Source organism: Dendrobates tinctorius, unplaced genomic scaffold (assembly GCF_039654945.1).
Source record: "Dendrobates tinctorius isolate UK_male_01 unplaced genomic scaffold, ASM3965494v1 ptg000034l, whole genome shotgun sequence".
Lineage (NCBI taxonomy): Eukaryota > Metazoa > Chordata > Amphibia > Anura > Dendrobatidae > Dendrobates > Dendrobates tinctorius.
Window position 1 is genome coordinate 22,200,793 of NW_027361702.1, and position 72,089 is coordinate 22,272,881.

Here is a 72,089-nt window from a genome sequence, read left to right on the forward strand (position 1 = left end):
TCCGAGCAGGGGCTCCTCGTCCTCCACTTCAGCTCCCTGGGCTATGTACAACTCCTCCGGTATCAGCGGCAAAGAAGGAACAGAGTACGCTGCTGGTGGCATGGCAGCAGCTCCAAGCTCCGTGGGGTCTGCCAGGAAAAGATCCAGTGCAGCAGCGGCGGGTACCGGTGTCATTGGTACCGCAGGTGTGGGCCCTTCCTGCGCACGCTGCAGGTCCAATGTCCATAGCGCTTCTCGCTTCAGTCGCAGGCGGCGTGTCAGCTGGATAATCTCGTCCTCCAGCTGTTGGGGATCCATTCTTGAGATTGGGTCGGAGCCTTCAGCCATGGCGCCAGGGAGATTCAGTTCCCCGCGCTCCGCAGGCCTCCTTCCCTCACTCTCCAAAATGGCGTTCTGGGGTTCTTCTTTCTGCTCCGCCCTTCTGCTCACCACTGGCTTTCTCTGCCCCTCCTTCCGGGGGCGGCGTCTTCTTCCCGCGCCTCCATACCAAGCCAGTATACGAACCCCTCGGGGGGTGGGCCATGCATCGGTCACATAGTAATTCAGGCAGGGACAGCCCAAGACTCTTCGCCGTCTTTTCTTAGGACCTCCCATCTCTTCACGCCCTTCTTCTCTGCACCAGCGGCCATTTCTAATGTCCATTTTACAGTCTATTAAATTTGGTCTTCTGCACATTTTCAAAAGTTGTAAATCCAAGGCACACAGAACCCGATGGCATCGGGTCTCGTCATCCTATTCGTGATGCCAAAATTGGGTGTCACGCGGGGCTTAGGACAACTAAGGCGAAAATACCCGGGGCCCCTGTGGTGTCCCTTTCACTAGGGGAAACCCTGTCTGACCCTCAACTCAGGGTTTTTGCTGAAGGTGCAAATGCCTGAGCCTCCACCCTTTCCTTATCTCCTGCTCAGCCCTGCACTTAACCCTCCACCCTCCACCCAGTGAGGAGACAAACCACCAAAGCCCCCACACAAATAAAGACAGACAGGGAGAACTTAAACTGCACTGCGCCGCACACACACAGGAATATACAGTAATGTGAACAGGGCACAACTAAACACAAATATGGGAAGGAGAAAGGATAACGACGGATCATACGACACCAGATACGAATCTTTCTCTCTCTGCAACACCTCCACTCCAGACCGGAACCACTTGGTATGAAACACAAGCTATAATCGGCGACGCCCATAGGCCAGCATGACTATTTAAAGACCGTGGGCGTGACTAACCATCCAACCTGGTCCCAGCAGGATTAACCCCCGAGAGCCTGAAGATCAGGCCGGCGCCACTGAGGCTATAGTGGCTGGAGGTGGAACTACCTCTGCCTGCCGGACGCTGTGGTGTGAACAGCGTCCGACATGACATTACCCCGTCTTCTACGAGGGACCTCCGGACCCTCAAGACTCATAGGACCCGGCTTGTCCGGATGACGACGGTGAAAAGAACTGACCAGCCGATCTGCATGTATGTCCGAGGCTGGTACCCAAGACCTCTCCTCCGGACCATACCCCCGCCAGTGTACCAAATACTGAAGAGTACGACGCACTACTCGAGAGTCCACTACCTTGGAGACCTCAAACTCTAAATCGCCATCCACCATGACTGGAGGTGGCATCGGCGTCGTGTCCACAGAGCCTACCACCTTTTTCAATAAAGCCCTGTGAAACACGTTGTGTATCTTGTACACCGCAGGAAGTTCCAACCGATAAGCAACTGGGTTAATGATGGCAGCAATCTTAAAAGGCCCAATAAACCTTGGACCCAATTTTAAAGATGGAATTTTGAGTTTTATATTTTTAGTCGCTAACAACACCCATTCACCCACACACAGGTCCGGACCTGGCACGCGTCTACTGTCAGCCACCCGCTTGTACCTCGCACTCATGCTCAACAATCGCTGTTTCACCCTCCTCCAGACTGATGATAATTGAGCTCCTAGCTGGTCCTCCTCCAGGACGCCCCCCGAGTCACCCTGGCGTAAGGTACAAAACTGAGGATGTTGACCGTAAACACAAAAGAACGGAGACTCTCCCGATGACTCTTGACGGTGATTATTTAACGCGAACTCAGCCAGAGGAAGGAAAGTAGACCACTCCTCTTGGTTGTCGGACACAAAGCATCGTAAATACTGCTCCAGATTTTGGTTCATGCGCTCAGTTTGACCATTTGACTGTGGATGAAACGCCGATGAATGTGACAACTTGATCCCCAAACGTGAGCAAAAAGCTTTCCAAAACCTCGCAACAAATTGAGTTCCCCTATCAGATACTATGTCCGACGGAACTCCGTGGAGTCTGACCACCTCCTGCACAAACACCTGAGCCAACGTCTTCGCATTGGGCAAGGAGGGCAATGAGACAAAATGCGCCATCTTTGAAAATCGGTCAACCACCACCAGGATGACCGTGTTTCCCGCCGAGACTGGCAAGTCAGTGATAAAATCCATGGAGATTTCTGTCCATGGCCTATTAGGTACCCCCAGAGGCTGTAGCGTGCCAGCAGGACGGGCTCGGGGCGACTTGGCCCTTGCACACGTGATGCAAGCTGCCACGTACGAGACCACGTCCTGCCGGATTTTGGGCCACCAGAAACAACGCGATACCAGCTCCAAGGTGCCCTTAACCCCTGGATGACCAGCCAGTACTGAGTCGTGATGTTCCCTCAACACCTTAAGACGAAGATGAAGGGGTACAAATGATTTGTTGGCGGGAAGTCCTGGCGGTACCTCCTCTTGGGCCTCGGCAATCTCCGCCTCTACCTCAGTCGTGAGAGCCGAAACCACTACACCTTCCTGGAGGATGGGTACCGGCTCTTCCCGAGGTTCTACCCCCGGAAAACACCTGGACAAGGCATCTGCCTTGGTGTTTTTAGCCCCGGGACGGTAAGTCACCAGAAAATTGAAACGTGTAAAGAACAATGCCCAGCGGGCCTGCCTAGGAGACAGACGTTTGGCCGACTCAAGATAGAGCAGGTTCTTATGGTCGGTGATGACTGTGACCTGGTGAGCCGCCCCCTCCAAGAAGTGTCGCCATTCCTCAAAAGCCAATTTGATGGCCAACAACTCCCTGTTGCCGATATCATAATTCCGTTCGGCCGGCGACAGCTTTTTGGAGAAGTAGGCGCATGGATGCATATCGCTCAAAGATGAGCCCTGTGACAGTACTGCCCCCACTCCCACCTCAGACGCATCAACCTCCACCACAAAAGGTTTAGACACGTCCGGTTGCACCAGGATGGGGGCTGAAGCAAAACTGTTCTTCAGACGCTCAAATGCACGTATCGCCACCTCAGACCAGCTAGTCAGATCGGTACCTTTTTTTGTCATGTCCGTGAGCGGTTTGGCTATAGTAGAAAAGTGTTTTATAAATTTCCTATAATAATTAGCAAACCCAAGGAACCGCTGGAGCGCTTTCAGATTATCAGGCCTTTCCCATTGTAGCACCGCTTGCACCTTAGCGGTGTCCATTTTAAACCCTGCGGCGGACACAATATATCCCAAAAAAGGCAACTCCTGAACAAAAAATAAGCATTTTTCCAGCTTAGCATAGAGCTTATTCTCACGGAGCAACTGTAACACCTGCCTGACATGCTCTAAATGAATGTCCCGGTCGCTCGAATAAATGAGGATATCATCCAGGTATACAATCACAAATCTCCCCAGGACATGAGCAAACACGTCATTAATAAAATGTTGGAAAACAGCAGGCGCGGTTGTCAACCCAAATGGCATAACCAGGCTCTCAAAATGACCCTCAGGAGTGTTAAAGGCCGTCTTCCACTCATCCCCTTGACGGACCCTTATGAGGTTATACGCCCCCCTGAGGTCAAGCTTGGAAAACCACTTTGCCCCCGCCACCTGGTTGAACAAATCAGGGATCAAAGGCATAGGGTATGGATCACGGATCGTAATCTGGTTTAACTCCCGGAAATCCAGACACGGCCGTAACCCCCCATCTTTCTTCTTAATGAAGAAAAACCCCGCTGCTACAGGCGAGGACGAAGGCCGGATGTGTCCTTTGCTCAGACTCTCCGCGATGTAGTCTTTCAGAGCTTGTCTCTCTGGACCAGAAATATTAAACATCCTGGCCTTAGGTAATTTGGCCCCGGGTTTTAACCTAATCGCACAGTCATAGGCTCTATGTGGAGGCAGTTCTGAGCAACCCTTCTCAGAGAAAACATCCGCGAAATCCTGCAAAGCCTCCGGAAGGCTGGGCGTCACGGCGGACACACATGTGGCCAAGCAATTGTCCTGGCAGAAACCACTCCATTGGACTATGTCCTGAGTTTTCCAATCAATCACTGGGTTGTGCCTGGACAACCATGGAAAACCCAAGACCATTTGTGCTGGGAGATTACGGAGGACCCTACATGTAACCCACTCCGAATGTAGGACCCCAATGTGGAGTTTCACCTCAGCCACAAACTCCGTAATCTCCCCCTGAGGGAGGGGAGCGGCATTAATGGTAACCACCTGAATAGGATGAGGGAGTTTTTCGATCTTAAACCCGGCAGTGCGTGCAAACTCCTCATCTATGAGATTGGTGGCGGAACCGCTATCCACAAACACTGATATTGGTAGCTCTCTGCCCGCGATAATAACCTTGGCAGGGAGCATACATTGAGATACCATCATGGAGGATATGCATACGCTCAGTTGGGTCTCCTCCATACCCACTGAGCTTAGTAGTTTTCCGCCGGTGTGACCTTCTTCGGTAGCACAGGACAAGCGTTAACATAATGATTCCTTTTACCACAGTAAAAACATGCTCCGGGCTTCGTGAACCCAGGGACGCGACACTTAACCTGTGACACCCCCGTAATTTGCATAGGTTCAGTGGGCTCACCTGCAGCAACCACACTTGCACCCCTGCTTTCCCCCAGGGGTAGCGTCTCCTGTGCCCCCTGACGCAAACGGCGATCAATACGTATAACCAAACTCATGGCAGACTCCAACGATGCAGGAGTCTCATACATCAGGAGGGCCTGTTTAACTCTTCCTGAAACCCCATGAATAAACTGACTCCGCAGCGCTGGGTCGTTCCACTGTGTGTCTACTGCCCAACGGCGAAATTCGGAGCAATAGTCTTCCGCCATACGTTCCCCCTGACGGAGGGCGCGGATTTTAGATTCTGCTAGAGCTAATCTGTCGGGATCATCATAAATGAGCCCGAGTGCAGAAAAAACATTATCGACAGAATGAAATGTAGCAGAGTCAGCTGGTAAGGAAAATGCCCATGCTTGGGGGTCCCCACTCAGTAATGATAACACCAGGCCCACCCGCTGAGCCTCATTACCTGAGGAGACCGGGCGCATGCGGAAGTATAACTTGCAGGCCTCCCGAAATATGACAAATTTGCTGCGTTCCCCTGAGAATCGTTCTGGCAGCGGGATCTTCGGCTCTGCACCGACACCTGCAGATGCCGTTTGCACCTTCGCTACTACCAGGCCCTGCTGCTGAACTGCCCCTTTCAACTCGGAGACCTGTAAGGACAGCGCCGCCAACTGGCGGGTTATGGAATCCATGGAATCCATGGACTCCTGAAAAATGTGGGCCGATTATAATGTCACGCGGGGCTTAGGACAACTAAGGCGAAAATACCCGGGGCCCCTGTGGTGTCCCTTTCACTAGGGGAAACCCTGTCTGACCCTCAACTCAGGGTTTTTGCTGAAGGTGCAAATGCCTGAGCCTCCACCCTTTCCTTATCTCCTGCTCAGCCCTGCACTTAACCCTCCACCCTCCACCCAGTGAGGAGACAAACCACCAAAGCCCCCACACAAATAAAGACAGACAGGGAGAACTTAAACTGCACTGCGCCGCACACACACAGGAATATACAGTAATGTGAACAGGGCACAACTAAACACAAATATGGGAAGGAGAAAGGATAACGACGGATCATACGACACCAGATACGAATCTTTCTCTCTCTGCAACACCTCCACTCCAGACCGGAACCACTTGGTATGAAACACAAGCTATAATCGGCGACGCCCATAGGCCAGCATGACTATTTAAAGACCGTGGGCGTGACTAACCATCCAACCTGGTCCCAGCAGGATTAACCCCCGAGAGCCTGAAGATCAGGCCGGCGCCACTGAGGCTATAGTGGCTGGAGGTGGAACTACCTCTGCCTGCCGGACGCTGTGGTGTGAACAGCGTCCGACATGACATTGGGTCGCCCTCGCACACCCAGGGCAGCGGGGTACTCGGTACCAGGTCGGTGTCAAGGCGGGAATGTGTCACAGCAGCGGTGACCCGGTCCGTGGCCCTGGGCGCCCAATATCAATGGCGGTGATGTTAATGGTGTTAGAGTTTATATGAATAGTTCGTGACGCCACCCGTGGTGTTTGGCAAGTAAGGTGGTAAGCCAACGCTGCATGCAGATCTGCTGGGACTGATGGTGTGGTGCAGCAGAGATGGTATAGCTCCCCACAGGTGGAGCTGTAGTCCCAGGGCAGTGTAGGTGCAATGGATGAGGAGAGACACAGAATGGTATGGATGATGTTACCCAGATGTAGCGGAGCTGGAATAACTGGAGGACACCAGAGTATGCGGTTCCAAAGCTTTACTCACTGTTTGCAGTTCACACAACTGCCTGCCTCCGTACTGTGTTCTCCAGGTCAGGGTCCAGCCAACCTCCAGGCAGGATCGGATTCTCCCTTCCACACTCCGCCAACATGTACCTTCCTGAACAACTCCTCCAATGCGCCTTTAGGTGCGAAGCACTCCAGTACTTAGTTACCCTGGAATGCCTCTCTCTAGGTGTTCCTAGTCTTTGCTTGTATGACAGACAGCTGTAGCCTGCTTCGGGAACTCCTCACTGCGTCCTGGCTCTCTATTCAGTTGCTGTTGTGTCCCAAGTCTATGATGGGAGCAAGGCGTTAGCGGCTCACTACTCCTCCGGTGTCTGTTGCCAGACATAAAGTTCCAATTAACCTCGGGGACCGGGCCCCGGCCTTTGCGCTCACTGGACTGGAAGGGTTCTCTCTCTTTCTCAACCTGCTTCCCACCGTCCTTCTATTCTCCTTCGTTCCGATCTGTTCTATCTCTCTCTTATGGAATCTGTAGTCTTCAGTCTACGTCTCTTTCTCCTTCTCTTCCTTCCCTGAGGAGCTCGTTCCACTAAGACCAGTTCTCAGCCTCTCTTGACTGACTGCCCTCCTCCGCCTTGAGCTCCTCTCAGGCTGACCTGCTGTCAGCCTGCTCTCTCTCTGGGACTCACCCCAGACTGACCTTCTGTCAGACTGACTCAAAATCCTACACCTTCCCTCTCTTTTATATCTAACTCCACCCGCCTCCCAGCACCTCTCGTGTTACGAAGCCAGGGACCATAAAAGGCACCCTATGACTTTTCCAGCATAAAGCATGGATGGGTCCCTGCTGAACTATCCTGTGTGTGGGGTGCAGGTGTTGGAATGCGGAAAGGAGTTCCCAGCCTACCTGGATGGTGGGGCACTACACCTTAGGAGAATGTGCAGTACCTCTGTGGCGACTGAAGCCTCAGGGGCGCCACACCTACACCTTAGAGTCCTGTCCATTTTTCAAACAGTTTCGTATATCTGCTGTTTGATGACGGTCAAAACTAGACAGAGACAGCGTGTGTCAGTCCGTATACAAATGCACGGAGCTTGTCAATTTTACATACACTCATCGTATAGAGCTGTCCGATTCTCCAACAGTATTGTATATCTGCCGTTCGCATTACAGTCACTTTTATAACTAGTCAGCGTGTGTGTGTGACACTCCGTAAATACATATACGGAGATTGTTAATTGCACAAAAATCGTATACAGCTGTACACTTCTGATACAGTTCCATATATATGCTTGTTGGATTACGGTCCAATACATACTGTGAGAGTATCTGTGACTAACATAATACATACGTTTATTTAATTTGTTTAATACACCTTACATAGCTGGATGCTCCTCATACAGTACCATCTCTCTGCTGGTATTTTTGGTACATTTTCCAAAACATGAGGAAGTATGGTGAAAGAGGCCGCGGACGTGGGCAGGGGGGCGCATCTGGTACTGATGGTGGTGGTGCATCGGCAGGTTCTGGCAAAAGCACAATAGCAGCTAAAGCAGGAGGTGTTGAGCCTGCGTCATTCTCTGGCCCAAGAAGGCCTGTAAGGCTGCTTTTTCTTGGAGTAGGAAAACCGCTTTTGAAGCCGGAGCATCAGGAACAGGTTTTGGCATACATTGCCGAAACAGCCACCAGCTCTATTGCCTCCTCTTCTGAATGATCAAAACCTGCAAGCACGGAGTCGTCAGTGCAGGGTTCTGGTCATAAAAATCCTCTTTCCTTGTGTCCTTCAACCCCACCAAAAGTTGAGGATGCGGCAGCCCACACTTCAGATTACTCTATGGAGCTCTTTTCACATACCATGCCTGGGTTATCCAGTCAAATCCTGAATTCCCCAGTCCAAGATGAATCTTACATGGAGTGCACTGATGCACAGCCACTGCTAGATGATTCTGCTGGTACATTGACCCACAGCACTACATTGCCCTCGCAGTCTATTGAGCCAGAATCTGACCCTGATGAAACCCAGGTGCCCATTCCCGCATACTATACCACCTTACACAGTGACACAGAGGAAGGTAAAGAGGAAGGTGCAGATGACTTTGAAGAGGAGGTGATGGATGACCCAGTTCTGGACCCGGATTGGCATCCATTGGGGGAGGAGGGTGGCGCTGGCAATAGTTCAGATAAGAAGAAGGATCCGCAGCAGGCATTGACATCGCAGCAGCGGTTATCTAGCAGGCCCGTAGCTGTCGTAAAACGTGGATTAAAAACTAAAAGAGTTGCAGGACAGCTTGACCAGACGGTCAACTTAGCACAGTGTGCAAGGCCAGAAAATGTTTACCATAGTAGGAAGAGTGCAGTGAGGCACTTCTTTGTCCAAAATCCTACTGATGAGGCAAAGGTTACCTGTAAGAAGTGCAGATGGACCTTTTGCTGAGGTAAACAACTCAGAAATTTGAATACCAGTTGCATGCTTAGACATTTAATCAACATGCACTAGCAAGCGTGGACGGACTACAAAACCTCAGGTAGCACATGTGCACCTGCTCCGACTGAAGGTCGCCAACAATGCTCCATCGCTACCCCCACTGTAAGACCACCGCCACCATTAAGCACACCACCAGCACTAAAAGTGGAGGTGTCGTCGCAAGGCCAAAGCACTCAGGGAATCACAATCGTTTTGCAACACAACACTGAATCTAGGCCATCACCACCAATACTATCACCAACCCCCTCTTACTCCGACCGGTCCACCGCTACTTCCCCCATATGCAGCTCTCAAGTCCAGCTCACCCTACCAGACACTCTGAGTAGGACAAGAAAGTACTCATCCTCTCATCCGCGTACACTGTGTTTGAACGCCTACATTGCTAGACTAATCTCATTAGAGATGATGCCCTACCGTTTGTTTGAAGCGAAGCTTTCCATGACCTCAAGGCCTACGCTGTCCCACGCTGTGACCTACCCAGTCGGCACTGCTTTTCTCGAAAAGCCATCCCTGCCCTCCACTGGCATGTGAAAGACCGCATTGTCCATGCATTAAAACAGTCAGTGAGTGGAAAGGTGCACCTCACAACAGATGCATGGACCAGTAGGCATGGCCAGGGCCGTTACGTGTCCTTCACTGCACACTGGGTTAATGTGGTGGATGCAGGCTCCACTGGGGACAGCGGCGGTGGAACAGTGCTGCCTAGCCCACGGTATAGTAAACAGTTGACTGTAGGCTTTTGCTCCTCCTCCTCTTCTATCAGCGAAAGCTCCTCCACAGAGCGCAGTTGCACGAGCACTACATCCACAGCTGGCAGTGTTGCACACGAGGTGTCCCACTATCGAACAGCTAGTGGTAAGCGTCAGCAGGCTGTGCTAAAGATGATGTCTTTGGGCGACAACAGACATACCGCAGAGGTACTGGCCAACTACTTGCAGCGACAAACAGAGTCATGGCTGGGCAGTCTACATCTTGAGGCAGGCAAGGTAGTCAGTGATAACGGCCATAATTTTGTGGCAGCCATAGCACGTGCAAAACTCACACACATACATACCTTGCCTGGCTCACACTTTGAACCTGGTGGTGCAGTGCTTCCTTAATAATTATCTGGAGTTAACATCCCTGCTCCATAAGGTGCGTAGACTGTGCTCGCACATCCGTCGCTCGGCCGTACACTCCAGTCGTATGCAGAAGCTGCAGCGATTGCTCCACCTTCCCGAGCACCGCCTAATCATAGACGTTGCAACAAGGTGGAACTCCACCCTGCACATGGTTGAGAGGCTGTGCGAACAGAGGCAGGCTGTAATACATTTGTGGGAGGATACACGGGCAGGCAGTTTGAGGGAAGACATGGAATTGTCGGGTGTGCAGTGGTCAAAGCTGGAAAACCTCTGTAAAGTCCTTCAGTGTTTTGAGGAATGCACACGGCTGGTAAGCGCAGACGACGCCATCATAAGCATGAGCATCCCACTTATGCGTCTGCACATGCAAAGTTTGATGCACATTAAAGATCAGGTGTCTGCAGCCGAGGAGAAGGAGGAGGGAAGCCTTGATGACAGTCAGCCATTGTCTGGTCAGGGAGCTGTCCTGGACGAGGTGGAGGAAGAAGAGGAAGAGGAGGAGGATGAGGATGAGGGGGATGATTATTTTGGGCAGGAGGATGTTTCTCAGGGGCCAAGAGAAAATGTTGGCATTCCAAGGTCAGGTACAGTGTTTGTGCGTGACTGTAGGGATGTGGATTTGCCAGAAACTGCTCCTCCACCCACCACGGGCAGTGCATCATTGACGCAAGGAACATTGGCCCACATGTGCGATTATGCCTTGCGGATCCTAAAAAGGGACCCCTGCATTGCCAAAATGATCAGGGATGACGACTACTGGCTGGCCAGCATCCTCGATCCACGCTACAAAGGCAAATTACACAACATCATGCCACAGGAGAACCTAAAGATAATATTGGCAAACAAACAAGCAACTCTGGTAAACCGTTTGTTTGCGGCTTTCCCAGCACACAGCAGTGGTGCTGGTTCTCCCACAAGCCGTAGTGGGCACAATGGAAGAGGTGTTCATGGTGCACACAGCAGAAGTGGCATGGGAGACAGAGGTTTAATGACCATGTTGTGGTATGATTTCTCAAGTACCGCTCACACGACTGCTAATACTTCATCGATTAAAAGTGACAGGGGGCAGCAGTTGTCAACTATGGTTACAAACTACTTTTCCTCCCATATCGATGTTCTCCTTCACAGGTCATTCCCCTTTGACTATTGGGCCTCTAAACTGGACGCCTGGCCAGAATTGACACAATATGCCTTACAGGAGCTCGCTTGCCCTGCTGCTAGTGTGTTATCTGAAAGAGTCTTCAGTGCTGCTGGATCAATACTGACAGAAAAAAGGACCCGGGTCGTCTGTCGACCCAAAATGTTGATGATCTAACCTTCATTAAAATGAACCATGCATGGGTTTCAAAGGATTTTGTCCCACCTTCCCCTGATGACACATAGGTTACCAGAAAAGTGCCTCGGTTTTTTCCTCCTCTTCCTTGGACTTGCCCAATTCCGCCCTTTGCAGCAGCTGAATGTCCAGCCAACACATCAACATATGCCAATTTTTAAACCTCCCTAACTGGGCTGCCCACCCCTCCCCTAACGGCTGGGGTCAAGACCTGGCGCACCCGGGCAAGTGCCGTTGCTCTGAACATGTGGATGGGCCCACTGATGGCCGACGGCAATGGCACAGGGCCCCTCATAGTACAATACAGAGTCTCAGACAGTGGGAGGGCCCACTCGCTGTCAGACACACCAGCGTACTATGAGGGGCCCTGAGTCAGTACCGTCGACCACGATTGTGCCCCCCGTGCTTGGTCATGGCCATAGCACTTGCAAGTTGCAATACTTACCTCTCCCTGCTCCACCGCTGTGTAGTCTGGGCAGTTAAATCCTTCACAGGGACGGCCACTAGAAATTTGGGGTATTGATTGAGGATGGTTAAGATGTAGCTATGGCCTGTCCTGCTGGCCTCTACCTTCAGATGATCAATAGCTACCATTTGAAATGGACGTCAACTTACAAGCAGATGCAGTGGTGGTTTATGATCACCTTTCACAGTTGTGATAGTTAAAGACGTGTGACATTCCTGCCACCATTTTTCAATGTCTCCTCTCATGCCAATCCAATAGAATTGCCTATGGCCTGTGGCTTCTGTCTTTTGCACTCCAAAATGACCAGACACATTATGACAGGTAGTGAGGACCATGGTTACATCTCTCCCTGTGATCACAATTTGATGGAGACGAGTAACGGTGATGTGATCCACGCTACTGCAATAAAGCAATCCTTTCTTGACAAAGAACCTTTTTCGCTTTCTCCACAGACACAGTAATTGAGGGTCTGCATCGCCTCTGCAACTTCTACAATGAGTAATTCCAAAATTTCTGCTAACACTCAACTTTGCTTCTATACTTGTATCCATGTAGTTTCCAGTAGCGGACATTCTGTACTGGTTTTACTGAGATTGAAATATATACGAAGATTTAAAAGTACCACAACACTGTATACTGGTGTACGCTATGAATACCTTTCCCTTTTTCTACTTTTTTAATTCTGGTGTAATACATAGTGAGCCTGTGAGTGCCTGTGTCTGACTCCGGAAGTAGACGGAAATTTAACCCTAGACTGGACACACCTGGTATGTGCTAATACAGTACCTTGTTTCAAAAATTTGTATTAAGGTATCATCTGTTGGATAACCAACTGTGGGGGGACCCTCTTCTTGCCGCAGACAAACACAAGACTGAGACAGAGTTTGTATTGAGCAGGTCCGTTTTTAGTGCCCATCCTTCTGTCGACAACAGCAATTCACCACAGCCGTTTCACATTTCTCTGTACACAGGCCCCGGTACCTTCACTTCCTTTGTAACTATAATCATGGCGTCCTCTGTGGCTCTTCCACTGTGGCTGGCCTAGGCCCAACCACCACAGCGCTGCACCAGTCTGAGCACACCGTCCGTATGATAGCCCCAGGCCATCTTCGTCTGTGGCTACTGTCCTCTGGGCCACCCCCCATGACCGCCTCATCTGTCAGTCCTCTCTGGAGCCTTTCCACTGCCTCTATTTCCTCAGCAGAACTTCCTCTTTACTGTGCTCCCTTGGCGGACTGACTCTTCCAGAACCTTCCCTCAGCCTTTTATACTTCCAGTTCTGGTAACTCCGCCCACCATCACCTAACAGTTTCTCTTACCAATGGCAGTTATTCAGTCCCTCTCCTACACTCTCCACTGCCCTCCAATGGGCAAGCTAAAACACTGCACCCTTTCTCTTTATCTTAGCGGTTTCAGACCTACACTGCGCTACACCTCTGCTTCTCACTACAGGCTGGTTTGTCTGTCAGTCCACCTTCCCTACATCATCCATAGTGAGTGAGCGTATGTGGGTTACGCCTTCTATATATACAGTGAATCAGAGAAACAAATTTTTACACTACACTCGATACAGCTTGTATCTTGTTATACAGTACCTTTGTTCGACATTTAGCATTACGGTCAAATCCATACTGTGTAAGCATCTGAGAGTGACTACGGGACTATCTGGTGATACTGTACCCTTTTTCAACTTGTTATTTTATTGGGTAATCCATACTGAGCCTGTGATCATCTGTGTATGCCTCATGAAATATATACGGCGATTTACTGTTATCCATAGACTGTATAGAGCTGTACGCTTCTGATAAAGCACCATATATCTGCTGATATTTTGGGTCCATTTTCCAAAACATGAGGAAGTACGGTGGAAGAGGACGCGGATGTGGGCATGGAGAGCCACCTGGTACTGATGGTGGTGGTGGTGCATCTGCTGGTAGTGCCAAAAACACAATAGCAGCTTAGGCAGGAGGCATTGAGCCAGCGTCATGGTATAGCTCTGGAAGGCCTGTAAGGCTCCCTCTTCTGGGAGTAGGTAGACTGCTTTTAAAGCCAGAGTATCAGGATCTGTTTGTGGCTTACATTGCTGAAATAGCCTCCAGCTCTATCGCCTCCTCTTCTGAAGTTGTAAAAAATGCAAGTATTGAGTCGTAACTGCAGGTTTCTGGTCAGGAGCAACCCCTTTCCTTGTGTCCTTCACCCATACCAAAAGTGAAGGATGTGGAAGCACACACCTCAGATTACTACATGGAGCTATTTTCACGTACCATGCCTAGGTTAATTAAAAATAGGGCCCATCATGTACTGGAGCAATGTAAATGGGGCAGATCAGACACTGGAGCAGCATCCAAGGGGCCCATTATACACTGGACCATTACAAATGGGGTCCATTATATATGGAGCATTATTAGGCTGTGTGCACACGCTGCGGATTTTGCTGCGGTTCCGCAGCGGTTTTGGCCGCTGCGGACCCGCAGCAGTTTCTGCTGCGGTGTACAGTACAATGATTCCCTATGGGAATCAAAAACCGCAGTGCAGACGGTGCGGAATTTACCGCGCGGATTATCTGCGGTTTTCAATCCGCAGAAAGAATTGACATGTCAATTCTTTCTGCGGATTCTCCTGCGGTTTGCCATCTCCTCCATTGAGGAGATGAAAAACCGCAGGGCAAAACCGCAGAGCAATCCGCAGGTAAAACCACAGGTCTTTTGACCTGCGGTTTCACCTGCGGATTGTACAAAATCCGCGCGGATGAATCCGCACCTTTTCCGCAGCGTGTGCACACAGCCTTAGGGCCCATGATACACTGGAGCATCATCCATGAGGCCCTTCATGTACTGGAGCATTGTAAATGGGGCAGATCAGACACTGGAGCAGCTTCTAAGGGGCACATTATACACTGGAGCATTACAAATGGGGCAGATCAGACACTGGAGCAGCATCTAAGGGGAACATTATACACTGGAGCATTACAAATAGGGCCCATTATATATGGAGCATTATTAGGGCCCATGATACACTGGAGCATCATCCATGAGGCCCATCATGTACTGGAGCAATGTAAATGGGGCAGATCAGACACTGGAGCAGCATCTAAGAGGCACATTAAACACTGGAACATTACAAATGGGGCCCATTATATATGGAGCATTATTAGGGCCCATGATACACTGGAGCATCATCCATGAGGCCCATCATGTACTGGAGCATTGTAAATGGGGCAGATCAGACACTGGAGCAGCTTCTAAGGGGCCCATTATACACTGGAGCATTACAAATGGGGCCCATTATATATGGAGCATTATTAAGGCCCATGATACACTGGAGCATCATCCATGAGGCCCATCATGTACTGGAGCAATGTAAATGGGGCAGAACAGACACTGGAGCAGCATCTAAGGGGCACATTATACACTGGAGCATTACAAATGGGGCCCATTATATATGGAGCATTATTAGGGCCCTTGATACACTGGAGCATCATCCATGAGGCCCATCATATACTGGAGCATTGTAAATGGGGCAGATCAGACACTGGAGCAGCATCTAAGGGGCACATTATACACTGGAGCATTACAAATGGGGCCCATTATAAATGAAGCATTATTGGAGCCCAGCATACACTGGAGCATCATCCATGAGGCCCATCATGTACTGGAGCAATGTAAATGGGGCAGAACAGACACTGGAGCAGCATCTAAGGGGCACATTATACACTGGAGCATTACAAATGGGGCCCATTATATATGGAGCATTATTAGGGCCCTTGATACACTGGAGCATCATCCATGAGGCCCATCATATACTGGAGCATTGTAAATGGGGCAGATCAGACACTGGAGCAGCATCTAAGGGGCACATTATACACTGGAGCATTACAAATGGGGCCCATTATAAATGAAGCATTATTGGAGCCCAGCATACACTGGAGCATCATCCATGAGGCCCATCATGTACTGGAGCAATGTAAATGGGGCAGATCACACACTGGAGCAGCATCTAAGGGGCACATTATACACTGAAGCATTACAAATGGGGCCCATTATATATGGAGCATTATTGCAGGTGTGATTTTCATATTGCCCACACCTGTTACTTTCCACAGGTGAGTTTGAATCAAAGTTGTTTACCCACAATTTTGGAAAGGTGCAAACAGTTTTGTCCAGCCCAATTTTGGGTTTTATGTGAAGGTACGCCCAATTTCTGCCTTTTTTCTCAATTGTTTTTCTCTTGTTGTTCCAATACACACAAAGGAGTTAAATATACTGTATGTATAATAAAACGTGTAATTGCAATAATTTTCTGGGAGAAATAATTCATTTTCTGGAAAAATGTCAAGGGTGTCAATATTTTTGGCCATGATTATTGGACCTGCTTCATATTCTTTGGAAAGAAAAAGCAGCTGTTCTATTAAAAGTCTCACTAGTGCTTGGGAAAATATCTGAGTTTAATATACCAACACTTCAAATTGATTTGGGGTTTTGTGTGAGGGTAGAGATGATTCTTCACTTTTGGAGGTCTTTACATTATAAATATCCCCACACAGCTTGCAGAGAAATTTTTAATAAGGACATCACAACCTTGTAAGGCTGGTTTCACACTCGCGTTTTTTTTGCGCAAAAAAACGCATGCGTTTTTTTTTACCTATACTTTACATAGGTGCGCATACACATGTGTTTGTACGCGTTTGTATGCGCATGCGTATTTTTGTAGTGTGCACTCGGGCGCACAAAATGCATCCTGTTGCATTTTTTGTGCGTCCGACTTGTCCCAAAAAAATGCATGCGCACGCAATGTGTTTTTTTTTCACCCAACCACCCATTATAATCTATGGGTGTGTTGACGTGCGCATGGTAATGCATGGTAATGCACACGTCAGCGCTAAAAAAGCGCGCAAAACCGCAAAGAAACGCACAAAAATGCATGATGCGTTTTTTATGTGCGTTTGCACTGTGCACGGTGCGCAGTGCAAGAAAACGCAAGTGTGAAAGTAGCCTTAGCTTTGCAATCCTTCAAATTGTTTAGCACAAATTTGGGAACATGAAAGAATGACAAACTGACGATTAAAGCTGAATCTCTAAACGAATTTAAAAAAAAAAAAAGATGACTCTCTAGCAGAGAAGTAAAAAAGATACCACCAGAAGAGAAGAACCAAGGTTCGAGCAATCCAGCTAGTTGGGCATTTACTTGACCAGACAGTAGATATCTGTGGATGTTGTATTGTTCTGGTTTTACTGATGGAACAAAAAATATTATGTAATGTTGATAAAAATCCTTGATTTTAGATTCTACTCTTTTCTATGTTCTTCGAAAGTAATGGTGTGATGACTATGACTGTCATACATCAAAGTATTTTCTTCAAAAAGTGTGCTGGCAGAGCCTCATCTCATCCATCTTTTGTACTGTACATCTTGTATGTCTTTATAAACATGTCATTTTTTTCTCCTACACTAATTCCTTATGGCTGCCAGTACGAACAGTAAGAGATGACTAAGGCTACTTTCACACTTGCTTTTTTTTTTTTTGCAGCGCGTTTTTCCCGCAAAAAAACGCATGGAAAAAACGCATACAAACGCTGCATTATTTTCAAGCATTTTTATGCGCAAGCGTTTTTATGCGTTTGTATGCGTTTTTAGTGCGTTTTTACCGCGTTTGCGTTTTTTTCCAACATTATTTGGCCTCACCAAAAAAATCAAGATAGAGCTAGGATTAACACTAACCCAAACCATGACTTTACTAACCCTAACACTTAACCAAACCATACTAACCCTAACCCTAGCCCTTAACCAAACCATACTAACCCTAACCCTTACCCTTAACCAAACCATACTAACCCTAACCCTAACCCTTAACCAAACCTTACTAACCCTAACCCAAACCCTAACCCTAACTAACCCTAAACCCTAACCCTTAACAAAACCATACTCACCCTAACCCAAACCCTAACCCTAAACCCCCTTAACTAACCCTAACTCTAACCCAAACCCCTAATTTCCACTGTCTAACCAATGGTCCCCAAAAAAACGCATGCACAAAAAAACGCATACATGAGCATGCCAATGCTCACGTATGCACACCCATAGACTTACAATGGGTGTGTTGCTGTAAAAAAACGCATTGCGCGTGCATGCGTTTTTTTGAGACAAGTCGGACGCCCAAAAAATGCAACAGGATGCATTTTGTGCACCCGAGAGCACACCACAAAAAACGCATGCACGTAAAAACGCATACAAACGCATGTGTATGCGCACATAAGTGCACCCCATGCAAAATATAGGAAAAAAAAGCGCATGCGTTTTTTAGCGCTAAAATACAGCGCAAAAAAACGCAAGTGTGAAACCAGCCTTACCCAGGTGTTCTGCTTCTTTTTTTTTTATATCTTGCTATGCGCACCAAAAAGAAAAAAAAAAGTAACTTTTACACAGAGTAATTAGGGAAGCCCACCTGAAAAAGCATTGCGAAACGGCAGCTAAAAGTGAACATAGTGAAATGTAAAAACGACACCAATGTGGACATGTTCAATCTTTACTTCTTTTTAACTCTTCAGATGTGGAAACCATTGAGCAGTTAAAAGAAGCAGTATGTTCATAGATTAGGTGGCATGTAGTCAACTGGTACTATTTGTTGTACTATGCCTACATGTGATATTGAAAATGCAGATTAAGCCAATAAAGATGGTATCCAAAAATACATTCAAAATAAGGAAACAGACTTATTAAACATGTTGACTGAACTCTATAGTCAATGGATAAACTGGCTCAGGTCTCTCTCCATGCTGGGAATGGTAACAGAATAACCCTATGTGCACCATGCATCACGTGATCTATAGTTGACTGCTTATTAGAGTACAAATATATTAGACCAAGGGTGAAGATACTTTTTTGGCTGAGTCCAGTTTTGAAACTTTCTCTTCTGCAGTTATCAGACCTGATTGTCACTGATGCCTTCTAAGGATCTGTAACAGTGTTTAACGGCTGCAGCATTTATTGATATTGTTTTCTTAATGGAGAAAACTCATCAGCATAAATACAATGTTATAAAGATTACCTAATTATTGTGCTGGAAACAACAAACTGAAGCTATTAAATGGAATTAAAAAAACAAAACAAAGAAAGATGTAGAGCATGTTTGTATGCATAATATATTAGTAATGTAATTGTATTACCGCAGAGAAACACTCACCGCACTGATGAAGACTAAGGGCCCAATTCATCAATTTTCTATTTTTTTGGCTTGTGCCAAAAGTTGATTTATTTTTCCACCAAATTCATCAAAATGGAAAACGCGGTTAACAAATTTTACGGAAGGGGGTCATAAAGAATATTTTCAACAAATTTTGCTGCTATTTGAAAAGCTGTAAATTATGAATCTGTTGAAAACATCTGAAAAACTTAAACCTCGTCATTGGCGTATTAAAAAAAAGAAACAGAGGAAAACATATAAAATACACTATAAAAAGTCACAAATGGAAAGATGAATTTAGCGCAAACACAAAAAATATGAAACATAAAAAAAATCAACAAAAAAAAAGAGTAAATGCAATCGGGCCCAGAAAAAAAAACTGACAATGCTGAATGCCTGAGGTGACCCATCATCTTCCTCCATCCACAGGCATTCAGAACAGTGATGCCGAGGCGTAGGCATACAGGTGAGCCATCTCAGTCACTGACACCACTCATCCCTCTGTCCTGTGTCCCGGCCGTTGCTCTCCCCTGTACTTAATTGTATTTGCGTCAAAGAGACTGGGGATGCTGGCTGTGGGGGACCATCTTTCTGGGGACTTATGGTTATGGGTACATATTACTCCAGCTGCTGACTGTGGGGAACAATAATACTGGGGTCTGCTTGCTGTGGCGGACCATAATGCTGGGGGCTGCTGGCTGTGGAAACCATAATAATGGGGGCTGTTGGCTGTGGGGATATAATAATGGGGGCTGCTGGCTGTAGGGGCACTGTAATGCTGGGGCTGCTGGCTGTGTGGGACCATATTACTGTGGTGCTGCTGGCTGTGGGTGATATACTCAGGACTGCTTGTTTTGGGGGACACTATGGGCTGGCTATGGGGAAGATTTACCTGGGGACTGCTAGCTGTGGGGGACTTTATATTTGGGGCTGCTAGCTGTGGTAGTCCTTATACCGGGGGGGCTGGTGGTGGGGGACATTATACTGGGTCTGCTGGTTGAGGGGAACTATCACACTTGGGGGCCCTAGTTGTGGGGGACATTAAGGGGCTGGCTATGGTGAACATTATACTGAGGGCTAGCTGTGGAGGACATTATACTGGGGGCTGGCTTTGGGGGACTATCACACTGTGGGCTGCCTATGGGGGACTATAACACTGGGGGCTGGGCTGTGAGGCTTACTGTGGGGAAAATTATACTGTGGACTGGCTTTACGAGACTATCACATTTGGGGGCTGGGCTGTGGGGCTGGCTATGGCGACATTAGAAGGCTATTTATTGGGGAGATCATATTGTGGCTTGCTGTGGGGGATGTACTGAGGGCTAGCAATGAATATATCATATTGTACAAGGACCTGTGGGAACATCACACTACATATGAGGTTGTGGTGGGCATCATATTGTATAGGGGGCTGTGAGCAACATAATACTGGTGGCTGTGGAGACATCATATTGTAAAGGGGGTTGTGATGATCACACTGTATTGTGGGCTGTTGTGACAAATCTGCATAGGGTGCTGTGCAGGACATTTTTCTATATAGGAGGATGTGGTCACCAAATTATATAGGGGGCTGTGGCGGACATCATACTGTATATTGGGGGCTGTGGTGGATATCATGCTGTAAGGGGGTGTAGTGGACAATATAAAGTATATAAGGGGCTGTGGGGGTTTTTTTACGATGTTTTAGTGGCTGGGGGGCCATAATACTATATGGAGTGCTGAGGGGGCCATAATACTATATATGGGGGGCTGTGTTGGTGATGATAATATATAATGGGAGTCTGTGGTTAACATCATACTGCATGGGAGGCTGCCATGAACTTCATAGTGTATATTGGGGGACTGTTATGGATATCATACTGTATGGGCGGCTATGGTGACCATCATACTGTGTAGGTGGACAGTATGTGGAGAGTTACAGTCTGGAGACGGCAGTATGGTGGCAGTATGAGTGCATAGTGTGAAGTGGGGACACAGAAGTGATATGGAGAAGGGGCAGCATTAAATGGGAGCACAATATGGTGAGAGGTTAGTACGCTGGGGGGACAGTGTGGAGATATAGAGAGTGCATGGGAAAACAGTGGAGAGGGGACAGCCATGGTATTTAGACTGTGGTTCATAAGAGCGGACAGTGTGGTGATTATAGGTCATAAAGACAGACAGTGGGTGATTATAGATCATTAAGGCTGAATGTGTGGCGGCCATATACACAAGAAGGATTATTTAGGGCAACGGTTGGAAGCGGATATGACAAAGACAAAAGACAGAAGCAAGTCTGAATGCAAGCCAAGTCAAAACCAGGAAGTCAACAAACTTACAGGGAAACACTGAGTCAGGAGAGACAGAGGGAATAAACAGACACTGGGCAAGTCAGGGATCGCAGGAGGACAAATCAGGATATACCAGAGTCAGATGCACACGCCGAAGGCAGAACTATAGCTGACACCGCCTGCAGGATGCAGCGGAGCTAAATTGCAAACCTGAAACCAGACTGAGGCTGAGAAAAGTTAATGACCAGACTGGGAACATGGAAAGATAGGACTCAAAACCTGGTCTGGATCATGACACTCAGATCCTGAAAAATTTAAACGTTATGATTTTTGGAAAATGGTGACAAAAGTAAAAAATGTTTAATTTTTTACAAATTTCAATTTTTTTACCACTTAAATTAAAAAACTGCATTTTTTCAATCTGCGTTATCGTACTTACCTGGAGAATTTTCCATGTCAGTTTTACCATTTCGCGAACATGGTAAATAAAGAAATCCAAACAACAATTATGGAATTGGATTCTTTTTGTAATTTCACGACACCTGGAATTTTTTTTCCCATTGTGCAGTATGCAAAAAACGAGTCCTCATATGGTCCTGTGAATGGAAAAATAAAAAAAGGTATGACTCTTGGAAAAAGGGGAGGAAAAAATGACAAAAGTGTAAACTAACCCCTGTGTAAAGAAGTTATCAATGTAACAGATGGATAAATCTGTGTTAGGTTGGGGTTACACTTGCGAGAAACTCGCACGAGTCTCGCATCTCAATACCCGGCACTGCCGCCGGCACTCGGACCGGAGCACTCAGCTGTATAGAAATACATGCAGCTGCACACTCCGGTTCCGAATGCCGGTGGCAGTGCCGAGTATTGAGACGCAAGACTCGTGCGAGTTTCTCGTAAGTGTGACCCCAGCCTTATCCACATGATTTAAAGCCCAGAAAAGATCAACGAAAGAAAAAGGAATATATTAGTCTGTCTGATCCACCTGAATTATTGAGCTCAATCAACTCTGTCGATTTTCCTGAGTGATATCCATGAAAATAACTGGCAGCACTCGTTAATGGTATTCAGGAGGGCAGTTCAGATGACCGCTTTTCCCACTGACCGAACGTCCACATGAAAAAAATTTGCAATATGGACTAGTTTCTTCTGTGTTTTGGATGAGACTCGCCTATTCAAGTCTAAAAGATATCGCATGCCATACGGATAATCCGTATCGCATCTGATTGTTAAAGATTAGTGATGAGCGAGTATACTCATTGCTCGGGTTTCCTGAGCATGCTCTGTTGTCCTCTGAGTATTTTGGCGTGCTCAGAGACTTAGTTTTCATCATCTCAGCTGCATGATTTACGGCTGCTAGACAGCCTCAATACATGTGAGAATTCTCTAACAAACAGGCATTCCTCACATGTATTCAGGCTGTCCAGCAGCCACAAATCATGCAGCTAAATCAACAGAAACTAAATCACTGAGCACGCCAAAATACTCGGAGGACAACAGAGAATGCTCTGGAAAACCCAAGCTACGAGTATACTCACTCATCGCTATTAAAGATACATTGCATTTCATTAACATGAGAAATTATATGTGCTCTCATAAACTTTTATTATTACTGATCTTTAAAAACACAAATCATACGGATGACAATGCAAATTACAAATCCTCCACTTTTGTGGTGTGAACATAGCCTTACAGATAAACAAATATCCATTAAAAGTTTTTTAAAGACTAAAACTAACAAGCCCCAGTTAGTGATGAGCGAACATGATCGGATAACGTCTTATCCGAGCATGCTCGGGTGTTATCCAAGCATTTCGGAGTGATCGTATATCATGTTCGAGTCCCTGTGGCTGCATAGTTTGTGGCTATTAGACAGGCTCAACACATGTGGTGATTGCCTGTTTGTTAGAGAATCCCCATGTGTTCAGGCTGTCTAACAGCCACAAATCATGCAGCTGCAGGGACTCGAACATAATATACGAGCACTACCAGATGCTCAGATAACACTCCAGCATGGTCGGATAAGATGTTATCCGATCATGTTCGCTCATCACTAGTCCTAGTTGCAGTCTCAGCTGTTATGTAGCAAAAATTTCCTTTTTTCGCACAACAGTATGGCTTGGTTTACCTGATGTTTGCTCTTTAATTAGTGATTATTGACAATTATGTAAATTTCATTCCTACTCCAGTCTGGAGATGATAGGTTATGTAACCTTCAATTTACAATGTCTAGTAGTAGAATGTTCCTGCTCAGTGATGCAACCATATAGCAACTTCTCTTCCTCAACTTGTTTGTTCATGTTTTATGCACAAGTAGTTGTATCAGATGAAATGCTGACCTGTCATACTGCACGTTAGAGAGCCTTTCATAATATGATCACGTGGGTAAGTTTAGACATTCGTTTTGCAAGCATGAATCATTTTTCTTTTGATTGACTTCCAGTAAATAATTATAACAATTTGTATATTGTCAAGATTGCCACAGTACAGCAAAGGAACTGTGTCCTCCTTGTTCTTATAGCACCTCAATCCTCCAGTCTACCAAATTTTAGACACCACAATTACTCTTAAAAAAAGCCATATATACTGTAAGCATACATGGCTAAAGGTAACCTGACAGCTGATTCTTGCGGCCCAAACCATGACCAATGTGAATCAGAGAACAGCTGTGTCATTTCAGCCAGGGATGTTTTACTCTGAAACACTGCAGTGTTTCACTAACCCCTTCATGACCAGAGGTATTTTCGGTTTTGCGTTTTCGTTTTTTGCTCCCCTTTTTCCCAGAGCCATAACTTTTTTTTATTTTTCTGTCAATATGGCCATGTGAGGGCTTGTTTTTTGCGGGATGAGTTGTCCTTTTGAACTACACCATTTTTTTTAACATATCATGTACTGGAAAATGGGGAAAAAAAATCCAAGTGCGGTGAAATTGCAAAAAAAATTTCAATCCCACTGTGTTTTGCTTTTTTAACTAGGTTCACTAAATGATAAAACTGACTTGCCATTATGATTCTCCAGGTCATTACGAGTTCATAGACAGCAAAGAAATCTAGGGTCTTTTTTATCTAAGTAGTGAAAAATAATTCCAAACTTTCTTTGAAAAAAAGCGCCATTTTCCGATGCCCGTAGCGTCTCCATTTTTCGTGATATCAGGTTGGGTGAGGGCTTATTTTTTGCACGTCAAGCTGATGTTTTAAATGATACTATTTTGATGCAGATACAATCTTTTGTTTGCCCATTATTGCATGCAATGTCGAGGCGACCAAAAAACCATAATTTTAACATTCTCACTTTTTTCTCGATGCGCCGTTTAGCGACAAGTTTTATCAGGTTAATCCTTTTTATATCGGGAGATTCTGAGCGTGACTATACCAAATATGTGAAGGTTTGATATTTTTTAATTGTTTTATTTTGAATGGGGCGAAAGGAGGGTGATTTGAAATTTTATAGATTTTTTTTAATTTTTTACTTTTGGCATGCTTCAATAGTCTCCATGGGAGACTAGAAGCTGTCATAACTCGATCACCTCTGCTACATACAGGCAATGATCATTTCACCTGTATGTAGCTGAATTACTCACTTGCTATGAGCTACGACTACCGGCCGCTGCTCACAGCAAGCCGGCAGTGACAATCATAGAGGTCTCCAGGAGACCTCTGTTTGTCATGCCAACCCACCGGTGACCCACAATGACATGACGGAGGGTCACCGATGGGTGGATTTCCAGCACGATTGCTGGAAGCGCATGTTAAATCCCAATGTTAGTGTTTGACAACAGCATTTAATAGCCGCAGGTGGTTCGCGATTCCAGGCACATGTTAGCGGTTTAAAACTGCTGACATGTGCCAGGAAAAATGGGGGCTCACAGCCAGAGCCTACATCAAAGGGAGGTTGTGCGACATTGGCGTACTATTACACCCGAAGTCAGAAAGGGATTAAAATATACATTTCAAGCACCACTCCAGCAATTTTTTTTTATTCTACCATTGGAGAGGTGCTTTAAATGTAATTCCCCTGCCTCTGTCATATACGAACCTTTGGGTGTTTCATCTATTTTCGCTGCTGCTTTGGTCAGTCTCTAGCGAAAAGTGACCTGTCGGCAAGCTCCAGTGTTTCATAGAGCCGCGAGAAGGTCACTCTTCAAAACAAGTCTATGATAGCCTTGTTCTGGCCTCGTTCTGGCTCTCATAGACTTACAATGAGAGCTTGTAATGTACAGTAGCTTCTGTTTTCCGGCCTGTCTTAAGCTGCACTCACAAAATGGCTCTTTGGGCCGGAAAGGTTCTGAAAAACATGGAAGACACTGGAGGGTGAATATATGACAGAGGACAGGGGACATACATTTAAGGTGTCACTCCAGGACTAAAAAAAAAACGCTCGAAAGGTGTTATATAAACAGCCAAGGTTATCATACTTGGGGCACTAATGACTAGTCCAAAAGCCGGTCTATAGGGACATCTTATATAGGGAGAGAGCTGTTTATTTAATATGCTTTCCTTATATAGCACCATAATAATGCCCAACGCGTTACATACATTACCATTATTGTTCCCAATGGTGCTCACAATCTAAAACCTTTGATCTGTATGTTTTTGAGAGGAAACCCATGCAAACATGGGGAGAACATACAAACTCTTTGTAGATGTTGTACTTGGTGGGATTTGCATGGTTACCACTAAGAATTTCGGGTCCCCATACTGGCATAATTTTCGGGGCCGCCTTGAGACCCCACCCAGGCTCCACCCCAGCCCCATCCTCCACCCCTCAAACTGTCCACAGTCCCACCACTCTCTCTTGGAAAAACTCTACTTCTCACCCATCACATATTAACAGTTCCCATCTCCAGATCACACACATAGCCAGCAGCTCTTGTTTTGGCCAAAAGATTTTTTAAATCTGCCACCACGGCAAGGTAGACTCTTTTGGCCAGGCCCTACTCTATCTAACCTATTAAACATTTGTTAAAATATCCAATACAATTTAGGTATATATTTTATTTATTTTTCAATTTTTAAAATGACCTATAATATCACATCCAAAGGTACAAATACCACCGCACCATGACCAGACACCATATTACCACCACATGTTGACCAATAATAGCACATACAAGGAACAAATACAGCCACACCATGACCAGACCACATATTACCACCACATGGTGACTGAATACTACAATACTAATCATTAATAAAAAAAATAATACTATCACCATAAGTGCCATTATACATAGGAGATCTGTACACAGTGTCTGTGTACAGGTACACTGATCACCAGTGACATTATACACAGGAACTCTATATATAGTGTCAGTGTACAGGTAATACAGTGATCACTGGTGACATTATGCACAGGAACTTTGTATATAGTGTACAGTGTCAGTGCACATGTAATACAGTCATCACTGGTGACATTGCACACAGACACTCTGTATATAGTGTGCAGTGTACAGGTAATTGTCATGGTCACGTGTGTCTGGACGCAGCGAGTACCGCAAGGCGAACCCATGTGACGCACGTGACCCTGGATACACCACCTCCAGTGGGGCGAATTTAAATAATAAACACATGCAGCTGGATACACCGCCTCCAACTGGCGAATTTAGACATTACACGTATATACAAGTCTGGAAACCCCGCCTCCAGTAAGGTGAATTTAAACAATAAGGGAAACCTGGGAAACATTAACAATGGTGGGCCCTGCAATAGGGAGTAGGGAAGTGGAGACCTCCTGAGCTCCCCTGAGCCAGTGTCCCTGCACTCATAACGTTCCCTATGCCGGTTCCGCACCGGGCGCGCAACAGGAACCTAAAAACTCTAGCTCGTCCTGACCTAAACCCTCACTAGGGAATTGGTTGGTGCGGAAACTAATCCCACCACTGCACTAAAACGCATATGAGGAAAGATGACAAAACAGGGGAAACACCACTTAGCTTTGCTCTGTTGCGTACGCTCCTAGCAACAGAGCCCACCACCTGTGTGCATCTTCTCCTCCACCCGGATCCATCACCATAACTGGATCCTTCACCATAGTGCAGCCTTGGAGCAGAGTCCACCACCAGTTGCAGCTGTCCAGTAACAGAGTCCCAAAGATGAGTTCAGCTCCTGCCCAAAAAGTCCAGCATGCTTGAGTCCAGCTCTCAGCAACCAAGTCCCGCATGCTGAGTGCAACTCTCTCCATAGTCGTCACTCCACCAAGCCATGCAAGCACTTCCTGCAAACACCATAAACTGTGACTCTACCACGCCATGCCAGCCCTTCTTGCAGACCACCTAGCTGCCACTCGTCCCCTCTGGCTGGACTTCGCCGGACTCATGTTCAGCTCCTTCATTCACCCAGGCTTCCTTGTGAATGACTAACACACAATATCACCAACTCCAGTGATTGAACCCACCTGGCTCCCTTTTATAGAGCCTAATACCTGATTTGTAATTTCGTGCACATTAACCCTAAAACTAAGGTGCGATACTACTCACCACCACCGGGCAACTTAGAATGAAACACCAAGTGTAATAATTCTAATGGCCACCGGGGGCAATCACATCACTTTGGCAGCTAGCCAAAGGAAAAAAAGTTCAACTATGTCCATTTAAATTGTCAGATCCACCTTGGATCATGACAGTACCCCCTCCTTAATGAGGGGCCTCTGGACCCTCAAGACCACTCCTCATAAGGAAAACACCTACAGCGGGGACCCCCAGATCCAGAGTTCACCCCACCACTACCTGACACTTCAGGTTAATGACAAACGCACTGCTGGTATTGGCAATAATGTTAGTTTTGGAGGAACCACTCATCTCCACAGTGCCGACCTGGGGAACGAGTTTATGTATGTGTATGTTTGCTATGAGTTGATCAGACTCCACACTTCCACAAAATGTTTTTTGGTGGCCACCCATACATGCTCGTTCACACACAGGTCCGGACCTGAACGTTTATTGCACACATTCATTTGTCATATATTTGGTGAACTCCTTCTGTACACGACAAAAGAGGCATCCCCCTGCTGTCACCACACTCACTCTCCCGCTATTCACCAAGAGACACCACCCTCCAACCCTTTCACCATGAGGTCTGCGCCTCCCAGGGTTGGTTAATGGCGAGAGTTGATATTTGTCCCTACGCCCCCGCAGCACACATGCTGCACACACCTGGAGGAGAAGGGGACAGGAATACGGAGGAAAAATACACTCGCTGGTTGCCTTCCTCCAAACGACCAGGAGGCGCGGCTTCTTCCGTGGTATAGAAGATTTGGCGTAAGCCCCGTGGACTATACACCAGTCTGCTCACTACAGGGACGTACCCCTTCACCTCGGGGAACCCCAGACAGCACCATGGGGATCACCAACTCAACCCACCTGTCTGGTTACGTCCACCTGTATGAACAAGTCCCGCTCCCCAGGAGCGAGTCAAGCGGCTTTTGCCAGACCCGCAATTTGCCAAAGCCGCCATTTTGATTTCCTGGTTGCCTGAGCAGAGGTCCCAGACCCTGATACCTGCTGCTGCAGGGGATCTAACACACCTTGTTGCTCCCCACTCACCTCAGTGAGGCCCGGCAGTAATACAGTAATGACAGTAATACACTGACTCACCAGTGACATCTCTAGGTGAAGTACTTCAGCTTCACTTTTCATCTTTCATCCAGCACAGACCGCCATCACGTCTTCCAGCCAGGGCTCGTCTCTGCAGGAAATAGCACAGTTATCTAGAGCTCCACTTGCAGAACACATTACTTAATTTTTTCCCAACTTTTACACTAAACCAGATGAAGAAAAAAAGGCGACATAGAGTCGCTCTGCACAGTAACAGTACCTCCCCCATTTAAAACAGTATCCTCAAAAATAAAATAAATGCATCAATAATATCTCTTAACCCCTTCACTACCAAGGGTGGTTTGCACGTTAACTACCGGGCCAATTTTTACAATTCTGACCACTGTCCCTTTATGAGGTCATAACTCTGAAACGCTTCCGTGGATCCCGGTGATTCTGACATTGTTTTCTCGTGACATATTGTACTTCATGTTAGTGGTAAAATTTCATTCATATAACTTGCGTTTATTTATGAGAAAAACGGAAATTTGGCGAAAATTTTGAAAATTCCGCAATTTTCCAACTTTGAATTTTTATGCCCTTAAATCACAGAGATATGGCACACAAAAAAGTTAATAAGTAACATTTCCCACATGTTTACTTTACATCAGCACAATTTTGGAACCAAAATTTTTATTTGTTAGTAAGATATAAGGGTTAAAAGTTGACCAGCGATCTCTCATTTTTGCAACACCATTTTATTTTTACGGACCACATCACATTTGAAGCCACTTTGAGGGGTCTATATGATAGAAAATACCCAAAAGTGACACCATTCTAAAAACTGCACCCCTTAAGGTGCTTAAAACCACATTCAAGGAGTTTATTAACCCTTCAGGTGCGTCACAGGAATTTTTTGAATATTTAAAAAAAATTAACATTTAACTTTTTTTCACAAAAAAAATTTCTTTAGGTTCAATTTTTTTTATTTTACCAAGTGTAACAGGAGAAATTGGACTGCAAAAATTATTGTGCAATATGTCCTGAGCACGCTGATACCTGATATGTGGGGGGGAACCACTGTTTCGGCGCATGGCAGAGCTCAGAAGGGAAGGAGCGCCGTTTGACTTTTTCAATGCAAAATTGGCTGGAATTCTGATCGGACGCCATGTCGCGTTTGGAGAGCCCCTGATGTACCTAAACAGTGGAAACCCCCCACAAGTGACCCCATTTTTGAAACTAGACCCCCTAAGGAACTTATCTAGATATGTGGTGAGAACTTTGAACCCACAAGGGCTTCACAGAAGTTTATAATGTACAGCGGTACAATTAAAAAATCATATTTTTTCCACAAAATGATCTTTTCACCCCCAATTTTTATTTTCCCAAGGGTAACAGGACCCTAAAAGTTATTGTGCAATTTGTCCTGAGTACGCTGATACCCCATATGTGGGTGTAAGTGACTATTTGGCCACATGGCAGAGCTCGGAAGGCAAGCAGCGCCATTTGACTTTTTTGGCTGGAATTGAGATCAGACACCATGTCGCGTTTGGAAAGCCCTTGATGTACCAAAACAGTGGAAACCGCCCACAAATGACCCCATTTTGGAAACTAGACCCCCCCAAGGAACTTATCTAGATGTGTGGTGAGAACTTTGAACCCCCAAGTGCTTCACAGAAGTTTATAACGCCCAGGCGTGAAAATAACAAAAAAAATGATATTTTTGCCCCAAAATTTTTATTTTCCTAAGGGCAACAGGAGAAATAGGACCCCAAAAGTTGTTTTGCAAATTGTCCTGAGTAGGCTGATACCCCATATGAGGGGGTAAAACACTGTTTGGGCGCATGGCAGAGCTTGGAAGGGAAGGAGCACCATTTGACTTTTTCAACGCAGAATTGGCTGGAATTGAGATCAGATGCCATGTTGCGTTTGGAGAGCACCTGATGTGCGCAAATAGTGGAAACCCCCAATTCTAACCCTAACCCTAACGCCAACACACCCCTAACCCTAGCCCTAACCCTAGCCCTAACCCTAACCCTAGCCCTAACCCTAATGGGAAAATGGAAATAAATACATTTTTTTAATTTTATTATTTTTCCCTAACTAAGGGGGTGATAACGGGGGGTTTGATTTACTATTTATGGCGGTTTTTATGTTTGACAGCTGTCGCACGCTAAAAGACGCTTTTTATTGTAAAAATAGTTTTTGCATCACCACATATTGAGAGCTATAATTTTTCCCTATTTTGACCCACCGAGTCATGTGAGGTCTTATTTTTTGCGGGACAAGTTGACGCTTTTATTGGTATCATGTTCGGGCATGTGACATTTTTTGATCGCTTTTTATTTTGTTTTTTGCGACGCAGAATTTACAAAAACCAGCGTTTCATGAATTTCTTTTGGGTGGTGCGTTTACGCCGTTCCGGGTGCGGTAAAATTTATAAGGCGGTTTTATTCTTCGGGTCAGTACGGTTACAGCGATATCTCATTTAGGTCGTTTTTTTATGTTTTGGCACTTTTATGCAATGAAAACAATTTTATATAAAAAATAATTATTTTTGCATCGCTATATTCTGCGAGCTATAACTTTTTTATTTTTTCGCTGATGATGCTGTATGGTGGCTCAATTTTTGCGGGACAAGATGACGTTTTCAGCGGTACCATGGATATTTATATATGTCTTTTTGATCGCGCGTTATTGCACTTTTTGTTCGGCGGTATGATAATAAATCATTATTTTTTGCTTTGTTTTTTATTTTTATTTTTTAAGGGGTTCACTTAAGGGGTTAACTATTGGGACAGTTTTATAGGGCGGGTCGTTACGGACGCGGCGATACCAAATATGTGTACTTTTATTGTTTTTTTTTTTTTTTTATTTCCAAAAAATGAATTTATTGGGGAATATTTTTTTTTTTTTTAAATTTATTTGGCGATTTTTTTTAAATTATTTTTACACTTTTTTTTAATTTTTTTTTTACTTTATTACAATGTCCCAGGGGGGCCATCACTGTCCTGTGACAGATCGCTGATCTGTCACATCACAGATCACTGTGACAGATCAGCGATCTGTCACAGGCACTGCACAGGCTTCCTCATGCCTGCGCTTTGCAGGCACTGAGGAAGCCAGCTTCCTGCAGGCCCCCGGAGGTCCCCGTCGCCATATTGGATCCGGGGACCTGCAGGAAAGGAGTCCCCCGCAGCAGCGCTGCACATTGCGCTGCCGTGGGGGGCTCAGGGAAGCAAGGAGGGAGCCCCCTCCCTGCCGATGCTTCCCTTTAACCCCCGGTACACCGCGATCGTGTTTGATCGCGGTGTGCAAGGGGTTAACGTGTCGGGGGCGGTCCGTGACCACCCCTGACACATTGTGCCGGGTGTCAGCTATGATAATTAGCTGACACTCGGCCGCGATCAGCGGCGCTCACCACGTGGGCGCCGCTGATCGCGATGATGTAATATTCCGTCCATGGTAATTAGGTCCATGGTCACATGGACGGAATATTACGTCAATTGTAGGTAAGGGGTTAATATCTATTCTGCCCCCACATGATCTCCTGATTCTGCCCCATCTGTCTACATAGTATCCATCCTGCCCCATGATCCTGCACCATGTATCTCCCATCTTGCCCCGTGTCTCGCATCCTGCCCCCTTCTGTGTCTCACTGTCACATTCTGCCCCCTCCTGTGTCTCACATTTTGCCCTGTGTCCATTCTGCCCCCTCCTGTGTCTCACTGTCACATTCTGCCCCCATGTCTCACATTCTGCCCCTCCTGTGTCTCACTGTCACATTTTGCCCCGTGTTCATTCTTCCCCCTCCTGTGTCTCACTGCCCCCATGTCTCACATTCTCTGCCCCCTGTGTCTCACATTCTGCCCCTGTGTCTCACTGTCACATTCTGCCCTCATGTCCATTCTGCCATCACCTGTGCCTCACTGTCACATTCTGCCCCATGTCTCACATTCTGCCCTGTGTCTCACATTCTGCCTCCTCCTGTGTCTCACTTTCACATTCTGACCTTGTGTCTCACATTCTCTGCCCCCCATGTCTCACATGCTGCCCCTGTGTCTCATTGTAGTAGTCAACCAAGCCGCAAGGTCTCAGGAGTTATACCACTGTATAAATAAAGATATAAACAACATAATGATTAAAAAAGTGGAGATTCATTTTAACCTTCTGATTTTACAATATCAATTCTAAAATTTCCTGCATAGTAAAGCAGCTATGGCAGTGACAGATATAACTGAATTCCTCATAGAGAAGTCAGAGATGATTTAATAATGTTTCTGCCTTCTCAATTGCTGTGAACTAGCCCTGTGTATAAATCAATTGGAAGCGCTAATGGCATTTCCTTGTCCTGACAGCCGTAATGTGAGAAAGCAGGAGCTTGTGTGTACTAGGAGACCCAGTCAGCTCCGCTATTCAGCCAGGAGGCTGCATTTCCACTTTAACTAGGGCTAAAAAAAATAGCAACAGTTACAGGGAAAGTGAGATTTAAAAAAAAAAAGTATTTCAATTTGAAATAAAATTAAAAAAATATAAATAAATTAAAATCTATTAAAATAAATAAATAGATTGTAGGTAAAGAAAAAATAAAATATATGAAAAAGCATCTGCTAATCCAAATCATTGTTAAACCCATCTCTGCCTAAAAAACAAACAAACAAACAAACTGTGTTTGTGTTAAAAAAAATTGGTACAGAAAGGATTTTAAAATTTATTGTAGCAGTCATAAAAATAATAAAAATGTGAAAAACATAAATGTATTTCCGTTATGTTCTCAACAATGCAGTGGGGAAAATAAATATTTGATACACTGACAATTTTGCAAATTTTCACACAAACAAAGAATGTAGAGGTCTGTAATTCTTCTCATAGATACACTTCAACTGTGAGAGTCTGAATCTTAAAGAAAAATCCAGAATATCACATTGTATGATTTTTACATAATTATTGTATGAAATAAGTATTTGATACAATAGAGAAACAGAACTTAATATTTGGTACAGAAACTTTTGTTTGCAATTACAGAGGTCAGTCATTTTGTTAGCGTGGGTGGTCAGGAGCCGGAATCTCCAGGAGTGGACCTTCTGGGCCGTGGCACTGAGGGGCCCCAGGCAAGCTGCCAGGTGGAACCGACCCCTATACAGGGACCGTTAGGAACAGGCCCAGGGGTTAGAGTACCACGGTAGCCGGTACCTAGAGGGCGGCTCAGGATGGACTGGAGTAGGACAATGGGACTGAAATGTAGATGACAGAACAGGGCTGGCACACAGGAGACAGGAATTGAGTAAGGCTATAGACTGGAATGTGGAGGAACTCTGTAACAACCCTGCTGGCATCATTGCATGGCCTCCCATCCCCCGCACACCAACTTACTTTCTGCTTCAAGCCATGCTGTGAATTCTGTCTGTTGCCAGCTGTTTGCCTCTGCTCTACATGTTTCCTGACTGTGTGTATAGGGGGGCGGCGCCTGCACTCTCTGGTTCTTATGCAGTCAGGGTGCACCTGTGTAATATGTCCCTTACCAATCACCTAGAGCCCTTGACTATTTAGTTTCGCCACACCCACTGACCTTGGCCTGTGCAATGTCTATACTCAGTTAGCAACTTGCTGCTGAGCTAGCCAGGCCCTCTTCTGTGTATCTCCTTCTCTGGAGGATTACTCCTAGTCTTGCCTTGTCTGCCTGCCAGGAGGCTGAATATCCTGGCCCCTGAGTCTTGGTCCCAGTACCTTGTCTGTACTCTGTCCTACCTTAATCTCCCTTTCTCCTTGTCCGTGGCTTCCTTCCCTGCTGTGTCTTTCCTTGTGTCCTCCCTGTCTGTGAATCTGCACCCTCGCAACTCTGTCTGTGAATCTGCACCCTTGCAGCCCTGTCTGTGAATCTGCACCCTTGCAGCCCTGTCTGTGAATCTGCACCCTTGCAGCCCTGTCTGTGAATCTGCACCCTTGCAGCTCTATCTGTTCATCTGCACCCTTGCAGCTCTGCCTGTGAATCTGCACCCTTGCAGCTCTATCTGTGCACGGCTCCCTAGCCGCTCTGCCTGCTCGGCTCCCTAGCCGCTCTGCCTGCTCGGCTCCCTAGCCGCTCTGCCTGCCCGGCTCCCTAGCCGCTCTGCCTGCCCGGCTCCCTAGCCGCTCTGCCTGCCCGGCTCCCTAGCCGCTCTGCCTGCCCGGCTCCCTTGGAGCCCAGCCTACCCCACACTCATGCAGCTCTGCCTACTCCGCACTCCTGCGGCTCTGCCTACCTGCATCTCCTGTGTGAACAGGTCCAAACCTGTTCCTTCATATTCCACTCCTTCCTGCCTATATCCATACCTGCACCTCCTGTGTGAACAGGTCCAAACCTGTTCTCTCATATACCACTCCTGCTTGCCCTGTGTCTCAAGCCATCACCTACCTGCTCTGTCTCCAAGCCGTACCCGCTTGCCCAGTGTCTCCAAGCCGTGCCCGCTTGCCCAGTGTCTCCAAGCCGTGCCCGCTTGCCCAGTGACTCAGCATCCCCCAGTTTTACCAGGGAATGGTCCTTTATGCGCAGCTTTGTAGGAGCTCGCCGTACCCCACTGCTGCGGGACGAACAAATTGAAGCCGTTGTCGGATGGATGGATGGAAGCTAGCGCATCGACTTCAATTAGTTCCAGATCCTCTCAGGTCCAGAGCACTAAAGAGCACCCATCTGTCTTTTCACCACCTGCCAAATTGCCCAGGCAGTCAGAGAGCCCTGGACAGGAGCCATCTCTACTTCTGTTCTCTAAATCTGTTGGCTTGGAAAGAGGGAGCCAGCCAAGCAGCATTCGAGAATTTGAAGAAGAGGTAGTATGCAGTGATGCGCAAGAGCTTTGTCTCTCTGAATCTGAAGAGGCGGGTGGGCCAGTGCCTATGGTCAGCACACCTCAATATGCATCTGATGATGAGACTCAGGTGCCACTTTCTGGTGCGTACTGTGCTGTCGAGACTACCCAGGAGAAGCAGTCGTTTGAAGAGGGGAGTGTAGATGATGAGGTCCTTGACCCATCATGGCGTGAGGTACAGTAAGGTGGTTGGAGCAGCTCTGAGGAAGAGATTCCCCGAACGGGCAAAAAAGGAGGGAGAGGGAGGGGGCAGACTTGGTTGCCTGTAGCCTCCACTTCGGCACCCATCAGGAGCATGCCTCTTCCAAAACCCAAAACGGGCGCTCCCAAGACTTGCAGTGCCTGGTCCTTTTTTGACACAGTTGCAGATGACATTTGCTTTGTCAAATGCAAGCTGTGTAATCAGAAAGTGAAAAGAGGGAAAAGTGTCAGTAACCTCAATACCACAAATATGTGGAAACATGTGCGGGCCAAGTATGTGGTGGAGTTACAAAGACACACTGAAGACCTAGGCCAATCTACAGTGCCACCTACCACCTCTTCAGCTCATGTTGTAGCCTCTTTCTCCAGCTCACACACAGCTGGTTCGGCTTCCTCAGAGGATCGCCATGTAAGAACCCCTGGCACTGTTGTACAGAGACACAGTGTCATTCCACCCACAGCACCACGTTCCCTGTCATCCTCACACTCCCAGGCCAGTCTACAGCCATCGGTAGCACAGGCATGGGAGAAAAGGTAAAAAGAGAGAGGAGCCAGCACCGCTTAAGGATAGAACGCATAGCATAAAGTGCATATGCACATAATATCTAATTGTATTCAAAATGAGATATTTGGCAAAAAAATTGATCAATTCAATTGAGCCACCCCGCCGCGCCAAGGGAATCTCATGTGGGGGGTCCTACTCTACGTTTTTAATAAATACTGTGCCATACGGCCTCCTAAATACATTAAAAGCAAGACCACATTAAGTGCAATCTGTACCTGAGCATATCTTGATCGCTCCCATGAAGCCAGATAAAGCAAGTGCAGATGAAGGCCAACCAGGTCTGAATGCAGACATGTCAGGTTTAGCCTCCACACATTGCCCAACCAGGAATCATAGATGAAGGGCGATGCAGGTTCAAACACAGGTGCACAATTGAATTGATCAATTTTTTTGCCAAATATCTCATTTTGAATACAGTTAGATATTATGTGCATATGCACTTTATGTTATGCGTTCTAACCTTAGTTGGCAGTCTGCAGCACATGGTTGATTTCATGCTGTAGTGCCTGAGAAACGACCGCCGCATCGCATACATTCTCAACATGGCTGGTTATTGGGTGTACACCCTACTAGATCCTCGCTACCAGGACAACTTACAAAGCCTGACGGCTGCAGTCAGCAGGAGGCAACATTTCCGTCAGATGGTGACAGACTACATGTCTTGCCCTCTCAGTATTCTCCCACACGGCTCTTCCCCCTTCAAGTTTTGGGTCTCTAAGCTGGATACATGGCCAGAGCTTAGCCAGTATGCATTGGAGGCGCTGGCTTGCCCTGCTGCTAGTGTATTATCGGAACGCGTCTTTAGTGCCGCAGGTGGTGTACTAACAGACCGTCGCATGCGACTATCCTCTGATAACAATGACCGGCTTACTTTTCTGAAAATGAACAAGGCCTGGATCTCGCAGGAATTTGCCTCTTCCAGATTAAATAATTGGTTGGCAACAGTATCCAGGCATCCTGTTGTGTTCATGTTTCTACCACCTGTTTCTCCTGTAATCCCTTGTCTCCAACACTGCCAGTTGCTGCTCAGAAGTGCCGTCTGCACAGTCAACACATACTCCATTGTTATTGGGGTTCAGTAACGTCAACTGATCCCCTGCTGTGTGTCCGGCAATTTCGCTTGCTCTGTCCACATTCACACTACTACAGATCTTAAACTTGCTCCAATGAGGCCTCTGGCTACACTCTGTTTCTCCTGTAATCCCTGGGCTCCAGCACTGCCAGTTGCTGCTCAGAAGTGCTGTCTGCACAGTCAACACTTGCTCCTGTGTTATTGGGGTTCAGTAACGTCAGCTGATCCCCTGCTGTGTGTCCGGCAATTTCGCCGGCTCTGTCCACATTCACACTACTACAGATTTTAGACTTGCTCCAATTACGCCTCTGCCTCCACTCTGTTTCTACTGTAATCCCTGGGCTCCAACACCGCCAGTTGCTGCTCAGAAGTGCCGTTTGCACAGTCAACACTTGCTCCTCTGTTATTGGGATTCAGTAACGTCAGCTAATCCCCTGCTGTGTGTCTGGCAATTTCGCCTGCTCTGTCCACATTCACACTACTACAGATATTAAACTTGCTCCAATTACGTCTCTGGCTACACTCTGTTTCTACTGTGATCCCTAGGCTCCAACACCACCAGTTGCAGCTCAGAAGTGCCGTCTGCACAGTCAACACTTGCTCCTGTGTTTTTGGGGTTCAGTAAAGTCAGCTGATCCCCTGCTGTGTGTCCGGCAATTTCTCCTGCTCCGACCACACTCACACTACTGCAGATTTTAAACTTGCTCCAATTAGGCCTCTGGCTACACTCTGTTTCTCCTGTAATCCCTGGGCTCCAACATCGCCAGTTGCTGCTCAGAAGTGCCATCTGCACAGTCAACACTTGCTCCTGTGTTATTAGGGTTCAGTAACGTCAGCTTTTCCACTGCTGTGTGTTCGGCAATTTCTCCTGCTCCGACCACACTCACACTACTACAGATATTAAACTTGCTCCAATTAGGCCTCTGGCTACACTCTGTTTCTCCTGTAATCCCTGGGCTCCAACACCGCCAGTTGCTGCTCAGAAGTGCCGTCTGCACAGTCAACACATGCTCCAGCGTTAGCGTTATTGGGGTTCAGTAACGTTAGCTGATCCCCTGCTGTGTGTCCGGCAATTTCTCCTGCTCTGTCCACATTCACACTACTACAGATTTTAAACTTGCTCCATTTACGCCTCTGCCTCCACTCTGTTTCTAGTATTTACCCTGGGCTCCAACACCGCCAGTTGCTGCTCAGAATTGTCTTTGGCACTGGTACTTCCTCCTGCCCAGCCTGGTTCCAGCACGCCAGCTGTTTCCGGGTAGTGTCAACGTCACTTTGCCTCCAATACTTTGTCCTGTCGTGTTGCGGTCGGGTTAGCCGACTCTATGGTGCCTGCAGTTTAGGTGCTTCCTATGTGGGCTGCGGGATCTGGCAATGAGCGTTAGCTGGTTCCAGGCAGAGCCTTTGGCTTAGGTGCATCCTTCTCGGTGTCCAAGTTCCACCAATGTCTGCTGGTCCTTGGTAGTGCATTCTGGCACAGGTACCTCCTGCTTAGTAACCGGTTTCCAGTACCATCAGCTGGTCCTCGGTAGTTCCATTGGCTCTTGTACCATCGGCTACCCAGCCAGGTTCCAGTACCGTTAGCTGGTTCTCAGCAGTTCCTCAACCTTCTTGTACCTTCTGCTACATTTCCAAGTTCAAGCTTTTTGAAATGGTTTTTGGTAATCACTCTGGATTAGAGTTGAGCGACTTTTGTTTTTTTAGGGTCGAGTTTCGATTCGTGAAACCCGACTTTTCCACAAGTCGGGTCGAGCAAGATCGGCTGATTATAGGGAAAAGTCGGGGTCGTCCCGAAACACGAAACCCAATGTAAGTCAATGGGGAATAAAAGTCGGCAGTGAGAGGAGGACAGGAAACACACCTACAGTGCACATTTGAATGCCAAAAGCATCAATTCTTCTTACTTAAGCTTGTCAACCTTAATTAACTTCATAATACAAGTTACGCACTGAAAAATGGGGGTTATTTGGCTAAAGTTGTGGGGGGGTAGGGCTGGCTCCAGGTTTTCGTGTGCCCTGGGCGAAAGAGCGCCCCTTTAACACATACCACAACTCATCATGCTCCGATACGGCAGAGAAATAGCGGTATAGTACAATGAAAAATACTTCACTTTTTACATCTCATGACGAGGCCCATCTATTTCTCCATACAGAATCATTGGTCCCATATAATGTTTGAAACAGTATATGATGAGCTCCACATAATGCTACAGTATATGTTGGTCCCCATGGATGAAGCTCCACTGTCTTATGGGCCCAAATAATGCTCCAAACATAATGGGCCCCATTTCTAATGCTCTAGTGTATAATGGGCCCTGTAAATGCTGCTCCAGTGTCTGATGTCCACCTTTGGAATGTTCCAGTGTATGGTGGGCCCCATCTATCATTCTCCAGAGTATAGTGCTCCCAAAAATTGCTGTCCCAACATCGAAAACAATCAAATAAGTCTCCTCACTATGGAATCCCTGTACTAGTCTGGACTCCTCGTCGTCCCCATCTTCCATCTCACTGCACAGTATTTCAACCTTGCAAGTGCTGTGATCCTGAGCAAGCAGGGGGGGCCCACTCGTTGGCGATGGCACTGGCACAGGGCCCCTGATAGTACGGTGGTGTGTCTGATGGCGGGTGGGCCGAACCTGCACTTTCATCTGCAGCTTCCTCTTTGTCACCGTGTAAGATGGAACTGTATATGGGAAGGGTAACCTGAGTTTCATCAGGGTCAGATTCAGGCCGTGTAGCATGCGAGGGGAATGTAGTGGTCGGGGTCAATGTACCAGCAGATTCATCGAGCAGTGGCTGGGCATCAGTGCACTTGTGTCGCCCCCAGGAGTACGGTCGCCACAGTGGCATTACCTTCCTCCTAGGGAGTGTGATGTCATGCTTGGGAGCAACGAAGGATCTCTCTAGCAGGTTAACTGATTGGGCGGCATTATTCCCACGAGTCATGACCCTCCAAACAGCGTTCATGAAGGCAAAGTGTTTGTTTTACGTGGGCAGTATGGTTGCAAAGCTGAACCTTAAAGGAATGTCCAGAAGGGCAGCACAAGGAGGGGAGCCTACGGTTAAATTCGACTCCACCTGGGAAACCTCAACCATGCCAGCTACAGAACAGATGCACACATTGCAAGCTTAATTCCGTTAACGAACGAGACTCCGTCATGCCCCGCGGTCCGAGTCCGGCTTACTAGAGGGACATGTGAGGCTCTGGCACATGAGAGTGGCCAATAACTGGTGTGTCATGCCATTACATGTCCGTGGCTGCATGTGCGCTACACTGAAAAGGCCAGCGTTTGTCGCTAACAGGTGCAGATAAGCCGCTGAACAACGTTAGTGATGGGGATCACTGATTACAATTATTACCCGCGAACGATGATTTCCCAGTAAGTGCAGGTCAACCGCAGTTCCGGAATTAGGCCTAACCGTCATTCCTGAAAAAATGAAAAACTTACGTGTGCAAACCACAGGTGCTGTAGATTGCTTAACAGCTCGCCAGCCGTTCTCACGCCCAGTATGGATTACACGTGATTGCACAAAGGTGAGAAAGGGTACCGTATCCCCGGATAACATGTATGGATAGCGTACACATTCAAAATATATGTCTATACATCAGGAGGCAGGCTCAGACGGTGTTAGGCCCAGTATGGCTTGCACGTGATTGCACAAAGGTGAGAAAGGGTACCGTATCCCCGGATAACATGTATGGATAGCGTACACATTCAAAATATATGTCTATACATCTGGAGGCAGGCTCAGACGGTGTTAGGCCCAGTATGGATTGCACGTGATTGCACAAAGGTGAGAAAGGGTACCGTATCCCCGGATAACATGTATGGATAGAGTACACATTCAAAATATATGTCTATACATCAGGAGGCAGGCTCAGACGGTGTCAGGCACAGTATGGATTTGACGGCCCAGACTACACAGCGGAGGAGCAGGGAGAGGTAAAGATTGCAAATGCTGGGGCCCTGCCCAAGCAAGGGGGCCCACTCATGGGCGTCGGTACTGGCACTGGGCCCCTCATAGTACGGCGGTGTGTCTGACGGCGGGTGTGCACCACCACCGAAAGAGGCACTTGATTGCACTATGAGGGACCCTGTGCCAGTGCCCGCGCCCAAGAGTCGGCCTACCCACCTGTCCAGGGCAACGGCACTCGCACGGTGTCGTGCGCTAGGTGGTGACCCCGGCCATGGGGGGGGAGGCAGCACAGTTAGGGAGTTTTAGAAAGTGGCATATGTTGATGTTGGACATTCAGCTGATGCAAAAGGCGAAATAGGTCAAGTCCCAGGAAGAGGTGGACCAAAGCAAGCCATTTTTCTGTCACCCTATGTGTCATCAGGGGAAGGTGGGACAAAATCCTTGGAAACCCATGCATGGTTCATTTTAATGAAGGTTAGATCATCCACATTTTTGGTTGACAGACGGGTCCTTTCTTCTGTCAGGATTGATCCAGCTGCACTGAAGACTCTTTCCGATAGCACACTTGCAGCTGGGCAAGCGAGCTCCTGTAAGGCATATTGTGCCAATTCAGGCCAGGTGTCCAGTTTAGCGGCCCAATAGTCAAAGGGGAATGACCTGTGTGGGAGAACATCGATATGGGAATAAAAGTAGTTTGTAACCATAGTTGACAACTGCTGTCTCCTATCTCTTTCCATCGATGCAGTATTACCAGTTGTGTGAGCCGTACTTGAAAAATCAGTCCACAACATTGTCATGAAACCCCTGTCTCCAACGCCACTTCTGCTGTGTGCACCATGAACACCTCTGCCAAGCTGCCCCCGGCACGTACGGCTCGTGTGAGAACCATCACCGCTGCTGTGTGCTGGGAATGCCTCAAGCAACCGATTTACCAGAGTTGCTTGTTTATTAGCCAATATTAGGTCAAGGTTCTCCTGTGGCATGATGTTTTGTAATTTGCCTTTATAGCGTGGATCCAGGATGCTGGCCAACCAGTAGTCGTCATCGTTCATCATTTTGGCAATGCGGGGGTCCCTTTTTAGGATCTGCAAGGCATAATCTGACATGTGGGCCAATGTTCCCGGTGTCAATGATGCACTGCGAGTGCTGGGTGGAGGAGCACTTTCTAGCAAATCCACATCCCTCCAGTCACGCACAAACCCTGTACAAGACCTTGCCACGCCAACATTTTCACTTGCCCCACGAGATGCATCCTCCCCTAAGTAATCATCCCCATCATCCTCCTCTTCTTCCTCCACCTCGTCCAGGAGAGGTCCCTGAGCAGACAATGGCTGAATGTCATCAAGGATTCCCTCTTCCTCTTCCTCCTCATCAACATTGGCTGCAGACGCCTGCTCCTTAAGGTGCGTCAAAGTTTGCATGAGCAGACGCATAAGTGGGATGCTCATGCTTAGGATGACGTCGTCTGTGCTTACCAGCCATGTGCATTCCTCAAAACACTGAAGGACTTTACAGAGGTCTTTCAGCTTCGACCACTGCATACCTGTCAACTCCATGTCTGCTCTCAAAGTGCCTGGCCGTGTATCCTCCCACAAATGCATTATGGCCTGCCTCTGCTCGCACAACCGCTCCACCATGTGCAGGGTGGAGTTCCACCTTGTTGCAATCTCGATAATGAGGCGGTGGTTGGGAAGGTGGAGCAATCGCTGCAGCTTCTGCATACGAACGGAGTGCACAGGCGACCGGCGGATGTGCGCGCACAGTCTTCGCACATTCTGGAGCAGGGCTGTTAACTCCGGATAATTTTTGAGGAAGCACTGCACCACCAGGTTCAAGGTGTGAGCCAAGCAAGGTATGTGGCTGAGTTTTGAAAGGGCTATGGCTGTCACAAAATTACGGCCGTTATCACTAACTACCTTGCCTGCCTCAAGATGTACACTGCCCAGCCATGACTCAGTTTGTCGCTTCAAGTACTCGGCCAGCACCTCGGCGGTGTGTCTGTCGCCCAAACACATCATCTGCAACACAGCCTGCTGACGCTTTCCACTAGCTGCTCGATAGGGGGACACCTCGTGTGCAACAGTGGCAGCTGCAGATGGAGTGCTCGTACGACTGCGCTCTGTGGACGAGCTTTCGCTTCTGGAGGAGGAGGAGGGTCGAACCCCTACAGCCAACTGTTTCCTATACCATGGGCTAGGCAGCACTGTCCCACCACCGCTGTCCCCTGTGGACCCTGCATCCACCACATTAACCCAGTGCGCAGTGATGGACACGTAACGGCCCTGGCCATGCCGACTGGACCATGCATCAGTTGTGAGGTGCACCTTTCCACTCACTGACTGCTTGAGTGCATGGACAATGCGGTCTTTTACACGATGGAGGAGGGCTGGGATGGCTTTGCAAGAGAAGAAGTGGCGACTGGGTAGGTCATAGCGTGGTACTGCATAGGCCATGAGTTCGCGGAAAGCTGCGCTTTCCACCAACCGATAGGGCATCATCTCAAACGAGATTAGTTTGGCAATGTGGGCGTTCAAACCCAGTGTACGCGGATGAGAGACTGAGTACTTTCTTGACCTACTCATAGTGTCTGGGAGGGTGAGCTGGACTTGAGAGCTGCATATGGTGGAAGTAGCGGTGGACAGGGCGGACTGAGAGAGGGTTGATGATGGTGATGGAGTTGGTGTTCTTTCTGATGGCCTAGATTCAGTATTTCATTGATATAACAGTGGGATTCCCTGACTGCTGTGGCCTTGCAACGACACCTCAACATTTGCTGCTGTGCTAACCGGTGGGCTTACAGTGGGGGAAACAATGTAGCGTTGTTGACTACCTTCTTTGTGATCAGTTGCACATGTGGCACTTGAGGTTTGGTGTTGTGTCCACGCTTGCAAGTGCATGCTGGTTAAATGTCTAAGCATGCAACTGGTATTCAAATTTTTCAGATTTTTCCCTTGGCTAAAGGTCTTTGCGCACTTCTTACAGATAACCTTGGCCTGATCATGAGGATTTTGTTCAAAAAAGTGCCACACTGCACTCTTCCTACTTTGGCAGACATTTTGCGGCCTAGCACGCTGTGATCTTTTGACCGTCTGGACAAGCTGTCCAGCAACTCTTTTGATTTTTGGAACCTGTCTTTGGAGTGCTCCGGGCCTGCCAGATAACAGCTGTTGCGATGTCGATGTCTGCTGTGGATGCTCCTCCTCATCTGAGCTATTGGAAGCAGCACCCTCTTCCCCCAATGGATGCCAATCTGGGTCAACAACTGGGTCATCCATCACCTCCTCTTCAATGTCATATGCACCTTCCTCTGTGTCACCGTGTATGGTGGTATAGTGTGCGGGAAGGGGCACCTGAGTCTCATCAGGGTCAGAATCTGGCTCTGTACACTGCGAGGACAATGTAGTGCTCTGAGTGAATGTACCAGCAGAATCATCTATCAGCGGCAGTGCATCAGTGCACTCCATGTCAGATTCATCTTGGCCTGGGTAATTCACCATTTCACTTGATAATCCAGGCATGGTATGTGAAAACAGCTCCATGGAGTAATCAGTAGTATGGCCTGCGTCATCCTTCAATCTTGGTTGGGGTGAAGGACACAAGGAAAGGTGTGGTTCATGAACATGAGCCTCCAATGACGACCCAGTGCTTTTATTTTTTACAACTTCAGAAGAGGAGGCGATAGAGCTGGAGGCTGAGTCAGCAATGTAAGACAAAAGTTTTTCCTGAAGCTCTGGCTTTAAAAGCGGTTTGCCAACTCCTAGAAAACTAAGCCTTCGAGGCCTTGTGGAGCCAGATGATGACGCAGGCTCAACACCTCCTGCATTCGGTCCTATTTTGCTTTTGCCACTACCATCAGATCCACCACCAACACCATCATTACCAGCTGCCAACCCCCGCCCAATTCCATGGCCTCTTCCACCAGCCTTCCTCATTTTTGGTAGAAATGTAGACAAAATCCAACAAACTATATAGTAATGTAAAACAAGGTACAAGGTGTCTATAGGACAGGGGAGATTTTGAATTTCTGCAGACACTTGTGGACACTGGACACTTTTGGATTGTGTGAGGCCCACTGAATATCAGAGCGCTATGTCACAGGCTCGATGGCACAGGTGTGAAAAAAGTGACTACATGATAAGGGAGATTTTGAATTTCTGCACACACTAGTGGACACTGGACCCTTTTGGATTGTGTGAGGCCCACTGAATATCAGAGCGTTATGTCACAGGCTCGATGGCACAGGTGTGAAAAAAGTGACTACAGGATAAGGGAGATTTTGAATTTCTGCACACACTAGTGGACACTGGACACTTTTGGATTGTGTGAGGCCCACTGAATATCAGAGCGCTATGTCACAGGCTCGATGGCACAGGTGTGAAAAAAGTGACTACAGGATAAGGGAGATTTTGAATTTCTGCACACACTAGTGGACACTGGACACTTGGATTGTGTGAGGCCCACTGAATATCAGAGCGCTATGTCACAGGCTCGATGGCACAGGTGTGAAAAAAGTGACTACAGGATAAGGGAGATTTTGAATTTCTGCAGACACTAGTGGACACTGGACACTTTTGGATTGTGTGAGGCCCACTGAATATCAGAGCGCTATGTCACAGGCTCGATGGCACAGGTGTGAAAAAAGTGACTACAGGATAAGGGAGATTTTGAATTTCTGCACACACTAGTGGACACTGGACACTTTTGGATTGTGTGAGGCCCACTGAATATCAGAGCGCTATGTCACAGGCTCGATGGCACAGGTGTGAAAAAAGTGACTACAGGATAAGGGAGATTTTGAATTTCTGCAGACAATAGTGGACACTGGACACTTTTGGATTGTGTGAGGCCCACTGACGCTGTATGCTGTGAAAAAATGCACGCTCAGTACCTCAGCAGGACAAAAAAAAAAATTGGGATTGCTTTTAAAAAAGCAGTTTGCAGAGCAGTGGGTAAACAGCAGTGCAGCTGTCAGGAAGCCTTAGAAGGCAGCCTAACAACCAACACCGCTGATCCACCACAATATAGCCTCCCCTTGCACTGCACACACAGTGACTGGTGTGTTGTACAGGCAAAATCGCTAGCAGCAGAAGCAGTTTTTTTTTCTTCTTCCCTGCCTAACGCTCTCCCTACAGAATCAGCAACCTCTCCCTATGCTAAGATCGGCAGAAGTAAGATGGCGGTTGGCGTGCACGCCCTTTTATAACCCCTGTGACGCCCACCAAAGCAAGCCAATCACTTGCATGCCCTTCTGAAAGATGGTGGTGACCCCTGCCTATGTCATCACGTTGCCGTGGATCCTGATTGGCTGAAAAAGAGCGCAAAACAAACTTTTGAAACGCGACTTTGGCGCGTAAGTCGCCGACCTCGTGGCCGACCTCATCCTAGGGTCGGGTTTCGTTTCATGAAACCCGACTTTGCCAAAAGTCGGCGACTTTTGAAATTTTTCGACCCGTTTCGCTCAACTCTAATGAGCATATATACCTGAGAGGAGTGGCTAACATAGAACAGCTCAGACAGTTCAGGACAAAAAGCTCCAGGAGATAGACAGAACTGCTGAACACTTTCAATAACAGAGCAAGGAAGACATGCACTGTTAAAAGTAAGGTGAAGCAGATCTAATACAGCAGGGGTTTGTATAACCAGATGCCGCATTCTTCTGGCTCCTCTCTGTTGTGGTATCTCCATGACACTCCTCTTTTATCCGTTCAAACAAATAAAAACAAATCATCAAACCATTTTCTGTATTGTAAAAGTTTTTAGCGATATTGCCAACGCCCTTGCATGGTGTCTCCTTCTCCCTTCTGGTCCCTGTGCGGAAAGAGCCTGAACATTGCGCACTGGTCCAGTGAGGCCAGTACTGTTTACAAAGTCTCCTCGTCACGGTGTGGCTAGTACCTGAACATTATCCACTGGTCCCGATGCAGCCAGTCCAAAATACAAAGTTTTCTGGTCTTGAGTGGCCAGTGCCGTTTTTGGCCAGTCCCTTAGCCAGTATCCTATCTGGTGTGTCTAAGCATAGCCCTAGTGCATGTCAGCTAACCTGAACCCTAGGGTCAGTAGCTGCAGTATCAAGATCTGCCTAGAAGTGGTACCTGGCAGTAACCTGCAGCCCAGTCTGTCTCAACCATCATGAGCTCCAGTGAACACCTGGTAGCGACTTAACTACACCCCTTCCTAGGCAGGCACGCAATCCTGTGACACAGTGAGTTCACAAACCAACATGTGCCATCATCAGGCGTAACAAGTTTGATCTATGCAAATAATAAATTAAATAATCCACATGAAAAATTGGAAAAATATTGAAATTCCACAATCAGATATGTGCCCCATATTTATAACAATAAATACTCACTTGTAAATTTGCAAAATTTTTAGATTTTTATTCCATGCTCTTCAAAAAACAAACATCTTATGCCTTTCAGCTTAAACGCAAGCCTCTTTCAAGCTAAAGCGCGTAACATATTTGTTTTTTGAAGAGCATGGAATAAAAATCTACAAATTCTGCAAATTTACAAGTGAGCACAGGTCTTCTTTTGTTATTTCCAATGAGATGCAACCCTAGACACAAGCACCACGGATTTTGAGTACTGACTGGAATTGATGTTAATTGGTACCAATAAATATGACTGCTTCTCACTTTAACAAAGTCCTAAATTGTTTTTAGCCACTTAAAACAACAAGCCCTCGTATGGCTATGTAATAGAAAAAATAAAAACTTCATGGCTCTTGGGAGAAGGGGAGAAAAAATTAGCAAAAGTGCAGAAACGAAAAATCGCTCAATTAGGATTTAAGAGTACTATCATAACTAGTGTTGAGCTTTCCGATACCGCAAGTATCGGTATCGGCCGATATTAGCTGTATCGAAATTCCGATACTGACTTCCGATACTTTTTTCGTATCGGATACCGGAATCGAAAGTTCCCATAAAGCTATCAGCCTGCTCGATTTCATTCAGCCAATGGGAATCCTCAGAAGTGTGGGCACATCCTGTTAGGCATGTTAACTATTGGCATGGCTGTGATTGGCTGCTGAAATGACGTCATCATGATGCGCGGTCTGTGCCGACTGCGGGGGGTCTGTGCCGACTGCGGGGGGTCTGTGCCGACTGTCATGGGTCTGTGCCGACTGCCGGGGGCCTGTGCCGGCTGCCGGGGGTCTGTACGGGCCTGCCGGGGGGCTTGTGCCGGCTGCCAGTGGTCTGTGCGGGCCTGCCGGGGGTCTTGTGTGTGTGCAGGCATCGTTCGATGGGACTACAAGTCCCATCGGGCGATGCCTGCTACACTGACAGTGATTGACACATTAGCCAATGATGGGACAGTAGTAGTCCCATCATCCGGCTAATGTGTTGAATGTAAAAAAAAAAAACATACTACATACATACTACATACATACATACTACATATATACTACATTCATACAACATACATATATACTACATACATACTACATACATGCTACATACATGCTACATATATACTACATTCATACAACATACATATATACTACATACATACTACATACATGCTACATACATACTACATATATACATGCTGCATACATACTATATACATACTACATATATACTACATTCATACAGCATACATACATACTACATACATACTACATTCATACAGCATACATACATACTACATACATACTACATACATACTACATATATACTACATTCATACAACATACATATATACTACATACATACTACATACATGCTACATACATGCTACATACATACTACATATATACATACATACTACTTACATACTACATTCATACTACATATATACTACATACATACTACATACATACAACATACATACAACATACATATATACTACATACATACTACATACATGCTACATACATGCTACATATATACATACGACATACATACTATATACATACTACATACATACTACACACATACTACATACATACAACATACATATATACCACATACATACTACATACATGCTACATATATACATACTACATACATACTATATACATACTACATACATACTATATACATGCTACATACATGCTACATATATATACTACATACATACTATATACATACTACATACATACATACATACATGCTACATACATGCTGCATATATACATACTACATACATAATATATATATACTACATATATACTACATTCATACAACATACATATATACTACATACTACATATATACTACATACAACATACATACATACTGCATACTACATATATACTACATTCATACAACATACATACATACTATATACTACATACATGCTTCATATATGCTACATTTATACAACATACATACTGCATACAACATACATAGTACATACATACTACATACATACTACATACATGCTACATATATACTACATTCATGCAACATACATAGATACTACATACATGCTACATATATACTACATTCATACAACATACATATTTACTACATACATGCTACATACATACTACATACATGCAACATGCTACAGACATACAACATACATACATACTACATGCTGCATACCTACAACATACATACATTCATACAATACATACATACTACATACAATACATTCATACGTTCATACAATACATACATAGACATACAGTACATATAACACAGAGTACATACTCACCAATACTTGTCACATTGTTCCCCGAAGCCAGTGTCATCTAAGGAAAAATATGAAAATAACAAACAAGCCATATACTCCCTGATACGCAGAAATCCACGCGTGTCCCACGCCGATCTCCCGTGGAGAGCAGCAGCATCAGCTGATGCGACCGCTCTCTAGGGGCTCAAGGAATCCAGTGTCGGGAGGTAGGTATCCTTCCGCACTGTATTCCTACACCACTGTAAAAAAAATAGTCCCTAGTCTCACTTTTGGCATTGCTGTGTGAAAAAGTTCCCACGCAGCATTTGCCATAAAGTGAGACCAGGGACTATTTTTTTTTACAGTGGCGGAAGAATACAGTGCGGAAGGATACCTACCTTCCGACACTGGATTCCTGAGCCCCGTAGAGAGCGGTCGCATCAGCTGATGCTGCTGTTCTCCACGGAAGATCGGCATGGGACACTCACTCGTGGATTTCTGCGGATCAGGGAGTATTTGGTGGTTTGTTATTTTCATATTTTTCCTTAGATGACACTGGCTTCGGGGATCAAAGTGACAAGTAATGGTGAGTATGTACTCTATGTTGTATGTACTGTATGTCTATATGAATTTATTGAATGAATGTATTGTATGTGTGTTGTATGTCTGTAGCATGTTGTATGTATGTAGTATATATGTATGTTGTATGAATGTAGTATATATGTAGTATGTATGTAGTATGTATGTATATATGTAGTATGTATGTATTATGTATGTAGTATGTATGTAGTATTTATGTAGTATGTATATATGTAGTATGTATGTAGTATGTACAGTATATATGTAGTATGTGTGTAGTATGTATGTATGTAGTATGTATATATGTAGTATGTATGTAGCATGTATGTATGTAGTATGTATGTAGTATATATGTAGTATATATGTTGTATGTATGTATGTAGTATGTATGTAGTATGTATATATGTAGTATGTGTGTAGTATGTATGTAGTATGTATGTTGTATGTATGTAGTATGTATGTAGTATGTATGTATGTAGTATGTATATATGTAGTATGTATGTAGTATGTATGTAGTATGTATATATGTAGTATATATGTAGTATGTATGTAGTATGTATGTAGCATGTATGTAGTATGTATGTAGTATATATGTAGTATGCATGTTGTATATATGTAGTATGTATGTAGTATGTAAGTTGTATGTATGTAGTATGTATGTAGTATGTATGTAGTATATATGTATGCAGTATGTATGTAGTATGTATGTAGTATGTATGTATGTAGTATGTATGTAGTTTGTATATATGTAGTATGTATGTAGTATGTATATATGTAGTATGTATGTAGTATGTATGTTGTATGTATGTAGTATGCATGTAGTATGTATATATGTAGTATGTATGTAGTATGTATGTATGTAGTATATATGTTTTATGTATGGTGTATGTATGTAGTATGTATGTAGTATGTATGTAGTATGTATATGTGTAGTATGTATGTTGTATGTATGTAGTATCTATGTAGTATGTATATATGTAGTATGTATGTAGTATGTTTTTTGTTTTGTTTTTTTTACATTCAACACATAAGCCGGATGATGGGACTACTACTGTCCCATTATTGGCTAATGTGTCAATCACCGTCATGGTAGCAGGCATAGCCCGATGGGACTTGTAGTCCCATCGGATGATGCCTGCACAGACCCCAGCAGCCTGCACAGACCCCCAGACAGTCGGCACAGCCCCCCGGACAGCCGGCACAGCCCCCCGGCAGTCCGCACAGACCCCCGGGCAGTCGGCACAGACCCCCGGCAGGCCAACACAGACCCCCGGAAGGTCCGTGCACACCCCCGAGAGGCTGTACAAGGACAAAAAAGGGTTTTTCTTATTCCGATACCGGAAGTTCCATAGACTTGAATGGGACTTCCGGTATCGGAATCGGCGATACCCGACACTTTTTTTAGATCGGACGATCCATTCCGATACGATATTTTTCAGTATCGGCTGGTATCGCTCAACACTAGTCATAACATAGGACAAGAGTATAGTCTTAGTGGTTTCTGGTGTAGAAAGTAACAACGTGATGACATTTGTGTCTACCAGGATAAAATTGCTTGTAAGCACTGGCATAAAGGGAAACTTCAGAGAATAATCGTTAATTCCATCGTGAATGCACATGTGAATTCTCGCTTGTGATCACCGATCTCACATAGTTTACTCGACTGTAAAAAAAATCTGATAGAATATGCCTGAGGAAGTTCACAGAAACTATCTAAGAATAGGCTGCAATAAATATGTAAAACTATATATAGCTTTATGTGTAGTGCTATTGTCACTGTATGTGCTACCAGTAGATTTTCCTGTAGATAATGCAGGCCTATTACCTATCAGTAGACTGAACAAAACCTCAAGGAAAAATATTTGGGGTCTCGATATTAAGAAAACAGACCAAAAAGAAGTACAAAAACCTCTAAAAATTAACTTTTATTATAATATTAAAGTACTAAATATTAAAAAGGTGATAGGATCAGTCAGGAACCACCCAAAATACAGTGTCCACATCAAAAACGTTTAATAACTAGAGATAATCAGGAAGGGGGGCGCATCTTACCCTACAAGGCCTAAAGAGAATCCCTGCCTACCAGCGGCACCCTAGTTGTTGATGAAATGGTGCCCCCTCTCAACGTCGGAAGCCCCGTATACACTAGATCACCCTAAACATATCAAAAAAGTGAGACACACAAAAAAACACATACACACAGAAACAGACCGAAAACAAAATACCCCTAATGGAGAGATAAAAATTGTCGCATGATAGGGGGTTGGCGACGCTTTGCCTGAACAACCACGGGAGACCTCTATGGTTGTTCCAGGCAGATCGCTTTGAGCGCCGCCCGCTCAATGCACAGCAGTAAATCTGCTACATATGGGCGATCTGCTCATTGCCCATATGTAGGAGAGCCGATCGGGTTGTGCATGCTTCTAGCCTCCTATGGAAGCTATTGAAGCATGCCAAAAGTAAAAAAAAGAAATGTTTAAAAATAAAAAAATTTAAAAAACCTAATCGTTCAAATCACCCCCCTTTCGCCTCAATCAAAATAAAACAATAAAAAAAATCCTACATACACATATTAGGTATCGCCACGTTCAGAATCGCCCGATCTATCAATAAAAAAATCATAAACCCGAACGCTAAACGGCGTAGCGAGAAAAAAATTCAAAACGCCAGAATTACTTTTTTTTGGTCACGGTGACATTGCATTAAAATGCAATAACGGGCGATCAAAAGAGCGTATTTGCACAAACATGGTATAATTAAAAATGTCAGCCCGGAACGCACAAAATAAGCCCTCACCTGACCCCAGATCACGAAAAATGGAGACGCTACGGGTCTCAGAAAATTGCGCAATTTTTTTTTTTTTTTTAGCAAACTTTGGATTTCTTTTTCACTACTTAGATAAAAGAGAACGAAGACATGTTTGGTGTCTATGAACTTGTAATGACCTGGAGAATCATAATGGCAGGTTAGATTTAGCATCTATTGAACCTATCAAAAAAGCCAGGCAAAAAACAAGTGTGGGATTGCACTTTTTTTGCAATTTCACCGCACTTGGAATTTGTTTTCCCATTTTCAAGTACACGACATGGTAAAACCAGTGGTGTTGTTTAAAAGTACAACTCGTCCCACAAAAAATAAGCCCTCACATGGCCATATTGAAGGAAAAATATAAAAAAGCTATGGCTCTAGAAAGAAGGGGAACGAAAAACGAAAACGAAAAATCTAAAAAAGCTCCGGGAGTGAAGGGGATAAAGTGCTGATGTGCTGTAAGTGAGGTAGAGCCAGAGCCCACACTAGCATGCAAAATATGTTGATCTTTCTATTCTCAAAAGTGTGCCTCAAAAAACGTAAAAACATAAGTAGATAGACTGATGAAAAGGTCTAATAACCATATTATTGTGGGCATGACTCAATAAATGCCCTAATATGCACAATTGTGGATAAATATCCACTGCACGGAAGAAATACAGGAATTAATAATAATACATTCCTGTAGTGCATTCAACAACCATATAGTAACTTGCTCCAATGATCAGCTACTGTAATATTATGATATTCAAAAAAGCCAAAGGGGGGTCAGGGTATTTGCAGACCACGAATAGGTTAAAAACCAAAATATACGAAAATCAATATCAAAATGATCAATACACATTACCCCCAAATTCCAAGGCACAGGTTTCTACAAAAGCCCATAATAAGCATAAATCCATAGGAATGTCACAGTAGTAACACTAAGGAAATTTTTGGCATGTTAATCAGTCAAAGATAATCATATTCCCACATATGATATCAATGCCAACAAAATAATTCAGAGGTGCTTATCGGTAATATTCCCTAGGCATATGTAAGGGACACAAAGGAGTGTCCGTAAGTGTACAGATATATACGTGTATTGTGGTGTAGTAACCACTGTGTCCGCTAGGGGGCGCTGTGTGGAGGTCCCAGGAGAAGGGATGAATGGCAGAGTGTTGAGTGGCCATTATGTATCTCAAAGTGGGTGGCGTTGAGATGGAGACTTATGTGTTATGATTGAGTCACCATAGGAGGCAAAAACAGAAATGCTAGCTAAGTCCAGAAAACCAGAGCAGTTGGCAGCTATCGGATTGCAGACCCCTGAACCTATCAACACAACTAGCAGTAGCCGTGGGGGGTTCCTACGATGCCCTAGACCCCTCGATCACAGCCGGAGAATTAAATAGGCCTACAGAAAGAAAGGGGAAATCTAAACTGCCCCAGAGCAGACCCCAAAGCAATAGGCAGCCCCCAACATATAATGACGGTGAAGCAAGATGAAAACACTAACACAGACAGAAAGATAGATAGAGCAAAGACGGGGCCCAAACTACCTAGATAGGAAAGGACAGGAAGGCTGCTGTCTGCAATCCGTGAAAAACTCTATGAAAATAAGAGCCAACAGACTGACAGTGAAAAAGGCCCTGAAGACGCTAGGCTTCAAAAAAGGTATGTCAGTACTCAGGAATATTCTGAAGACAGAGCAACAGGCAAAAGGAGATTCAGCTCACCCCAGCAGGGAATGGCAGAATCCAGAAAAGCAAGGAAAACAAAAACAAAGCATAAATGCAAACAGGCAAAGCAGAAAACTTAGCTTTAGGGAAGCAGGAATCAGACTGGTGTCCTAGAAGTCCACAGAGAAATCACCCGCAGGGCAGAAGGGCGTCGGCAGCCTTATATCCAGTCAGTGACTCCACTCAGCCAGTCATCCTCATTAGTCTCAGGTGCCTGATAATCAGGCTCATTACCTTCCTTTACCAGAATAGGGAGTTCACCAGTCCTCAGTGACGAAGGGGAAAATGAACTCACAACACTTATGTATGTGTGATCAGCAAGGACATTGCTGAGGTGCTGCGTTAATATATGAGGGAGAAGTCTCCAGGTAACTAGAGAGTTGGGGGGCCTGGTTACCTACAAACCCACCCAGGGGTGTGTCTGAAAACGCCTGTAGTAAAAGGCTATGTGAGTGTGTGAAGGACCTGAGATGAGGTCATAGTCATGTGACCCGGTGGGCGTGGCTATGGACCATATAATGTGGTCAGGGTAGGTCACATGTGGTGAATGGAGGGACCTGGTTGGTCCAGAGCGGAAGGTCCTGTGAGGAGAGTTGTCTCCTGGCTAACAGCCTGTGGAGTGGCTGTGTGTAATGGCTGCCAGCGACTGAGAGTCCCAGAGGAGAGAGTGGATGTCTGCAGCGTGGAGCAACAGCCATGAGGAAACCCTGACGTGTGTGAGATAATGATGAAGCTGCTAAATAAACCGAAGCAACTGATTTGGTTTTATGGAAAACCTGTGCCAGATGTGATTATTGGGCTGCCAAGCGAGGATCCCCTATCTAAATGACAGCGCTACCTCACAGTATATATACAGTATATATATCTTGTATATGTCTTGTGTCCTTGTGTGTACCACATTGAGCATGGAGAAAAGAAAGAAGACCAAAGAATTGTCTGAGGACTTGAGAAACCAAATTGTGAGGAAGCATGAGCAATCTCAAAGCTACAAGTCCATCTCCAAAGACCTGAATGTTCCTGTGTCTACCGTGCGCAGTGTCATCAAGAAGTTTAAAGCCCATGGCACTGTGGCTAACCTCCCTAGATGTGGAAGGAAAAGAAAAATTGAAGAGAGATTTCAACGCAAGATTGTGCGGATGTTGGATAAAGAACCTCGACTAACATCCAAACAAGTTCAAGCTGCCCTGCAGTCCAAGGGTACAACAGTGTCAACCCATACTATCCGTCGGCGTCTGAATGAAAAGGGACTGTATGGTCCCTACAGTTAAATATGGTAGAGGTTCACTGATGTTTTGGAGTTGCTTTGCTGCCTCTGGCACTGGACTGCTTGACCGTGTGCATGGCATTATGAAGTCTGAAGACTACCAACAAATTTTGCAGCATAATGTAGGGCCCAGTGTGAGAAAGCTGGGTCTCCCTCAGAGGTCATGGGTCTTCTAGCAGGACAATGACCCAAAACACACTTCAAAAAGCACTAGAAAATGGTTTGATAGAAAGCACTGGAGGCTTCTAAGGTGGCCAGCAATGAGTCCAGACCTGAACCCCATAGAACACCTGTGGAGAGATCTTAAAAATGGCAGTTTGGAGAAGGCACCCTTCTAATATCAGGGACCTGGAGCAGTTTGCCAAAGAAAAATGGTCTAAAATTCCATCAGAGCATTGTAAGAAACTCATTGATGGTTACCGGAAGTGGTTGGTCGCAGTTATTTTGGCTAAAGGTTGTGCAACCAAGTATTAGGCTGAGGGTGCCAATACTTTTGTCTGGCCCATTTTGGAGTTTTGTGTGAAATGATCAATATTTTGCTTTTTGCTTCATTCTCTTTAGTGTTTTTTCATTTAAGACAAATTCAATGAAGATAATAATACCAAACAATTTGTGTTTGCAATCATTTTCAGGAAGAAACTGAGTATTTTCTGACAAAATTGCAGGGGTGTCAATACTTTTGGCCACAATTGTATATCTGTACACTTATGGACACTCCTTTGTGTCGGTCGCTTACATTCTCCCTTCCTTTTAACATGGTTGTCCCCAACCATTAGAAAATTTTAATAAATACAGAAAATTTAATAATATCATTAAACTACAAATACAGTATATAAGAGGGACTAAATATGGGTTAGGTCCATGCTTCTTCCAAAGGAGTCATCCCAGACCATTTACTCAAAAAATATGTTATTTTTTTTTTATAAACATACAATACTCCATGCAGGGAGGCAATTAAAATAGTCCAGCTTAGCTCCACATGAGAAATTTCCTATTTAAACTCTTACATTCTTCTTATCAAAGGTGCCTGGCTCACAGTCCTCCAGATCACCTACAGTCCAATACAACTATCCATGGTAAGGAAAGTCTCTTTCCACAACAGCGTACGTTAACTACGGTCCCATCTGTCCATGGGACACAAACATATATACAATAGTATTCCATGCATAAGGTCCACAGTCCTTAATGTTGGGCTCTCCCTTCCTTTGAGGGTACCACAGCCCTTTATGTCATGTGCGCTGCCTGTCCGAAAACAGTCTGTTGCTGTATCCACACGTGATTTAGGATGCAGTCCTAGGGCATGCTTCCTCTTTGCAGGACATGCCCATGAAGGGCGGAGTCACAGTTGTCATTTTCTTTCCTGTCAGCACTCACCGCCATCTTTTTAACTGCCACCTTAGTCGCTGAGGCGTTTGTAGTTCCACATAAAGGTTCAGGCACACCCCATAAAGTGGTCCCTTTCTGAAATTCAGTCTCTATTCTCTTTGCGGCATCTCTATAAGACAGTATATCACTCCATATTAAATTTTCCAAAGTTTCCATAGCATCTGAGGAACTTGTCACTTCTCTCAGGTCTCCAGTCTCATTTTTACTGGTCACAACAGTCTCATCTTTTCTTATCACATCAATTTCTTCTTTTCTTGTCACATAAGTGTCATCTTTTCCTGTAACATCAGTGTCATTTTATCGTATCACATCAATGTCATCTTTTCCTGTCACATCAGTGTCATCTTTTCCTGTCACATTCAGGCTACTTGCCTCCTCCAGGGCATCCGTTCCTCCTGGACCACAATCTTCTGACACATCACTCTTTTCTTTATTTGCGGTCTTTCCGCATAGCACTGGTGTCGGCATCCTGCCGACTGCACCCGGTGTAAGGTATAGCCAGGACCGTAGTTGTGGCTGAAGACTCCGGGGCAACGGAGTCCTGGCCTCCCCTCACATAGACATGACAATTTTCTGTCATCATACCTGTAACTTTCTCCAGCTCCCCCTCAGGGCTCTCTGTTATGCGCTGCACATTCTCCTCAGTCGATGTGGAACAAACAGTCACAGTCCTGTTCAATACTTGAACAATCAACTTTACTGCTTCCTTTACACAGCGCATACATATTCACTCCAGCATCAGTACCAGGGTTGGCAATAGACATTTTCTCCTCTCTCCATGTCTTTCCCTCTCTCCCATTAAGCTCGCTTCCAGGACGGACCATGCTCTCCAGTCTTTCAGCATCAACTCTGCTCAGTCATACTTCAGTAGGGGACCCTCTTAACTGCTTAGCCCCGGTCTCAAGAATATCCACAGATGAAATAAGCCACCACATTCTGAGTGACTTGCCCGTACTGCTTAGTCTTCTTCTGGTAACTGCAGACCCACTAATTCTGCACTGTCAGCACTTCTCCTGGTGTTACTCCCCGATGAGATATTGGCCCGAATTCTGTATGACTGGGCTCTTGACTTTAACATTACGGAGCCAACAGCCCTGTCAGGGCACTCCCGCCCGACTGATTGAAATTCCAGATGCTCCCTGGCTTAACAACTGTTAGCCCCTCCTACTTTAACAATTAACAAGCTGAGCATCTCTAACCCCATCTAGTGGGCACACTTTCCCTATCTATATAATAGTGTCCAATGTTAAATACATGTAACAGATACAATAAATACATATTTACATGGTATCTATATATATATATATAATTGCCATAAATTGTCCGTCATCCACTTCCGTCTGGACGTCCCCGAATCCCACAATCCACAGCGCCGCACCGGAAGCACGCCAACCGTCATATTGGAAGATCCAAGTGATGGGTATTCCAATATGACACCCGTTGGTGGTACCAGGCCCTTACACAGTACCACCAGTGGGACACTGCTGGGACTCCCCGCCGCTCGACCTGCCACCTCTGCTGCTGGACCCTGCCGCCACTGCAGGACCCGCTGCCGCCGGACCCGCCGCTGCCTGCCCACCCACCTCCATGCAGTCACAGCCAGCAAGAAAGACCGGATTCTTGCAGCCTGTGCTGGAGATGGGGTGCGGATGCCCTCTGGTGGCAACACACCCCATCTCCAGCACAGGCCGCAAGCCGCTGTCTTTCCTGCCGGCTGCCTGCTGCCGCCAGGACCCCCACCGCCGCTGGACCCGCGGCCGCTGGCCACACCACCGGACCCCCCCCGCCGCGTCCAGTTCTCCATTGGCAACCTCTCCTCTGGTATCACCAGTCAGGTTTTTTGTATTTTTATTTGATTTTGGAATAAAAGTTTTGGATTTTAATATCCTTCATAGCTGGATCTTTTCTTCGAAAGTATAGACATCTAGTGCACAATAAAAACGAATAACGTTAAAGGTAACATAATATCCGACATTCAATACAGTTGTGGCCAAAAGTATTGACACCCCTGCAATTCTGTCAGATAATACTCAGTTTCTTCCTGAAAATGATTGCAAACACAAATTCTTTGGTATTATATCTTCATTTAATTTGTCTTAAATGAAAAAACACAAAAGAGAATGAAGCAAAAAGCAAAACATTGATCATTTCACACAAAACTCCAAAAATGGGCCCGATAAAAGTATTGGCACCCTCAGCCTAATACTTGGCTGCACAACCTTTAGCCAAAATAACTGCGACCAACCACTTCCGGTAACCATCAATGAGTTTCTTACAATGCTCTGATGGAATTTTAGACCATTCTTCTTTGGCCAACTGCCTTTGCCCAAAAAGCTCTACTTTTGTCTCATCTGACCAGAGAACATTCTTCCAAAATGTTTTAGGCTTTTTCAGGTAAGTTTTGGCAAACTCCAGCCTGGCTTTTTTTTATGTCTCGGGGTAAGAAGTGGGGTCTTCCTGGGTCTCCTACCATACAGTCCCTTTTCATTCAGACGCCGACGGATATTACGGGTTGACACTGTTGTATCCTCGGACTGCAGGGCAACTTGAACTTGTTTGGATGTTAGTCGAGGTTCTTTATCCAACATCCGCACAATCTTGCGTTGAAATCTCTTGTCAATTTTTCTTTTCCGTCCACATCTAGAGAGGTTAGCCACAGTGCCATGGGCTTTAAACTTCTTGATGACACTGCGCACGGTAGACAGAGGAACATTCAGGTCTTTGGAGATGGACTTGTAGCCTTGAGATTGATCATGCTTCCTCACAATTTGGTTTCTCAAGTCCTCAGACAGTTCTTTGGTCTTCTTTCTTTTTTCCATGCTCAATGTGGTACACACAAGGACACAGGACAGAGGTTGAGTCAACTTTAGTCCATGTCAACTGGCTGCAAGTGTGATTAAGTTATTGCCAACACCTGTTAGGTGCCACAGGTAAGTTACAGGTGCTGTTAATTACACAAATTAGAGAAGCATCACATGATTTTTCGAACAGTGCCAATACTTTTGTCCACCCTCTTTTTATGTTTGGTGTGGAATTATATCCAATTTGGCTTTAGGACAATTCTTTTTGTGTTTTTTCATTTAAGACAAATTAAATGAAGATAATAATACCAAAGAATTTGTGTTTGCAATAATTTTCAGGAAGAAACTGAGTATTATCTGACAAAATTGCAGGGGTGTTAATACTTTTGGCCACAACTGTATATGTGTATATATATATATATATATATATATATATATATATATATATAATGTCAGATGTTATGTACCCTTTCCCTTTAACGTTATTCGTATTTATTGTACATGCCATGAAAATGTCTATTTATTGTATCTGTATTTAACATTGGACACTGTTATATAGATAGGGAAAGTGTAGTACCCTAGTTTGCCCACTAGAAGGAGATAGAGATGTTCAGCTTGTAAATAGTTAAAGTAGGAGGGGCTAACAGCTGTTAAGCCAGGGAGCTTCTGGAATTTAAATCAGTTGGGCGGGAGCGCCCTGACAGGGCTGTTGGCTCCGTAACGTTAAAGTCAAGAGTCCAGTGTTAGGCATCGGGTTCCTGCCTCTGCACGGGAGGAATCCCGAGCCTTGCCTTCTGTGGTCTCCCATTCAGTCTTGGCCGCAGAAGAGGTTGCTCAGCAGAGACATCGTTCCCAGCATCTTGATCAGGCCAGTGCTGTCAGTTCAGTTGCTGCTGCCGCCATCTCATGGTCAGCTATAGCAGTCTGCACTGGTCAGCAGCAAGCAGCTCCTGGGACAAAGTCCTTCTTTTGGGCTACTGAGCATGCCCGCGGGTCATCCTCTCATAGGAGGCCGGAGATCACATGCTCAGGATTGGACCATCTGGAAGGATCGCACTATAAAAGGATCGCATGGCCGCACGGCTGTGCACTAGTATAGACTTTTGTTGGTAGTTGTGTGTATGATGATGGATGCATGAAACTGGGAATTAGAGTTGGAGTCAGCACCAATGGGTGGCAATGCTTACGCCGCCGTGCTCCTAGTATCCGCACCCACTAGCGTCCAAATGTGCCAACCCATGCAGGGCACTTTCATACTGCGCCTAGTAACAGCAACCGCCTGTGCAGTGCCGTGCGCAAGTTGTGCGCTATCTTAGCCCAACCCAGGGCAATTACTGGTGTCCGCCAGAGCGGTGCTGCACACTCTTGCGCACTATATCGATAGTGTATCTATTGCTGGACTCGCAGTTGCGGCACCGCGCGCTTTGAAGGTTTAGAGGGACTCTTACCCCGTGTCCTTGGGGCGAGGTCTGTGACCATTTGTGGAGCACTTCTCATTGCCGAGCTATGTGAGCTTGAACAGGCTTCGGCATTTATGTTTACCGGTAGTGCGGCTCTGTGAGGTAACAGAGCCCGCTTTTGTACACACGGTTAACCCGCCGGTGCCTAGTTAGTACAGCACCATATGGTCTCTGCCATTACTGAGCAGCAGTTTTCCATCTCTGCACGGTGGACCCTGGGCTGTGAACGCACCTTATACCGTCTTTATTATTAGGTGCGTTCCACCAGCCCCTAACACCCAGTCATATAGAATTCGGGCCAGTATCTCATCGTGGAGTAACACCAGGAGAAGTGCTGACAGAGCAGAATTAGTTGGTCTGCAGTTGCCAGAAGAAGACTAAGCAGTATGGGCAGGTCACTCAGAATGTGGCATTTTATTGTTTGTTCCACATCGTCTGAGGAGAATGTACAGTGCATAACAGAAAGCCCTGAGTAGGATCTGGAGAAAGGAACAGGTATGCTGACAGAAATCTGTCATGTCTATGTGAGGGGAGGCCAGGATTCCTTTGCCCCGGAGTCCTTGGCCATGACTACGGTCCTGACTGAACCTTACACATACTGTACTTAGTAATGCCAAATTTAAATAACACCAAAGTGTGATCAAAAAATACTTATCAGCCATAAGTTATCATATTCCCGACGTGTTTCCCCCTTATCACAGCCAACAGTTCATCAGGGGATCAAAGTGGGGACTTCCATCTCCCCCAACGGTCGAAAGATCAATGCTGTGTGCAGCGTGTTCATCAAGCAGGCACTTCCATTAAATCCAAATAGCCAGCAGTCACAGGAAGGCCTCAATTCTTGTCCCGTGCAGCAGAACAATGTGTTGAAAGCATCCTGCGTTCCAGCTGCCCGATAGTGAGCTAATCCCCGGCATCAGACTAAAGTGAAAGGAACACAAACTGAGTTCCAGCCGCCTGTCATGTGCAGCAAAACAATATGTGGAATGCATACAGCATTCAAGCACCGGAAGTGGGCAAATTCCCTGAGTAAAAGCACAATGAATGAAGTGCTAAATTTGTTACAGCTACCAAGAGAAGTTTCCAGTTTAATGGCACTGTTAAATGTTTACCTATGCGCATTTACCATTCTATACATTGCGCAAGGATCTCATCACACAACCATAAATATACAAAAGCATTATCCCAGAAAACATAATATTGTTACAAAAGATAAAGCAAATTTCCTATGGAATATGGGTCATCGCAAACCTGTGACCACCAATATTATACAAAAGCGCAATGATGTGTGAAAACATCTGGTATGTACAAATAATATTTATAATAGATAAGCATAAATAATAAATGCAAAAACATAATCTTGGCTCATACTGAGCCGCAGAACTAGTATGCTGGACCTGTCAATGACCACATTGCTACAAGTAACTAGTAAAATAGTAAAACTTAAACATTTCCAATCTGCCATTCTGCGGGCGATGTGCTGCTGAGAACAATAATTGTTATTTCTGCATAAACAATCTAATCACTCGATGTATAGTCCTGCACATAGTATAATTCACTTCATAGTCCACAATATAGTATAATGTGCACCATAGCCCTCCATATAGCATAATACACACCCCATGGTGCTCCATACAGAATAATACACTCCCCATAGTTCACCACATTGTATAACACACTCCCCATAGTGCTCCATACAGTATAATATTACTTACAAATTACCTATGGCAACAAAAAAAAACATCTAAAGACCTTAAAACATAACCTTTAATTGCTGCTTTTAAGAAATAAATATTTAAAATCCTATCAAAGGTCAGTGTACAAAAGGAACAAGTTCATACTATCTCTACCTGCTAATAATCACAGTGCTTATCACGTTATTCACATGCCTTTACTTTGTATTGTGGTTTATAGGGTATTGTTGGTGCGGCCGCTACTTAATTCCCCTCAAGTACCCACGCGCACAAGACCAATGTTAATTAAAATTTCCCTAAAGCCTCTCCAACATGTTTCACCAGAGACCTGGCGTCATCCTGGGATGGAGGCTAAATTAAGTGTAATACGCACCACATAGTGCTCCATACAGTATAATGCACTCCCAATACTCCTCTATATAGTATAATATAGTCCCTGTAGTCCTCCATATAGTATAATACACTCCCCATAGCCCTCCATATAGCATAATAAACACCCCATAGTGCTCCATACAGTATAATACACACCCCATAGTGCTTCATATAGTATAATGCACTCCCTATACTCCTATATATAGTATATTGCACTTTTCATAGTCCTCCATATATTATAATTAGAGTTGAGCGAAACGGGTCGAAAAATTTCAAAAGTCGCCGACTTTTGGCAAAGTCGGGTTTCATGAAACGAAACCCGACCCTAGGATGAGGTCGGCCACGAGGTCGGCGACTTATGCGCCAAAGTCACGTTTCAAAAGTTTGTTTTGCGCTCTTTTTCAGCCAATCAAGATCCACGGACACTGTGGGCAACGTGATGACATAGGCAGGGGTCACCACCATCTTTCAGAAGGGCATGCAAGTGATTGGCTTGCTTTGGTGGGCGTCACAGGGGTTATAAAAGGGCGTGCACGCCGACCGCCATCTTACTTCTGCCGATCTTAGCATAAGGAGAGGTTGCTGCTGCTGATTCTGTAGGGAGAGCGTTAGGCAGGGAAGAAGAAAAAAAAACTGCTTCTGCTGCTAGCGATTTTGCCTGAACAACACACCAGTCACTGTGTGTGCAGTGCAAGGGGAGGCTATATTGTGGTGGATCAGCGGTGTTGGTTGTTAGGCTGCCTTCTAAGGCTTCCTGACAGCTGCATTGCTGTTTACCCACTGCTCTGCAAACTGCTTTTTTAAGAGCAATCCCAATTTTTTTTTTTGTCCTGCTGAGGTACTGAGCGTGCATTTTTTCACACCATACAGCGGTGTACGCTCCTCACACAGTACCGTGTAACGGCTGTTATCACAGCCACAGTGAAGCTATCTGTGTGTCACTCTGTGAGAATAAGTCGAGGACATGTTCCGTTCTTACAGACCTGCACCTACTAGTTTTGTCTAGCTTTCAAACAGTTAAATATATTTGCTGTTTGATCACATTCAAAACTATAGAGAGACAGCGTGTGTCAGTCCGTATACTTAAAAAACGCGGAGCTTGACAATTTTACGTACACCGGACAGCCGTGTACGTGCACGCTCCTCTCAGTACCGTGTAACGGCTGTTATCACGGCCACAGTGAAGCTATCTGTGTGTCACTGTGGAAGGATAAGTGGAGCACTTGTTCCGTTCTTACAGACCTACACTCTAGGGAGATTCCTATTCTGCCCAATTCTACATACACCTTGTAGTTTGTGATACACTAGCCAATTTCTGCCTGTGACATAGCGCTCTGATATTCAGTGGGCCTCACACAATCCAAAAGTGTCCAGTGTCCACTAGTGTGTGCAGAAATTCAAAATCTCCCTTATCCTGTAGTCACTTTTTTCACACCTGTGCCATCGAGCCTGTGACATAGCGCTGTGATATTCAGTGGGCCTCACACAATCCATAAGTGTCCAGTGTCCACAAGTGTGTGCAGAAATTCAAAATCTCTGTGATCCTGTAGTCACTTTTTTCACACCTGTGCCTTCGAGCCTGTGACATAGCGCTCTGATATTCAGTGGGCCTCACACAATCCAAAAGGGTCCAGTGTCCACTAGTGTGTGCAGAAATTCAAAATCTCCCTTATCCTGTAGTCACTTTTTTCACACCTGTGCCATCGAGCCTGTGACATAGCGCTCTGATATTCAGTGGGCCTCACACAATCCAAAAGTGTCCAGTGTCCACTAGTGTGTGCAGAAATTCAAAATCTCCCTTATCCTGTAGTCACTTTTTTCACACCTGTGCCATCGAGCCTGTGACATAGCGCTGTGATATTCAGTGGGTCTCACACAATCCATAAGTGTCCAGTGTCCACAAGTGTGTGCAGAAATTCAAAATCTCTGTGATCCTGTAGTCACTTTTTTCACACCTGTGCCATCGAGCCTGTGACATAGCGCTCTGATATTCAGTGAGCCTCACACAATCCAAAAGTGTCCAGTGTCCACTAGTGTGCAGAAATTCAAAATCTCCCTTATCCTGTAGTCACTTTTTTCACACCTGTGCCATCGAGCCTGTGACATAGCGCTCTGATATTCAGTGGGCCTCACACAATCCAAAAGTGTCCAGTGTCCACTAGTGTGTGCAGAAATTCAAAATCTCTGTAATCCTGTAGTCACTTTTTTCACACCTGTGCCATCGAGCCTGTGACATAGCGCTCTGATATTCAGTGGGCCTCACACAATCCAAAAGTGTCCAGTGTCCACTAGTGTGTGCAGAAATTCAAAATCTCCCTTATCCTGTAGTCACTTTTTTCACACCTGTGCCATCGAGCCTGTGACATAGCGCTCTGATATTCAGTGGGCCTCACACAATCCATAAGTGTCCAGTGTCCACAAGTGTGTGCAGAAATTCAAAATCTCTGTGATCCTGTAGTCACTTTTTTCACACCTGTGCCATCGAGCCTGTGACATAGCGCTCTGATATTCAGTGGGCCTCACACAATCCAAAAGTGTCCAGTGTCCACTAGTGTGCAGAAATTCAAAATCTCCCTTATCCTGTAGTCACTTTTTTCACACCTGTGCCATCGAGCCTGTGACATAGCGCTCTGATATTCAGTGGGCCTCACACAATCCAAAAGTGTCCAGTGTCCACTAGTGTGTGCAGAAATTCAAAATCTCCCTTATCCTGTAGTCACTTTTTTCACACCTGTGCCATCGAGCCTGTGACATAGCGCTCTGATATTCAGTGGGCCTCACACAATCCAAAAGTGTCCAGTGTCCACTAGTGTGTGCAGAAATTCAAAATCTCTGTGATCCTGTAGTCACTTTTTTCACACCTGTGCCATCGAGCCTGTGACATAGCGCTCTGATATTCAGTGGGCCTCACACAATCCAAAAGTGTCCAGTGTCCACTAGTGTGTGCAGAAATTCAAAATCTCCCTTATCCTGTAGTCACTTTTTTCACACCTGTGCCATCGAGCCTGTGACATAGCGCTGTGATATTCAGTGGGCCTCACACAATCCATAAGTGTCCAGTGTCCACAAGTGTGTGCAGAAATTCAAAATCTCTGTGATCCTGTAGTCACTTTTTTCACACCTGTGCCATCGAGCCTGTGACATAGCGCTGTGATATTCAGTGGGCCTCACACAATCCATGTGTCCAGTGTCCACAAGTGTGTGCAGAAATTCAAAATCTCTGTGATCCTGTAGTCACTTTTTTCACACCTGTGCCATCGAGCCTGTGACATAGCGCTCTGATATTCAGTGGGCCTCACACAATCTAAAAATGTCCAGTGTCCACTAGTGTGTGCAGAAATTCAAAATCTCTGTGATCTTGTAGTCACTTTTTTCACACCTGTGCCATCGAGCCTGTGACATAGCGCTCTGATATTCAGTGGGCCTCACACAATCCAAAAGTGTCCAGTGTCCACTAGTGTGTGCAGAAATTCAAAATCTCCCTTATCCTGTAGTCACTTTTTTCACACCTGTGCCATCGAGCCTGTGACATAGCGCTCTGATATTCAGTGGGCCTCACACAATCCAAAAGTGCCCAGTGTCCACTTGTGTGTGCAGAAATTCAAAATCTCCCTTATCCTGTAGTCACTTTTTTCACACCTGTGCCATCGAGCCTGTGACATAGCGCTCTGATATTCAGTGGGCCTCACACAATCCATAAGTGTCCAGTGTCCACAAGTGTGTGCAGAAATTCAAAATCTCTGTGATCCTGTAGTCACTTTTTTCACACCTGTGCCATCGAGCCTGTGACATAGCGCTCTGATATTCAGTGGGCCTCACACAATCCAAAAGTGTCCAGTGTCCACTAGTGTGTGCAGAAATTCAAAATCTCCCTTATCCTGTAGTCACTTTTTTCACACCTGTGCCATCGAGCCTGTGACATAGCGCTGTGATATTCAGTGGGCCTCACACAATCCATAAGTGTCCAGTGTCCACAAGTGTGTGCAGAAATTCAAAATCTCTGTGATCCTGTAGTCACTTTTTTCACACCTGTGCCATCGAGCCTGTGACATAGCGCTCTGATATTCAGTGGGCCTCACACAATCCATAAGTGTCCAGTGTCCACAAGTGTGTGCAGAAATTCAAAATCTCTGTGATCCTGTAGTCACTTTTTTCACACCTGTGCCATCGAGCCTGTGACATAGCGCTCTGATATTCAGTGGGCCTCACACAATCCAAAAGTGCCCAGTGTCCACTTGTGTGTGCAGAAATTCAAAATCTCCCTTATCCTGTAGTCACTTTTTTCACACCTGTGCCATCGAGCCTGTGACATAGCGCTCTGATATTCAGTGGGCCTCACACAATCCATAAGTGTCCAGTGTCCACAAGTGTGTGCAGAAATTCAAAATCTCTGTGATCCTGTAGTCACTTTTTTCACACCTGTGCCATCGAGCCTGTGACATAGCGCTCTGATATTCAGTGGGCCTCACACAATCCAAAAGTGACCAGTGTCCACTAGTGTGCAGAAATTCAAAATCTCCCTTATCCTGTAGTCACTTTTTTCACACCTGTGCCATCGAGCCTGTGACATAGCGCTCTGATATTCAGTGGGCCTCACACAATCCAAAAGTGTCCAGTGTCCACTAGTGTGTGCAGAAATTCAAAATCTCCCTTATCCTGTAGTCACTTTTTTCACACCTGTGCCATCGAGCCTGTGACATAGCGCTCTGATATTCAGTGGGCCTCACACAATCCAAAAGTGTCCAGTGTCCACTAGTGTGTGCAGAAATTCAAAATCTCCCTTATCCTGTAGTCACTTTTTTCACACCTGTGCCATCGAGCCTGTGACATAGCGCTGTGATATTCAGTGGGCCTCACACAATCCATAAGTGTCCAGTGTCCACAAGTGTGTGCAGAAATTCAAAATCTCTGTGATCCTGTAGTCACTTTTTTCACACCTGTGCCATCGAGCCTGTGACATAGCGCTCTGATATTCAGTGGGCCTCACACAATCCAAAAGTGTCCAGTGTCCACTAGTGTGTTCAGAAATTCAAAATCTCCCTTATCCTGTAGTCACTTTTTTCACACCTGTGCCATCGAACCTGTGACATAGCGCTCTGATATTCAGTGGGCCTCACACAATCCAAAAGTGCCCAGTGTCCACTTGTGTGTGCAGAAATTCAAAATCTCCCCTGTCCTATAGACACCTGTTACCTTGTTTTACATTACTATATAGTTTGTTGGATTTTGTCTACATTTCTACAAAAAATGAGGAAGGCTGGTGGAAGAGGCCGTGGAATTGGGCGGGGGTTGGCAGCTGGTAATGATGGTGTTGGTGGTGGATCTGATGGTAGTGGCAAGAGCAAAATAGGACCGAATGCAAGAGGTGTTGAGCCTTCGTCATCGTCTGGCTCCATAAGGCTTCGAAGGCTTAGTTTTCTAGGAGTTGGCAAACCGCTTTTAAAGCCAGAGCATCAGGAAAAAGTTTTGTCTTACATTGCTGACTCAGCCTCCAGCTCTATCGCCTCCTCTTCTGAAGTTGTAAAAAGTAAAAGCACCATTGGGGGAAGAGGGTGCTGCTTCCAATAGCTCAGATGAGGAGCATCCACAGCAGACATCGACATCGCAACAGCTGTTACCTGGCAGGCCCGGAGCACTCCAAAGACAGGTTCCAAAAATCAAAAGAGTTGCTGGACAGCTTGTCCAGAGGGTCAAAAGATCACAGTGTGCTAGGCCGCAAAATATCTGCCAAAGTAGGAATAGTGCAGTGTGGCACTTTTTTGAACAAAATCCTCATGATCAGGCCAAGGTTATCTGTAAGAAGTGCGCAAAGACCTTTAGCCGAGGGAAAAATCTGAAAAATTTGAAAACCAGTTGCATGCTTAGACATTTAACCACCATGCACTTGCAAGCGTGGACACAACACCAAACCTCAAGTGCCACATGTGCAACTGATCACAAAGAAGGTAGTCAGCAACGCTACATTGTTTCCCCCACTGTAAGCCCACCGGTTAGCACAGCAGCAAATGTTGAGGTGTCGTTGCAAGGCCACAGCAGTCAGGGAATCCCACTGTTATATCAACGAAATACTGAATCTAGGCCATCAGAAAGAACACCAACTCCATCACCATCATCAACCCTCTCTCAGTCCGCCCTGTCCACCGCTACTTCCACCATATGCAGCTCTCAAGTCCAGCTCACCCTCCCAGACACTATGAGTAGGTAAAGAAAGTACTCAGTCTCTCATCCGCGTACACTGGGTTTGAACGCCCACATTGCCGAACTAATCTCGTTTGAGATGATGCCCTATCGGTTGGTGGAAAGCGCAGCTTTCCGCGAACTCATGGCCTATGCAGTACCACGCTATGACCTACCCAGTCGCCACTTCTTCTCTCGCAAAGCCATCCCAGCCCTCCACCATCATGTAAAAGACCGCATTGTCCATGCACTCAAGCAGTCAGTGAGTGGAATGGTGCACCTCACAACTGATGCATGGTCCAGTCGGCATGGCCAGGGCCGTTACGTGTCCATCACTGCGCACTTGGTTAATGTGGTGGATGCAGGGTCCACAGGGGACAGCGGTGGTGGGACAGTGCTGCCTAGCCCACGGTATAGGAAACAGTTGGCTGTAGGCGTTCGACCCTCCTCCTCCTCCTCCAGAAGCGAAAGCTCGTCCACAGAGCGCAGTCGTACGAGCACTCCATCTGCAGCTGCCACTGTTGCACACGAGGTGTCCCCCTATCGAACAGCTAGTGGAAAGCATCAGCAGGCTGTGTTGCAGATGATGTGTTTGGGCGACAGACACACCGCCGAGGTGCTGGCCGATTACTTGAAGCGACAAACTGAGTCATGGCTGGGCAGTGTACATCTTGAGGCAGGCAAGGTAGTTAGTGATAACGGCCGTAATTTTGTGGCAGCCATAGCCCTTTCAAAACTCAGCCACATACCTTGCTTGGCTCACACCTTGAACCTGGTGGTGCAGTGCTTCCTCAAAAATTATCCAGAGTTAACAGCCCTGCTCCAGAAGGTGCGAAGACTGTGTGCGCACATCCGCCGGTCGCCTGTACACTCTGTTCGTATGCAGAAGCTGCAGCGATTGCTCCACCTTCCCAACCACCGCCTCATTATCGACATTGCAACAAGGTGGAACTCCACCCTGCACATGGTGGAGCGGCTGTGCGAGCAGAGGCAGGCCATAATGCATTTGTGGGAGGATACACGGCAAGGCACTTTGAGAGCAGACATGGAGTTGACAGGTGTACAGTGGTCGAAGCTGAAAGACCTCTGTAAAGTCCTTCAGTGTTTTGAGGAATGCACACGGCTGGTAAGCGCAGACGACGCCATCCTAAGCATGAGCATCCCACTTATGCGTCTGCTCATGCAAACTTTGACACACCTTAAGGAGCAGGCGTCTGCAGCCAATGTTGATGAGGACGAAGAGGAGGAGGGAATCCTTGATGACATTCAGCCATTGTCTGCTCAGGGACCTCTCCTGGACGAGGTGGAGGAAGAAGAGGAGGAGGAGGATGATGATGGGGATGATTACTTAGGGGAGGAGGATGCATCTCATGGGGCAAGTGAAAATGTTGGCGTGGCAAGATTTGGTACAGGGTTTGTGCGTGACTGGAGGGATGTGGATTTGCCAGAAAGTGCTCCTCCAACCAGCTCTCGCAGTGCATCATTGACACCGGGAACATTGGCCCACATGTCAGATTATGCCTTGCAGATCCTAAAAAGGGACCCCCGCATTGCCAAAATGATGAACGATGACGACTACTGGTTGGCCAGCATCCTGGATCCACGCTATAAAGGCAAATTACAAAACATCATGCCACAGGAGAACCTTGACCTAATATTGGCTAATAAACAAGCAACTCTGGTAAA